Source organism: Spermophilus citellus (assembly GCF_964194105.1).
Source record: "Spermophilus citellus genome assembly, chromosome: 12".
Classification (NCBI taxonomy): Eukaryota; Metazoa; Chordata; class Mammalia; order Rodentia; family Sciuridae; genus Spermophilus; species Spermophilus citellus.
Window position 1 is genome coordinate 33,609,170 of NC_138198.1, and position 72,089 is coordinate 33,681,258.

Sequence of the window (72,089 nt, forward strand, 5' to 3'; positions counted from 1 at the left end):
ATTTCAAGTGCCCAACCTCAGAGGCAGTTTCTCACGAAGTCTTTCGGCCAGCAGAGCTCCATGTTTGTGGAGTGTTTACCCTGTCCCTTACTCATGGAAACTCCTCTACCACCTCCAAGGTTGTCCTGAGCATTTTCCATTCCACATATGTATTCACAGCTTTTCTAACTCTTCTCCTCAAATTGAGTCTTACTTATTGCGAAGGTAATGTCAAGGCATTGTTCTGGAGGAGAGTGGGAAGATTTTTGTGTAGCACATATTTGCCTACACATTGGATTCATTTTCCTATTTTCGGTTCAAAATACTGAATCCCTGACACTAACCCATACCCTACTAGATTGTGACTACGAATACTAATATGATGGAGAAAAATAACTCAAACAGAATAGAAATACAGGCGGTTCAGAGGAGGCCTGGTGTATAGTTGGACTTGCCTTTTGCATTGTAAAGGGTAGGTGTTATAAATCTAGTCCAGTTTAATAGAAGTAGTTCTCCATGTGTTTTGAAAGTTAACAAATATGTGAATTCCTGTCTCCCTTTCTCTGTAGTCTATTCAGCAACCTGCATTTTTACATGCACATATAGAATCCTACCTGCTATCGCACGTACATTCTTGTGAGGTGGCTGACTTGGCAGATACAAATTGTGAGAAGAGATCACTCCTCCTAAACGCTGTTGGAACTGAAAATTCAACATCCAGGTGAGCTTCCTACTTGAACAACATGATACATAAATACATGTTCAGTAAAATAAATATTTTTGGATCTGTGGATGATAAATATTTCATGATGAATTTCAATTGGCATATGCATTTCTACCCTTTAATGTCTGTGAGTGTGTGTGTGTGTGTGTATATATATATATACAGATATACATACACACAGTCTCCAGATTTTTCAAAATATGAAATGTATGTGTCTTATTATACACTCCCTAAATTCATTCATGTTCATATATGTGGATTTATAATCAACTTTTCACAAGATTATTCTCAGAAATAGTCATCCACCTGAAATACATATTTTTTTCCTAGTGCTGAAAACTAACTTCAGAGAATGGTGCATAGAAATCCTAATATTTCTACAGTAACTGACCCAGTTTAACATCAATGCAAGCAGATTCCTATGGGACATGATGTGTATTTTGACTTTCATGTTTATTCAACACTGGTGCATTACTATTTCTTCAGTTGATGCACATCATAGGATATGTATTTCATCCTCAAGTTCACAAATTTCTAGGCATTTGGTTCCCTTTCAATCACTTCCTGCTTCAGAACACATGTATTCCTCCACGTTTCTTGACTGGTCTTTTCATGAGACTTCTTTCCAAACACATTCTTTTCCATTTCCATAATCCCTTGTGAAGCAAAACTCACACCCCCTTCATGGTAAACCATAACCCTAATATCGCCATTAGATGTATAACTGGTTGGAATGAATGGTTGTGTATCAATATTAGATTTCCTATATATTTTCAGATATCAATTCAATCCATTATTTGAATTGGAACCAGTTATAATATTTATTCACTGTATGGTCTATTCATGCATTATCTCTATATTCATAGACCCAGGGTACACCTATATGTACCCCAAATGCTAATTTATAGGTCTTCAACATATTACTCCCAGAAATGGTGGAAGAAATACTCATGTCACCTGATCTCCATATACATTTTATCACAGTGATATTCTGGACACAAAATGCAAAGGTCACACTTATGATTGTACCAAAGCCTCATTGAAAGTGAGCATGGATTACTAAAAACATCCTTGTCCAGGTTGCCTAATGCTCTCAAATGTCAATCCTATTGGTGACTACACATTTGTTTCTTCCTAAGATGATATATTCAACCTCAACCCTGTTGAAAATGTCTAATCCTCTCACTCACTTTATACTTTGCCTGATTTCCTCATGTCTCTATTGATATCTGCTTTCCTACATATGTTCCCCAGTTCATCATTGTGACTGCCTCTTCACATGTGCTGACATTTACATTCACTCTCTAACCGACACCCTATTGCTAAAGAACTTTTGGTCCAAATTGTATACCCACTCTTCTTCCTAAACCTACCAACTATCTTCCTAATCCTACCTACTATCCCTTTTTGACTGGATGTTCTCTTCTACATTCAATCATCCAAGGTACAAGGTCCTATGCCATTGTATATCGATTTATCTGAGACACCTGTGCAGAAAGTCATTCAAAGCTAAGTATCCCAATCAAGGGCCCAATGCCCTTCTGGCCTTCAAATCTTACTTGGATTTCTGTTTTCATACATATATTTCACCTATATATTATTATAAATATCGCAGGTTCCCAGTACCATTCTTCATCCAGCAGAGTGATTCCTCACCCAAGTCAAACAGGTTCTTAACCCTAACCATACACTGTTCCCTCAATCTAACTTTACAGAAGAGCAGGGACAGAGTTGGTCTTACAATACAGGAATGTGGGGGATCTTCCACCTGCTGAGAACCTCAAAGGTCCATGCAGAAATGATCCCTGGAGAAGATGTAGGCAGCTATGAAGGACCTGAGAGAGAGCAGAAGTCATCTTCCATGGCAAACAACCTGGTCAGGATGAAGGGATGTGTCTGAATGAGCCTCTCTCTTCTTAATGTAGACAAGATGGACCAAAGCAGGCCTGTGTGGACAGCTGTTCCTTGGTGCCTGTGGTTGATATTCCATTCTAACTTGTGAAAGTGTCACAGGAAGGAGGGGCAGCCTCCATCTCATGGGAGCCTTGGAAGCAACTGTTAGGACACAGTGGTTGCCAAGGCAGTGACCTCATTCAGTTCCTGAAGGAAGTGACCTCACCTCACTTCCTTGGTGATGGAACTCTCTGAACTTGGGATCCAGGAAGCCAGGCACCCAGAGCCAGTCCCAGTCCCAGTCCCAGTGGGCTCACTTGTTTGGATTTACCAAGGACAGAGTCAGTCTTTCTTGGTACCTACTGATGTGAGGATGGCCAAATGCCAGGAAAGCTCTGCAGAGGGGCCTTTCCTGAGAAAGCAGGTAGTGGCTCACCGCTGGCTCCTGACAACTTCACAGAGTTGGCCAAGGAGGCCAGATGTGAGACAGGACAGGCCCTTTCGGGGGAACATAGTATGGCCCACCAGTCAGATGACACTCTGGGTAGTCACAGACCAACTTGGAAGGAGGTGCCTTTGTGGGTGTGGGTGTGAGTTTGTGGTTTTGTCTCATGTTCTGAGAATAGGTAGGAAAGGCGGTTTGTTTGGTTTGGAGTGGACTGTTTCTAGTAAGGCTTTTGACAAGGCGAGTGTTTCTATGTTTGTGTATCCCACTGTGTCCCTGGTTGTAGACATTAGAAAAGAGAACGCATCAATGGATGTGTCCTGTCTAGTAGAAAGCTTCCCAGCATTCATCCTGCCCAATTGATGAATGGACTGCGGCTTGCCTTATGGATGGGCAACACCTACTATCTTCCTAAGTTCCTGTTTTCTTCCTGAATTCTGGCCACTCTCCAGAATAGGCTCATGGTTTTGTGTCCAAGATATGTACCACCTCCAAGCTCGGTGACACGGCCATGCACTGGATAGTTGAAAGGAATGGTGAGCATCTCAGAAAACTCAGATATCAGTGTGACCAGTAAAGTCTCCCTGGAGAAACCCTGCTTTGGGCCTTTGGCTTACCTATTGTTCTGTGGCCCTGAATGTCAGGAAGGCCTTTGCCTCAGGGCACCCCTTTGTGAAGCCTGAAGAAAACAGTTTTCAAATGGAAATGAATGGGCATCACCTGTGGCTCTTTGCTTAATTGCTTTGCAAAGGGATGTGTCTGAATCAGCCTCTTGGCCCTGTGTGAGGCTGTGGCTTAGATTGTCAGCACCTCATGGATCCAAAGAAAGATCCCATGTGTGCATCCAAAGCCAAATTGGCACAAAAGCAGTCCTTGTGGATGAAGTCTCTCGCCGTCCTCTGTAAGGTTCCTGACCTCCATCAAGTGAGAATAGGGATCCTTTGTGTCAAATGAGTTCTTCAAAGCCCTGCAGAGACTATCCCATAGGTGCTTGGGTTTTCTCATGACTCCAGGTCACACAAAGAATCTATACCCGGCAGTCAGTAGGCCTCCAATTGGAGAGGTAGAGCAGTATTAAGGGCAGGCCTATTTGATCACTCCAGGTTCACAGGAAGAGTGTCCAGTCCACCCTGACATTAGGCAAATGAGAGGCAAGGGAGCTCATTGTGGACACTGTCTTGGGCTGTGCCCCTCATGGAAACTTCCAGCCAGAGGTTATGATGAGTGTCTATATGGAAGAAGATGAGGGCCATGTGGCAGTGTTTTGGTTTGAATTGTGGTCATTAGTGTGGCAGTGGGAAGAGATGACTGGGTCCACCTGGGCTTGAACTCTGGTGTGATTCCCCTTGGAGACTGAGTTCTGGAACTGACCTCAGAGAAGTATTGCCGTGAATTGCGTTGGGATTTTAGGAGGCCACGCATGAGAGTTGCCCTTGGAAACTGAGATCTAGGCCCAGGCTGGCTTTCCACAGAGCACTGGGAATCTCAGCCCGGATATCACATGATTTTATTCTTAAAGACCTGGCAGCCATAGTGGAGAGTCCAAACACACGTGGACCTCACATTGTAGACCTCAATGGGCCTGGATTCATGTGACGTTTTGGCCACTCTTTGGGAAGCCTTGTTTGTGAGAGTTCTCCAGAGCTTTCATTGAAATGAGCTTCCTCACCATTTAATGGTTCCTGAAGGAATGGAAACCCACAGTGCCTCCAACTTCATCCTTTAAAAATGGCTAGCTAGATAAATACCATGAAATTTTTGAAATTCCCATGACCTGGTGGCACTGGAGAACCTTTGGATGTCCTGTTGCTGATCAGGAGTGTACCAGACAGTGCCTTGATTGACTGGGTTTCATGAAAACGGTGTAAAACAGAGATGCCAGTAAGTTGGGGCCTGCTGAGTAGTGGGCCTAGAGCAGTGGTGTGCAGGTGTGTGATAAAACATCTGTGTTGGGGCCATGTGGATCTGCCATTGGCTTCCAAATGGCTTGTGACTGACATGGTGCAGTGAGCAGACCCTTCTATGTAAAGGCATCTTGTTATATGGAGAGGTTTCAGGGCAATGTTCAGAATCAGGTTGCTATGGTCAAGGGGGCAAGCTCTGTGGGATAGAAGCCTGGCTGGTGCATTCTCCTAGGACCCTGACCCACCACACGTGACAGAACTCCCTCCAGCACTGTGTCCCAGTTGAACTCCTTGTATTTCCTGAAGCAAATTCCAAACTCCCAGTGCCGCAGCAAGAAACACCACGAAAAGTGGAGGATGACCAAATGGCTTCACACTCCACACAGGAAGACACTTAGACCCCAGAGGCCACAGTTTACCTGCAAAGAGAGAATTCAGCACTTCTGCCTCATGTTCATTGGAAAATCAGAAACCATGTACTCCAGGTCACATAGATGCAGACCAGGTTTGATGGTCTCACTACAAAGGAAGCTAAAGCTTTTGACAACAACATATATTTCAAGTGCCCAACCTCTGGTCTTTCCCTGCAAACAGAGGAGAAGGTGTCGTGGAGGTGGTGAGCAGAGTGTGTCAGCAGCAGTGAAGGGGACCATGGTAGAGTTCATGGGCACGCAGGAAGAAGGCTCATGGCAGGTGTGTGGCTGGCTCCCCCTGCTCTGGTGGTGGAGAGGCCACAGCTGGGGCAGGACCCAGGCTTGGTGAGAAGGTGGAGCAACTTGAATCTGCCATAGGGGCTGAGAGTGAGCATCCGTCTGGAAAACAGAGCTGAGAACAGCAGTCTGGCTGTGAGGGCAGGGTGGCTGGTGGCTGGTGGCTGGAGTGGAGTGACCATCTTGAAGCTCGGGGAAGCGGAGGGTGGATACCAGGACCGAGTGGGGGGGTCAGCTCTGAGCAGGCAGGAGTGCCGCTGTTGCTGCTCTGTCGCCGATTCTGTTTGTGCCTTAAGTTTAATAGTCCAAGGATGCTGTCAGCAGTTCCTATAGTGAGCAGCTCTCCTGGCCAAGCACCCACCACACAGGACAAGGTCACTCTTCCTTCAGATCAGCACCTGGTCACCTCCAGTACAAGAAATCCTCTGGTCAGAAGGAAGAGGGCCTCTAGGCCAGGATGGGGCCAGTATTGAGCACAGGGGGCTCTTTTTCTCCCCAGGGAAACCAGAGGTGGCCTTCTGCTCAGGAAGGAGGTGGAAATGCAGCATTGGGTGGAGGGTCCCAGAGTCTGGGAGGGTGGGGGCAGGGGCAGGGGTTCCTGGGGACAGTTAGATGGTTTTACTGCACAGAAGGAGGACTGCTGTCGTTTCCATCCGGAATGTCCCTCAAAGGCTCATGTGTTGAAGACTTCCATCTCATCTGGTGCCACTGTTGGGAGGAGATGGAAACTTCAGGAAGTGGAACTTAGTTGAAGGAAGTGAGGGTCTCTCTCGTCCCCTCTCTCTGTCTCCTTGCTGGCCACCATGGAGCTGCAACCTTTTCTCCACCACGCACATCCACCACGGTGTGCCGCCTCTTTGTAGGCCCATAGTGACAGGGTCAGGTGACCAGAGACTGACACCACCAAACAAGAAGCTGAAATAAACCTTTCCTCCTCCAGGTTTATTTTCTCAGGCATTTTTGTCACAGCAACAAAAAGCTTATAAACACACTGTCTGTGAACAGTATGTTGTACATTTTAAAATAAGGGGGTTTTGAAAGTTTTCACCACAAACATATGATAACTGACGTGGATACGCCAATTACCTGGATTTGATCAGTGCACATTTTATACATGTATCAAAAACATCACACCATGCCACGTATATTATTAGGAATGAAATAAACAAACCAAAATGAGCTATAAAGGACTTGTACCTCAGAGGGCCTCTAGAGGACCCCAGGACCTTGTGACAACCTGCTCTGTCTTCTGTTGATGCACTTGAACCTGAGATTCAGGTCGAATCACCTGCAGAGATGGAGCTATTACTAAGAAACCAGTGAACTTTCAAAGAAAATGTAGTTCCAATTTATATCGCTCAAAAGATGGTTGTTAGCATTTCATTTAAAATATTGTTCCTTTAAAAAGTTATTTAGTTGGAGCTCTTAGTGGATTAAAGCTACCTGAAGAGGGACATGGGGACCTGGAGGGGGTATGAGCAGTCAGGGACAGTCACACAGCAAGGAGCATATGAGGTACTTCTGTGAGGATGGGGGAGAGTGGTCAGGGGTGTGGGGAGGCCGCAGGGGGCATGAAGTGAGCCCAGGAAAGGGGGGATGTCTGTGGCAGCCCTGGTGAGGTCCAGAGAGCTGAGGATGGGATGCCCGGAGTGAGCCTCATGGCAGGGGCATGGGCAGCCTGGAGGGGGCACAGTCTGTGCAGCCCAGGAGGGAGGCCGTGGGAGGAGGTGTGTGGTCAGGGTGTGTGGGGTCAGAGGTGAAGGTCTGCAGCTGCAGGTGAAGCCGTTGTCGTGGTGCAGGGTGAGGACCAGGCACACAGCCCTTGGGAGTCACTCCTGGGAGAACACAAGACTGCAGAAGGTCCCCTGTGTCCCTTGCTGGGTACTGCCAGGGGATCCACATGCAGGCAGGCAGCAGATGGACGCTGTGGCCTCCCCAACATGGCGGGAACAGCAGCACAGCAGGCGCCTGAGAGGAGCAGGCCCCTGGACAGCCTGCAGGGTGAAAGGAGGTAGGAGGGATAGTCCAGGCCCTACAGGCCCAGCACCCCTGGCCAGAAAAGTGGGGAGTGTGACAAGAGAGGACTTAGGGGCGGGGCCGAGCCTGCGGCAGACACCATGGCGAGAGAACCAGGGAGGGGAAGAGTCAGAATAGATGCACCTCCCAAAAGACACTCGGTTTCACCAGAGATGTCCCCTCCTTAAGAGCATCCTCAACCTAAGAACAAGTAGACTGTGCTTTAAATTCTTAGAAACGTGTTGGACCAAGAAAAATTAGACGTTAACAGTCAAATACTATGAAAAGCAAGCAAAACAATGACTGTGCATCTTATCACACTGGACCACACCCCTGTCTTTGCAGGGCCACTCAGAGGAGGATACTGTCCAGAGAAAATTCAGTGACCTGCATCAGGTGGGTGTTCCTGTGCTGCGCAGCCAATTCGAGGACAGTTCACATCCCAAGGGGTTGTTTCGTATGATCATGTGGGGGCCGTGCTATGTATCATGTGGGGTGTGTGTGTATATGTGATGTAGTCAGTGGATACGATGTGGCATGTGGTGCAGGCATGTACATGTGATGTAGGGTTTGTATGATGTGTGTATGGTGTGTACATAGTGTGTTATGTGTGTAGTAGGTGTGGTATATGTGGGATGTGATGTGTGTGGTATGTGTGTAATTGTGCTGCATGGAGCATGTTTGGTGATGAGTGGTGTGTATGGTGTTTGTGTTGTATGTATGTTGTATCATGTGTGTATGTAAGACACATGTATACATGAGGTGTGATTGTGATATGTATGTTGTGTGAATGATGGTTGATATGTGTATGTGAGTGGTGTATTGTGTTGTAGGTGTGGTGTGTTGTCTGTTATGTGTGTGAAGTCTGTGACATGTATATGATGTGTGTATGTTGTGTGGTGAATATGTGATATGTTGCATGTTTATGGAGTGTGTATGATGTGGGGGTGGTGTATGGGTGATGTGCATGACATGCGTGTTGTGTTTGTGGGTTGTGTGTGGGTCTGGTGTATTTGTTGGATACCTATGTATGTGATGCAGTGTTATGTCATATATGTGCATGTGATGTGTGTGTGGCATGTCGTGTAGGCCTGAGGTGTTCGGGGAGTCTGGAGAACATGAAGGGGCCAGTGCTTTCTCCCCAGATGAACAGTGAGGCCATCTGGATGATTTCCTTCCATGACCAGTCCCTTTAGTTTAAAATACACACCTCTGTGGATACCTCCTGGACATCTCATTTACAAAGCTCCATGTTAAAACTGCATCTGCACCAGGTACAGTAGTGGATGCCTGGAATCATAGTGGCTTAGGAGGCTGAGGCAGGAGGGTTGCAAATTCAAAGCCAACCTCAGAAATTTAGCAAGTCCCTAAGCAACTCAGAGACCCTGTCTCTAAAATCCAGTGAAGTGTTGGGGATGCGGCTCAGTAGTTGAGCACCCTTGGATTCAATCCCTGGTATCAATCAATCAATCAATCAATCACCTTTGTCTGCAGCTCCATTTCCCCTCTGCAGTGTGTGCTGGCACCTGGGGGGCAGTACCTTCCTGCTCAGATGTCCTTGTAGCTGTGAGCCTGTACTATCTATCACCCATGCATTGGAGGAGCCCTGGTCACCTGGGAAGCCATGTGACAAAGGGAGGCGATGGAGTGGAGTGGAGTGGGGTCGGGGCATACTGTTCCCACGCTCAAGCAAACTGCAGGAGGATGTGGCTTGGGTGCCTCAGGCAGCTGCTGTCTGGTCTCCACCCCAGACCATGGGTGGGGAGGCCTGTGGTGACAGAAGGGGACAGTGTTCCATGGTCACAGATGAGGCCCCCACGGCTGCTCTCTGGATTTCAACTCACCCAGTGGCTATCTGGAGTCATCTCTGTAGTTCAAACAGAGAGGAAAGGGGGGCTGGGGACGTGGCTCAAGCGGTAGCGCGTTCGCCTGGCATGCGTGCAGCCCGGGTTTGATCCTCAGCACCACATACCAACAAAGATGTTGTGTCCGCCGAGAACTAAAAAAAAAAAAAAAAAATTAAAAAAAAAGAGAGGAAAGGAATTCAACAGCATCTTCACTGGCAACGCGCCCTGCAAAAATAAAAAATCGTCGCCATCTCCAAAGCAACCCTGGCTTTAAGCTTGTATTGGTCTCTGCTCCTGGGTGCTGCCGTTCACCCACACGGGGATTGCCTGAGCCTGTTTTGCAATAACACTTCTGTGTACTTCTCTTTTTTAGGAGGTTTCTTAAAATTTTTTGTCCCCCACCAAAAAAAAAAAAAAAAGTGAATTTGGTCACTTTGGCCAAAGGCTGTGATTTGGGTTAATTATGCAGAGGGCGGGCTGGGAAACCGTAAGTCGTGTGAGCAGAAATGACAGTGCATGATGGGAAGTCCAAAGAGGGAAGCACCTCCATTCTGAGCGGGAGGATCTGTCTCCAGCTGTCAAGGGCTCAGAGGGAGTCAGCCCACATTTCTCGCAGCTTGAGTTGCTCACTGGAGTCTTCTCATCTTTGTCTTGTCCACAGGTGTCTCCCTGCCTGGGCCCTGTCACTTCCTGAGGAGACGGCGCAGGCATGGCCAACAGCCCAACAGAGAGCGCCAACCACCTGCCCTTCTTTTTTGGCAACATCACTCGGGAGGAGGCCGAAGATTACCTGGTCCAGGGGGGCATGACAAATGGGCTCTACCTGCTGCGTCAGAGTTGCAATTACCTGGGTGGCTTTGCCCTGTCAGTGGCTCACAGCAGGAAGGCACACCACTACACCATCGAGAAGGAGATCAATGGCACCTATGCCATCTCGGGTGGCAGGACCCACAGCAGCCCTGCTGACCTCTGCCAGTACCACTCGCAGGAATCCGATGGCATCATCTGCCTTCTCACAAAACCCTGCAACTGACCCCCCGGAGTGCAGCCCAAGACAGGGCCCTTCGAGGACCTGAAGGAAAACCTCATCAGGGAATATGTAAAGCAGACCTGGAACCTGCAGGTGGGTCTCAGTTGGACCTGCACCCTGTGTTCATGGGAACCTGGGATTCCACACAGATGTCCCCATGACATGCAAACCTAGTGTGCCCCAAAGAGCACCCAACTCCTCAACCATCAATTTTAGCCAAAAAGCGACTGACTCTAGGAAGACTACCATTCCTCCTTTATACGCTGAGGCAGGGAAACTTCATGCCCAGGATGTGGCTTTCTGCACTACAGGAGATGTTGCCACCAAGTTCATGGAGGGACTTTTCAAAGAGACATTGATATTTACCTAACAGGGTCATGCCATGCACAATGATTGGCCCTTGAATTTACAGCTTCTTAATGTCTCTTGCTGAATGTTCTGTCTCACACACACATAGGTGCACCACCCTTTCTTTGGCCACCTGGCGCTGCCCACTGGGCACGATCATTTATTTAACTAGTATCCACTGATGAAGCCTTTTATCAATTATAAATACTGCTGCTAATGATATCACTCTATGCCAATACTAAGCTGGATTGCAATATCTCTGGTATAAAGCCCAAGAGGCCAGGTTTGCCACGGCAGAGGATGCTTGTGTTTAATTTGGACACGTGCACAAAATTTTGCCTCTGGAAAGTTGGCAAAGGTATCCACATCCTTACCTACCCTCCTTGCTCTTCTCAGCTACACATTTGGGGTGGTTTTATTTTTATTTTTACTTCTTGGGTTTTTCTTGATTAATGCAAATTCAAACACTGGCTTCTTCGTTAGTAACTCTTGAAAAGATTGGTTTCTTTCCCACTAAGAAAGACAAAGTAGTTGATTGACTAAGCGCTCTGCCCAGTTTTCCACCTTTGGTTTCCATCTCGCTTTGCTCACAGGGGCAAGAGTTTTCCCCTACAGGTACAGGGTCAGTGAGGTGCCCAGTGTAACTAGGTAAAGGGGACCGGACACCTCAGGTGCCTTCCTTGTTCACCTCTTAGGGCTTCTTGACCTAAGACCTTCTTGGAATAACCAGGTTCTATCATACAACTCACTGTCTACCTAGTGGATGATCTGGTTTTCTGGCCTCGGTGTTTATACCAGGTGGTATTCAACGTTTTGTCTGGTTTCGAAAAGGCCGAACTCTTTCTTCCAAAACATCTTTCTTATTTATACACTTGAAGGTATTTAAGTCACCTTCAAGATCCTACAGTTTGGTTTCTTCTGAATGAATAAATGATTGGATGGATGGAATCTGATCCTCCTTGGCCACATTTGAGCTCACCAAACATCAGACATGGCTTGTGTGGTTTTTTCCCATTTCTACCTGGTATGGCTCATTCTCTCTCCCTGGTCACACAGGGCCAGGCTCTGGAACAGGCCATCATCAGTCAGACGCCCCAGCTGGAGAAGCTGATAGCCACCACGGCCCATGAAAAGATGCCCTGGTTCCACGGGAACATCTCTCGGGATGAATCTGAGCAGATTGTCCTGATAGGATCAAAGACAAATGGAAAATTTTTGTAAGTATTATGTCTGTTCCCCTCACCTTCTACCTCTGGGCTTGCTTGAACAATTAAGGGGAACTCAGCTTCCCCGTGAGTAGACTCCATGTGACCCCAGGAAGGGGTCACTACATATTTAAACTATTAACCGTGACCCAGTGTGTTTTGCCTAGTGTGTCCCTGAACTGCACACTCTTCTTGGGTATAGAGGGACTCCATGTTTAAAGAAAATGGCGTTCAGCCACAGACAGTTGAATAACCCTTATCCAAAATGCTTGGGGCCAGAAGTGCCTTGGATTTCTGATTTTTTTTTCTAATTTTGGAAATATCTCGGGAAATACACATTGTGTACGGTTGTATGAGAGAATCTCAGATGGTGTTTTTGGTGCACCCATTTTGACTCATTACGTAAGACCAGGTGTGAGATGTCGCACTTCTGGTAACATGTTCAAGCTCCCAAGTTTCAGATTTTGGAACATTTCAGATTTTCAGCTCAGAGAGGATCAACCTGAATTCCACTTTTCATGGCGAATATGGGGAGCACAGACAATATGTCTGTGATCATGGAACAGAAAGGCAAACATAAATTTGTTCCTTCAGATCCTCCCACCTCCAACCTCAGAGTGGACTTCTATTTTTTTCTTGGAACTAAGTGCTAACAGGGTAGATTTTTTTCTTTTTTTGTTTTCCAAAAGATTCCTGGGAGTAGTCTATATAAACAGTGATGATAGCTACTTAATCAGAATGGGTTTGCAGACTTCAGCTTTATAATCTCAAACATCAGAAGGTATGAATCCTGGGTTCTGTTGCTCGTGGTCTTTATTGGGTCAGTGTAAACCTGAATTTGAGAAGGTCCTTGGAGGAGCGGGCCAGCTGGGTGGAGTCATGGTCCAGAAAGGTTGAGAGCTGTTTTGGGGTGAAAGCACCTGTCTCCCAAGGTGCTCTGGCAAGATGAAAGGGCAGATGGTTGCTGGCAGAGAGAAGGCTCATGTGCATTTGTCACAACTCAGTGTTCCCAACAGAGATGCTGCCCGGGGACCACAGAGGACCCCATTCTTGCCTCAGAAACTGAACCAGAAACAGTGAGGTAATCTAGTGGTCAGGCACATTGATGAATACCGGGTAGACTCTGTCAACTTTTTCTAGAAACAGAAGTGTATTCTCTGAGTATCCACCTATTTAAAGAATCTTTCTCATAGTTCTGATTTTTTAAAATGATTTTAAACACAAACTTAAAAAAATAAAAAAGTAGCCCAGGTTGAGATGCATGATGTCAGATTGTGACTTTCAGGGTGATGCAGCCCCAGCCGCTGGCACTGATGGTGTGCAGAAGAAAAGGTGTTTGCCCTCTGTGTAGACACCTAGAAGCTCATTTTCTCCAAGTTTGGACTTTTTCCATTTCCTCGGCAATAATTTCCAACACACATGTCACAGGACTGCATACTTCTTGTATTGAGTGCCCGAGGGACAAGACCCAGAGACAAGGCCTTCTGGGCTCTTGCTAAGAGGACCTATTCTTAGACTCTTTGGGAAATAACCATGGAGCAGATTTTATTTCTTAAAGTTACCTGTTGCTGAAAAAAGTGTTCGTACCCTACCTGGGCCCGAGTCCTGTTCTCACCTTCTTTCTTCAAGGCCATGTATGAACTTCATGCAGAACACAGGGGACCCAGTGTGCACCCTTGTCTGTCTGCTGTACAGACTGACATCCCATGCACCCTCGTGGTCCTGGGGCTCACAGTTAACATAGGAGAGTCTCAGAACTACTGTGCATCTGCATCAGCTGATATTAGAGCTCATGGGGTGCAGGGGCCCATGGGGAGGGCTTTTCTCTCTCCACTAACTTTTAGTGTTCCTTCTCCAACATCCACATTTTCAAAGTCCCCCCAGTCATCTCTATAACTGGGTTCTTTTTTTTTTTGGTGGGAGAGGGGTACCAAGGATTGAACCAGAGGCTCTTAAGCATTGAGCCATGTCCCCAGCCCTTTTTCACATTTTATTTTGAGACAGAATCTTGCTGAGTTGTTTAGGGCCTTGCTAAATTGCTGAGGCTGGCTCTGAACTTGCCATCCTCCTACCCTCCTGCCTCAGCCTCCCGAGTCATTAGGATTACAGGTGTGTGCCAGCGCAGCCAGCTATGGACTGGGTTCCTGCTCTGCCTTACACTGTAATCTCCAATCTCTTGGATGCTATCTTGCTTGTTGCCCACACCCCAGTCCCCACTCCTTCCTGGTGCTGCCAAACATGCTGGGTTGCCCACTATCAGCACCCTTCAGTTCAAGTCTTATATCAGGGAGGTTACTATCGAGAGGCAGGAGCCCATGGTGGAGCTGGAGAGTCCCCACTTCACAACCAAGGTTCCAATGCCAATTGTAGGACCTCGGACTACGAGATAACCTTCCTGAAGGCTCAGCTTGTCTGGGTCTGGGGTCAGTGGTGATGTTGCCTACTGTTGCCTTGCAGATTCAATGAAAACACATGCCAAGCTCACAGCAGGGCGTGGACTCTGGGTCCAGACCAGTCTGCGTTTTTCTCTCTCCACTAACTTTTAGTGTTCCTTCTCCAACATTAGCACCAGGAAATTCTCTTCACTAGGAACCTTCATGGTTATTTGTTACAGATAAAATATAAAGAGGCATCCTAGAAACCTTTACTATTGAAGATTTTATTTTATGACAATGAGTCCTCCTGCAATACCTAAGTGGGGTGCTTGGTGGTGACCGAGTACATTTCTGTGGGGCAGTGGTGTACAGTGCTTGCATGTCTGAATATAGGCTCGTGTACTTTCGTAGACTGTGAAGTTTCTAGCATCCTGATTTTGGCCCAGATCCTCCTTGTGTCTGGCATGGAGCAGGGTCTATGTCAACAAATGTGATGATTCTCCCAAGTTCAGGTTGCCCCCAGGCTGGTCCAGATTCCTTCACTTTGACAAGTATCCGCTGGTGTTTATTTCGTGGGAAGTAGAGCTAACAGACTCCAGTGACTCTTATGAGCCAGCAGCAGATCTTGAGGCTGCACATCTGCCATGAGTACTCCTGTCTTCAGTCTATGACAGGTGTCTGTCCTACCTGCCCCTGTGGGGGTGCACCACGGCTGCAGGAGATCCCAAGCCTGGTTTTGAGTGATTCAGATCTGACCTGTCCTAAGATGTTCTTTCCTTGCAACAAATAGCCATGGCACAGGGTGTTTGAAGTCACAACTGGATTCCAGTCGCGGCTGGGCATCCTCACTTAGAAAAGGCGGGTGTCACCAAGCTGTTGGTTTCTTTCTCCTAGTCCTTCCCAAGTCTTTATTTAGATTTTCCCAAAGAATGTGGCTGGTATCTGCTCTCCTGTTATTATATCTGCTCATCTACCCATGAACCAACATTACTGGAGTCTGTAGTTCTGTAAAGCACCAAATACTGGGTGCCCTGAGGGGTTCTGCTGTGGGAGAAGTCAGCCCTGCAAGTATCTGCCTTTGTGGAGCCAGCTTCTTAGTGAGAGACACTGAACAGTTAGAAGTGCTTTCTACGGTCATCACTCCACATCCGTGGGGCAATTTGTTCCAGGATCCCTTTCAGATACCAAAATCCACCAGTGCATGAGTCTCTTGTATAAAATGGTAAACTATCTGCACATCACCTGTGCCCATCTTCCCAGATGGTCTAAATCCTCTTTACATAGCTAGTAATACCTAATGTAATGTGAATCTTGTTATTTAGGAAATAATGACAAGAACAAAGTCTGTGTATGCTCAGTACAGACTGATATTTTGTTTGTTTGTTTTTGAAATAATTCAGTTTCCCAGTTGGTTGAACAAGTATTGGATGTGGAACCTGTGAATATGGAGAGCTGATAGTCTGTTGAGGGCACTTAACTAGGGTCCTGTTTTATGCCAGGTGGTGAGGGAGGGCCTCATTGCAAAGGAGAGACCTGTGGCCATAAGGATGCATCCCACCTGAGCTCTTGTGAGTGCCTCGAGGCAGGGGTGTGCTTGAGGGCTGGGCCCCCGTGGGAGGCCAGTGTAGATGGTGCAGAGGGAGGAGGGTAGGGGTGGAGGAGGAGGGATAACCTGGAAGGTCTCAGGCGTTGGTAGGCTCTGCTCCAGGTGAGTTGGTGGGGCCACCTTTGGGATAGTTAGGGCCAGATGCACCAGGTGTTCAGGGTGGTCTTTCTGCCTCTCATATCCTAAACAGGCTCTGGAGAGGAAGGGGGCCCACCCCTCAGAGCCAGGCCGTGCATATTCGTGCATGCCAGCAGAGTGGGGCAGAGTTTATTTTTTACTGTGACCTTGGGGTCTTTGCCTTCTCATGCCTGAGCACAGGAGCTGTGTTTAATGCTTGTGGGAAGACAGGGTGGCATGTGCCAAGCTCTGCTGCAGAGTCCCCAGGGCACAGTGCAGAATGTCCCTGGTGCCCCATGTTCTGTGCCTGGACTTCCAGCTCCCTGGTGATAGGACAAGCTTCACATTCCCTTTGAGTCCCTGTCCCTTCATGTGGTGCTCAGGATGATGGCTCTGTATAAGGTGCGCAGGGCCCACACCCTTCTCCATTTGAGTTTGTGGTTAGGGGTCACATCTCATTTCTGTCCTTGTTTTCAGGGCAATGTGGCAACAAGACAGAAGGCAGAATTTGAGGGCAAGGACTGCCCTTGAGTGTACTTGGAGACAGGGCCCTGTGGAGAATTTGGGATTTCTGAAACTTGCTTTTGTTAAGATCTAGTGACTCCCTCCAAGTAGCAATCCATCCTTCAATGAAGCAAAGGTGATCCAGCAGCTGTTGATGACCAGACATCACCCATGAGGTGCTGCTTTGCAGCGCAGATGGATAACTAATATAGCCAGCTTTCCCATTTATGTGGGTCCCACATTCATGGATCTGAATTTTTTGTTTTAAGGCACAGATAGAGGTTTATTAGGAAGGTAGATGCACATTTAAGGGAGAATGTAGGCTGCCTTGAAATTAAGAAGCCCTGCCTTGGATTGGGGGGGTCAATATTTATAGAAGGGCTACCTCAGGGGCTGGATGGGAGGTGGATCCAGGGTGGGGCCACACAATATCATGCCAGTTTTCCTGTGTGCTTGTGTATTTCCCTCAGTTTTCAAGATCACAAGCCAAGAACATGGGCCAAAGTTTGCAAGTGTGTTTTCTGCATCTCAGTGACTTAACTCTGCATTTCAATGGCTTGAGGGTGTTTCCCTTAAGATTCCATAGTTCTGTCTCCTTATTCTAAATCCCTCTCTATTTCCTCCCCTGAGACTCTGATCCCTTAATCTTACACATTAGTGAGGGGTGAAGATCCATCTTCTATGGCCGCTTCAGGCTAGCAAGGGGTGATGACCCTGCCTAGCCAGGGATCAAAAGTCCCGTCCTGACTGTTCTAAAGGAGATAGACACTGGTCTCAGTTGCAGCGATGTTTGATAATCTTGTGTTGCCATCTCTTCACATGGAATTGTTGTAATCTGGAAGATACAAGTTTTATTGGATTAAAAAGACCTGGACTGAGCAAGAGGAGCAGAAGTAGAGGAGCAGAGGTCCTAGCAGTGAAAACAGCCAAGTGAGGTTAGGTAAATAAGCGCTGATAATTTTATCTGAAATATTTTTAAATTGGAACCTGTACTGAGCATACAAAGACTTTTTTCTTTCTTGTCATTCTTTCCTAAATAATATAGACTAACAATTTTTATACAGCATTTACGTTGGGTATTATAAGTAGAGATGATCAAATCTACGGTAGGATGTGTGTAGGTTCTGTTCCCTTTAACATAACTTGAGCAACTTATGCATCTTATCCTTATGGGGTCCAGGAATTAATCCCCCCTGGATACCAGGTGACTGCAGCCACAGTGTGGTCTCGCCAGTGTTTAATGGAAGTCTGGAGAAGGCTCTGAACCCAAACTAAGGAAATGACCTGGACACAGTGGTGCCCACCTGTAATCCCAGCAGCTCAAGAGGCTGAGGCAGGAGGATCTCAAGTTTAAAACCATCCTCGGCAACTTAGGAAGACCCTGTCTCAAAATAAAACACACAAAGGGCTTCGTGGTTAAGTGCCTCTGGGTTCAATCCCCAGTACCCCCCTCCTCCCCTCCCCCAAAAAAAGAGGAAATGAGCCAAACCTCAAAGAACAAATACATAGAGAACAAAAACTGCTAAGTAAGTTCTTTTGTCCTGATATTTCTGATGCCTGTCCACCCATCTCCCTGACTGACTTCCCTGTTCCGGGTTAAGGTTCCCACACAGGTCTCCCACACAGGTCCATTCCTAGCCCAGGGTGACCCCAGCTAAGTCTCCCCAAACCAACCCTCCTTCCCTCAGACCTCCCTATGATGAACCTCAGGGCTCCCTAATCTAGAAACAGAATCTAAGTTTTGTGATTCCTGAAGGAAAGTGAGGGACGAGAGATGGGTAAGTGAGAGATGAAAGACAGACCAGGCCGAGATACACAGGACAGTTTATTTGTCAGAGGTGACAAAGGCCATCTCTCTGTAGACAGAGAGAGGCAAAACTGGCTGGGGGCTTGGGACTTTTATGAGGCAGACTCAGGGATCAGAGCAGGGTGGATCCTAATGCAAGCTGTTAAGGGTGGGGTTGGTATAAGGGAGTGGTGAGTCTTTCTCAGAAACACCCTCGGGCAGGAAAGCAAAATTTTTCTTAAAATGGTGGCTGTCACTGAAGATGGCTGTCCAGATACTAAGCAGGGACCTTACAGTGTGAAGATGCTGGGCATGTGTAGAAGCCTACCAAACAGACTGAATTTGACTCATGAATGAACATAGGGAGCTAACTCCCAACGACTCCCTATGGGGTACTATTGAGTGACCTGCTAGAAGTTCCATTTAGAGAATCAGCCCAGTAGTCACAGGTGAAGCTGTGAGAGTTCATTCTAGAAGTTTTGGGCTACTTTATGGTTCAACATAGCAAGACCCCTGTTTGGGGGAAACTTGTGTCCTTGCAGCCCTCTTTAGAGGTGACACTGGGTCACCTTGTCTCAGGTGGGACACAGAAAGATACAGAGCCCATCCCTCACTGCCTCAGTCCTCCCCACCCCTTGCCATATCTACTAGCTACCAAGGTCTACTTTGATCAATGCTTCTTACTGTATCTTGTCTCCGGAGGTTAAGGGTGGAGTGGTCTTCAGGGACAGGGAAAGAGGCTCTTGGATGCCGACTGGCCTCATTTCCCTGATATTGCACACTGTGAACTCCAAGCATGCCCCTGTCACTTTGTCTCTGCCTGTGACTCCCTGTAAGCCACCTATGACCTTGTCCTGTGCAGGCCTGTGACTGACCTGTGCGCGGTACTCAGTGTCTGTCCACCACCTGAATTAGTGAATTTTTGTGGATCTGTTCCACCTCCCCAGCTCATGTTTGCTCCTTGTGATCTGAAATGCTGTAGCACATGTTGTTCCACATGGGGACAGGTCCCTGTGAGACTATGTGGGGAAGGAATGAAACACGATTCTTGGCTCTCTCTGATCTCCTCCAGCTTGCTATTTTGAGAAGTTAGTCACAGCTCAGGTGGCTACAAAGTGAATTTGTTAGAAAAAGGAAACAAAAAGTTTATTTCCCTTAAATTATGTATCCCTCCCCCCAGGGAAGAATCCAGGATTGGTGGAGTCCAGAGCCTGCAAAATTTGGAGACCCTCTTTAAAAAAAATACAAAATTAAGTGCAAAGTAACCATAATCAATTACTGCCTTTTTTTAAAAAGCTGGTAAATACTATTAGCAAACAAATTTAGAAAAATAACATGATTTTCCATGAGCTGCCTGATACATCTCTAAAATCCCCTTTATTTTCTACAAGGTTTGTATCACATGGTATTTTGACTGCCTCCCCATTCACAAAAACTGAGTAATATTGCTCTCTCTATCTAGAAATAGATATCAGTCCTTTCTGTAAGTTCACAACTCATTATCAGTCACAATTTGTATATTTTTAGGGTCCTTGTTAACTCTGAGAACGGAAGTTGGCCACAGAGTAATCTTTCTGGGATAGAACTAAAATCTCTTAGGAGGCCCCTCAGCTGGCCTGAGTATGGATGGGGGAAGGTGTTATGGTTTAGATCCCCTTCCTCTCTCCCTCTCCGTTCCTGACCCCACCATGATCTGAGAGCTGTCCCCACTGGGGCCTCTGGCCATGACGCTCTGCCTAATCTCAGACCCAAAGAACTGGAACTGGCAGAGATGGAAACCTTGAGCCAAAATCAACTTTTCATGCTCTGAGTTGATCTTGTTAGATACAAAGAGCAAGGGCTTCTTGGAGTGATTTTAACTAGTGCACCCAAGATCTGTCATGGGACAGGAGCACTTATAAGGTGCGAAAGAGATGCAAAGCTTGCAGAGATGCAAAGCTGACTAACACAGACAGGGCACTCTGAGCCCACACAGAGCCAGAGACACTGGAGCCCAGGGTCTGAGATGGTCACCGCAGCCTGCCCAGGCCAGGATGGGCCAAGGGAGGGAAGGGTGGGAAACCAAGAGGGAGGAAGTCCACTGTTTCATTGCAGTGACCAAAAGGCCTGACAAGAACAATTTTAGAGGAGGAAAGGTTAATCTGAGGCTCAGGTCTTCGAGGTCTCTGTCCATGGATGGCCAACTTTGTGGCTGTGGATCCAAGGTGAGGCAGAACATCATGGTGGAGGAGTGTGGTGGAAGAAAGCAGGTCAGGATATGGTTGTCAAGAAGCAAAGAGAGAAGAGATGAGACTGGAGACCAGAGACAAAATGTCAACTTCAAAGACCCGCCCACTGACCCACCTCCTCCAGCACACCCCACATACCTACAGTTACCACCCAGTTGATCCATTCCAGCAGATTAAGGCACTGATTAGGTTAAGGCTGTCACAACCTGGTCAGTTCACGTCTGAAATATCTTGCATGGTCACACCCATGAGCTTTGGTGGACAACTCACATCTACACCAAGATGCTAGGCAATTCTGAAAACCAGGGATTTGAGAGGCACCCACGTGGGGCACTTCTCAAGGAAGATGTGGCCTGTGGGCTTAGCTTGTGGGTCAGGAAAGCGTTCCTGGCCCCTTTGCTCTGGCCTTGGTTGTTGTACGTGATCCGGTGGGACACCTTATAAGTGCTCTTCTCCCGTGACAGATCTTGGGTGTACTAGTTAAAATCACTCCAAGAAGCCCTTGCTCTTTGTATATAGGGGGAAAATGTTGTTCAGAAGGCCCTCTGAGCAGAGAACAAGGAGGAGTGCAGTTGGCCCTTCAGAGGCCATGATGGACTCCCCCCTTTCCAGTTCCCTTGGACAGGCACAGCACCTGTGTGGCTTTTTCTTAGGTGTTCTGTAAATGAATTCACATGCCCTCCTGCCCTTGCACCCAGCCCCTTTCATGAAGGAGTGAACACTTAGTCCCTGAGTCATCCTTTTTATATCAGTCATTTTCCAGGGGGGAGTATGATGCACTGGGTTATTTTTCCCCTTCTCTTTCCTCCCTTCCACACCAAACCTTTAGACTCCTCCTGTACACACACACACACACACATACACACACACACACACTCACTCACTCACTAACTCATTCATTCCTCTCAGGTTTGGGGCTCCGTGGGAGGCCCTGCAGGATATGATCAACAGGAATAGATGGTTTAGAGGGCTGAACAAATCTTTGTACATTGCCAGAGACTAGAATATTCAGTGATTTGGGCCTAAGGAAAGGGCTGTGTCCACACATAATCTGGGGTGTGCAAATCAGAGCCTCGCAGTCTTGTTCAGGAGCAGACCTGGGAAGACCTGGCTTGGGGACACCAGAAGGGACATCATCACCCTGAATATCAGAACTTCAGAATTTAACTCCTGTCACTGATCCCTGCACCCTCCCTGCCCCCTGCCTCAAGCACGTGGCCCAGAAGACAGGTAGATACCGTGTTTCAGAAATAGTATCACCGATGCTCTTCAGTGAATGGCCACCTGATATAAGGCAGCCATAAAAAATTTATTCACTCTGCAGCCAGTTCCTCAGCTTGTGAGAATACACACTTTTGTATTATTCCCTCTGCCCAAGGAACAAATCTAAATTAGGGTTAAGGATAAAGATGGATGCTATACCTTGAGTTGGGCTTCACAGAACATATACAAGGGCCAGAAGAGATGATATACTGAGCAGCAGCTTTCACGTGTGTGTGTGTGTGTGTGTGTGTGTGTGTGTGTGTGTGTGTACACTAGGAGTTGTGCCTACTGGGTCCCCACTCCCTGCATTGTTAATTCACTAAGATTAGGTTAAGGTTTAGTTAAGATTAATGGTTGACATTTCTAGCAAGTTTGCCCATGTTGCTGATTCTGCTGGTCTGGGGACCTCATTTAAGCCTATTTGAGATGTGTGATAGCTGTAAAGGCTGAATTAAGCACAAATAACCACAGTGAGTATGTGAGGTTTCCATAATTCAGTGGAGGGTCTGTGCCCATATTTATAGGTGAGAATATTCCTGTATCACACCCCAAATGCTGCCATATTTGTCTGGGGAGACAGAGTTAACCTTAAAACTGTTTGTACTTGTAGAAACTTGAGTGAGACCGTGTAAAACACAGGTTATGAGTCAGGCAAGCCTGACACCTAGGAGCCTGATACCTTGAATCAACAATTCAGAAGTTTTAAATTACATGGCATTCTGTGTCCTTGATTGAAATCTTGTGTTGTCCTATCCTGTCCCTCCTGAGATCTGAGTCATTCTTTTGTCCTGTGTATCCACACTGTACACACTACCCACCTGTTATTCACTTAGCAGCCATCTCAATTATTAGATCAACTGTTGTGATATAGCAATGCTTGTATTCAGTTAATCCTTATTTTATTTAATAATGGCCCAAGAGTAAGAGTAGTGAAGCTGGCAATGTGAATACGCCAAAGGTAACCTGTAAAGTGTTAAGTATATATAGTGAAGTACTTAATGTGATGCTTGGTGTACCCAGAGCTCAGTACCATCCACAAGGTCAGGTACCCACTGGGAGTTTTGGACAGAGCTGCCTTCATATAAGGGATGACTACTGTCAGGTTTTAACTTGAATCATTTGCAGATGAACAAATTAATATATATAAAGCTGAGCCAGTGGTTCTCATGTATCTATCTTTTCTTTCATCAGTTCTAAAGAACTCTTAGCTATTTTTGTTCCCATATAAATTGCCTACCATTTCTTGCTTCATAGGCTCCTATTTAACATATGTTAGACCTTCTAAATTTATCCTTCATAATTCTTTCTTATTCACTTTTCTCTATATGCTCCACTGGGTAATGTCACTGAATTTGTTTTCCAATTCACTAATTTTTGCTTGGTCTCTTTTTAATCTGCTGTTATACTCACTCATTGATTTTTCCTTATCAATTATGTTTTTTAAAATTTCTAGCAGTTGTAGTTTTTCAAATATTTCTGGGAATTTTTGAGAGAATCATGATGGTTAGTAATTTTTATTATCCCATCTTTTATTTCTCTAAACATTTCATACATAGTTTATATTCCATATCTGATTTTTTCAAATGCTGAAAGTAACAGGGTGGGGAGATTAATCTCTGTCTCTTCCTCTCTCTTTTTAATCTATGGACCTTTTCTCATAATTTGTGTTCCCTTGTGTTTTGGGTGATCATTTCTGCGCTCAGAACTCGATTGCTATTCAACTGTGGGAATCCTGGGTGTCCTATATTGGGATTGCTTTCCTCCAGAGTTGAAGAGGTTTTGCCCTGTTCATGTGGACTTCACATCCAGTGCCTGCCTGGTTGCTGGATTAAGAGGTCACCCCCTGCCCACTGCAACGCCAGTATTAGTGTTTGCCCTTAGACCAAACCCACTGTTTTGCTCTTATTTGATACTCACTTTTTCCCTTCTCACATTTCACCTCAATTTTTGTTCTGTTTTGAAAGTGAGCTATGCGTTTTACAGAAGCCTTCTCCTTGTCCGTTATGGGTGGGACTGCTTGACTGCCGTGAGCCTCCGATGCCATATAAAAACCAAGTTCAGTCAGAGCTCTCATCTGTGGCCGTGCTCGATCAAAGTGGGCCATTCTATACGTGTGTGGCTTTGCAGTCTCAAAGTGGGCCATTCTATACGTGTGTAGCTTTGCAGTCATAGGCCAGCAGAAGAGCATCCCAGCCTGTCTGAAGGTAAATGAATGTTCAAAGGCAGTTGAGGGCGATGCCCGCATCAGCTCAATGGTGCTGGTCCAAGTTTCAATGACGCTGAAAGAGAGGAAGCACGAACTTACTCCACCCTCATAGACTCCAACAGAGAGGTGCTTGTGATAAAATGTTTTAAAAGGCAGAAATGCTAAAAGCAACTTGGCATGGTCCCCAACATGGATTGCATTCTGGACTGATCTTATTTTCAGTGTTGTATGGCCTGTGCATGCTGTGCCTAAACACTGCGATGGCATAGAACCAAAGTCTCTACAAGTTGCCTTTTTATTTTATTTATATTTATTTATTTTGCCTTTGGGGGGATCAATAGCCTTGTCATCTCTTTTGAGTGGCATGACACTCTTCAGGATGTCATGGCCTCCCGCATTCCCTCCTCCCTCTCCCCTGCTTTCTGGAGAAGCCACTGAGTGAGAACTGTGCATCCTCTGCCTCGCAGCCGCAGTGAATGTCCCTCCTGCCTACACAGCTGATGCCAGGTGCCCTTGGTCCCCTCTGGAATGACGTCTTGCCCAGTGATGCTCTACTCTGCCCTGAGAGGGACGAAAATGTCCAGGGAGAACAGGAACACTGAGTGGGCGGGGATGTGCCTGCCTGCTCAGTTCTGTCATTATCCTAGAAGCCTCAGAGAGGCTGCCCAGAGCACGTGTCCCACCACTTCCCAGGTCCTCAGCTGGCCCTCGGTGCCCAGCATCACTACCATGCATTTCTTTTACCCAGGAGGGCACAAGAGGGTGAAGAAGAGGGTCAGCACTTCCAGGCAGTGCCCAGCCTGGGAACAATAGTCCCCTGTCTCACCTCTGCATGGCACAGGTTCGAAGCCTCCCAGCCCAGGCCTGGGCCTGTCCCCCCTAGGAGGGGAGCCACACCACAGGAGGACAAGGACTGGCCTAGGGTCTGTAAGCACAACTTCTCAGCATAACCTTGAGATCAAGCCCCGAAACCCCCAAGCTTTCTAAGGGCAAACCACGGATCTGTTAGCTTCTTCTAAGGGAATCTTTGGGAAAAAATTTCCAAATAAACAGTCCAAGGTTTTGGTGAACAGCCCAAGGCCTGTTGAACCTGACAGGAACACAAGGACTTGTGGTTGTTCTTTCAGTAATCCTGGTGCTGCCCACACCACCTGCCAAGGGGAGTTTGCTCAGAAGAGGAGCCAGGAGGCAGGTTCCAAAGCCATTGGTCTCATATTTTAAATTCAGTGTAGTCCAGCCCAGGACCTGCCTGCAGCCATAGCCGGCTCCCGGTTGCTGGCCCTTTAATGTCGCCGAAGCCTTCTGGTCTCCACCAGCTCCAGATGCTGGGCTTGTGGGTTCCCTTCTTGGTGCTCACTTCCTGCCAGCTGCCCGGGGCACTGCTCAGGCTGTGTGTCCACAGCAGCTGCCACACCTGCCAGCTACCTGTCTCGGGGAACATGCAAGGGCTTCCAGGTAGAGAGTAGGAATCTGCAGGACCATTCCCTTGGGGAGCTTGAGAAAGTGGGGGTCTCGCAGAAAACACGTGTTCAAAAGCAAGAGGTGGTCTCCGATGCCTCTTTGATCCAGTGCTCTTTTTATGCTGGTTTTATTGTGAGATATAAAACACCTGAGAGTGTCAGACTCTACAGAGGGGCAGCTTAGTGAGTAGGTATCAAGTCAACACCACCCAGGTCAAGAAATAAAATCCAGCCTGAGCTCCAGAAGACTCGACCCTCTCCCTCCACACAATCCTCTTGGGAGGGACCACTTATGGGGCATTTTGGTTGTTTTTGGTTTTGTTTTTACTTTTACTGCCCAGGCGTCCATTTCTGTATAAATCAGTTTGCTTTGGGGGGACTTCATGTTCTTGAAGTAAGTTTTCTCTTTGTGAGACTTACTGATGCTTCATATGGCTGCCACTTGTCATTTTATTGCTTTGGTATATTGTATGAATAGATTGCTTATACAATTTGTTTACTTTATGGTGAGTGAAAATCCAGATTGCATACAGGTGTCATTGAGCCCAGACAGAGCTGTTATCAACATTCCAGCCCAATTTTTTTTTTTTTTGCAGTACTGGGGACTGAACCCAGTGGTGCTTTATCACCGAGCCACATCTCCAGCCCTTTTGACTTTTTATTTTGAGAATTGCTGAGGCGGACTTGAACTTGTGATTCTCGTGCCTCAAGCCTCCCAAATTGCTAGGATTCCAGGCGTGGGCCACCGATCCTGATCCAGAACACTTTCTCAGGTGCACCATACTCGTGTTTTTTTTTAATACCTAGAGATAGAATTGTTGTTCCATGAAGGTGTGGATTGCAGGACAGCCCAAAGGGTTTTCCAAAGTGGTTGACCCAGTGCATGCTCCACCAGCAGAATGTGAGGGCTCCTGCTGCTCCCCCATTTTTAACAACGTCAGAAGTTATCAGTCTTTGGGGGTTTTGCCGGGAGGAGCAGTCTCGTGGTATTTCCGTGGTGGCCTTAGTTTGCATCTGCCAGATTTCTTATGAGGTTGATTGCATGCTCACCCTGGGCAGTCTGTGATCTCCTGTGTCTATTTTGGGGTTTGTTGTTTAAAGAAGCAGGGTCTCACTATGTGGCACAGGCTGACCTTGAACTCCTGGGCTCAAGCCATCTCCCTGCCTCAGCCTCCTGAGCCACTGGGATTGCAGGCGGGCACCACCACACCCAGCTAAATCAAGAAGAATTTTGATGTGACCTCTGGTTATCCTTTTCCCAAGACCAACTTTTATACGTGTATGCATAATGCTTAATGATTTGGTATTTATATTATTTATACATCCACAAAATTCTGTGAGCCACTGATGTTTATAAGATAAACAAAGCAAGCATAAATCACCCCACATTATAAACTAGCTTCCCTATAGAGTAGACTCAGTTTTCATCCATCTAAAACTATGTTTCACTGTGTGCTTTTTTATGTGGTGGGGGGGTTCGTTTACCAGTAGCCCACTATGGCTTTAAGTGACCCATGACTGTGAAACAGGAATTCAATCTTGAGATGCTGGTGTTGCTGTTGGTTTGGGCTGTTTTCACAGAGGGGGAGGTTTCAGTAGAGTCACCAACCAGAGCCAGGGAGGGTCTGGGTGTGTATCTTCCCCCTGGCCTGCGCCCTGAGCAGCAGGGCATAGAGAAACACACCCGGCCACTGTGCCTGGCTAAGCACCACTCGAGAAGAAATTCATGTTTAAAGTTCCAACCCCCCATGCCAGGGTTCGGTTTTCAAGTCCCGGGCTTGATTTTGGAGATGAGAGTATGTGGTGGGAGAAAGGGAAGTGTGGCCACGTCCCGTTCCAGAGCTTATCTCACTCTCATGGTGACGGTGGCTGTGACCTCTTGCAACCCAGAAGAGGCAGCAGAAATCCCCCCGTTCACAGACATTCTCCACGGCAGCTGGGCCACAGTTGAGCTCTTCCCTGAGCATGTCCCCTTGGGCATGTGGCTTCATGCTTTCTGACCTCTGCTTCCTCATTTGAGCAAATGCCGGGGCTGGAGAAGCTTCCTGGGACCTTGGTGACTCACGCTTGATCAGACCTCATGATCTGGAGGGCCTGAACAGGGACAAGAGGGCTGCGTCTGGTGGTACCTGAGATGCTCAGAAGACTCTCGTGGTGCATGAGGGGTGTCCTCATCTGTTTGTCATCAGATCCCAAGTCTCAGTCCCCTGGGACACCAGGTGGCACTGAAGGTTACCCATGATGACAATGACAATGGATTCTCAGGGACCATCAGCACCACAGAGAGCAGCCCTGGTGCAGCCGGCCGCTCGCTCCCCAGTGGATAGCACGTTCTTCCCTGAAGGACTTCACCTGACTCAGCTATTTAAACATTTTGAACCCCAGCCCTGCCCCTGCATCAGGAAGAGGGGAAGGAGTAAAGAAGGCCCTGAGGATCAGAAGCTTCACATCTCAAGATTTGTGCCCCAGAAAATTCCTGGTTAGAGTGCCCACCCTGCACCCCTCCCCACCAGACCCCTCCCACCTGCATCCCTGGCAAGGCTGTGGGTCTTGCCATCTAGGGTTGATCCAAACCAAGACCCTGGTCCAAAAGGAGATGAGCCCACCCCGCTCCACAGACCCTCAGAACCCCGCAAGGTCCCATGTGCTAGTCACCCTGAGCCGTGTTTGCTGTCCTCTGAGCCTTAGGCTTACCCTCCAGGGCTGCTGGGGCCCTGCTAGACCTGAGCCCTTGTCCTGAACCCACCAACCTCTTCTTGCAGAGCCTCCCTGAGCTAGAAGTTGAAGCTTCCTGGGAACCTCGAGGTTTGGGACAGCCCACAGGCTGTGTCACCAGCTGAAAGTTCCCGAGAGCATCTGCTGGCCAGATCTCTGGCCCGGACTCTGCTTCCCAGGCTCCTGTCTCAGGACTGGCTGGAGTGGGGATGACCCAGTGTGTTCTCTTCCAGGATCAGGGCCCGAGACAATAATGGCTCCTACGCCCTGTGCCTGCTGCACGAAGGGAAGGTGCCGCACTATCGCATCGACAAGGACAAGACAGGGAAGCTCTCCATCCCCGACGGAAAGAAGTTCGACACACTCTGGCAGGTACACGTCGTCCTCTCCCTCCTCATGGCTGGCTCTAAGGAATAAGAGGGGACAGGCTGTCCATCCACAGTGTGGCCCCCAGACCAGCAGAGCCCCTGGAGCATGTTAGGAATGCACACAGGGGTCCCTGCCCACCTCAATCAGAGCCTGCTCCCTGACCTCCAGGGGACTTGCATGTTTGAGAAGCCAGGGCATAAGGACCATTGTGCCAGATAAACAAAGGTCCAGAAGGTTCTGCCCCTTACCATTCCTGCCTGGGCTCTGAGTTGAACAGGCAGCCTGGCTTTGGGGAATTGGAAAATGCTTCCTTCTAAGATATTCTAACTAGAACCCAGAATAGCCTTTAAGACAAATAGACACAAAATACAGATGCAGATAGGCAGGGAGCCAGGCTCAGGGGCCGGGACTCAGATTGTTCTAGGAGCTGTGAGATGCAAGAGTAGATATCGAATTCAGGTGCCATCTGCACTGCAGGTAGAGTCTCTGTCTCTATCTTGAGCAGCTAAGACCCCTGGTGAAGTTAAGTCTGCATTCCTGGGCTCCAGGATGCCGCTTGTCTAGGAATGTTGCAGCCCTGGTCTAGAAATGGTTTCCTCTTGACCCTGTTCTACTCATGATGGGGAGTTACCTGCGCATTCAGGAACACCTGAAAGTGTTCGGCCCTGCTTTTCACACGTCTGCAGGGAGCCACACGTTGCTCTCCGTTTAGATCACACCTGCTTTCACTGACAGTGATGGTCCTTTGTGCACCATGTTCACAGGCATCTGCAATCCGTAGTGACAGACAGACACAGACAGAGACAGCCAGCCATCTCTGCCCGAAGAAAATCCACCTTGAACTTTTGTGGGTGAGGGACATACTTGTGGCGAGTTCACAAGTCCCCACCCAGGCCCAGCCAGGAAGCCACATGTAGTCAATCAGTATCCAGGAAAGCACCCAACCCAAAACCCTGCCGTTTTTAAAAACTGAGACCACAGATCCTCATTTCCTTTAGAGTTACTTCCCCGGATGTGATTTCATTCTTAATGCTATAATCAGAAAAAAAAAAGATACTCCTTTTTTGAGTAGTAGTTATTATAATTAGTCACACATGTCACTCATAACATGGGACTTGGCTTTTGGTAATGGGGCTCATCAGCATGTGTCTCCCTGGTGATCACAAGCTTTGCTTTATTTTAACGGTATTGATTTGAAAGAGTATTAATCTTACCTGTAACCAGAGCTCCAAGCACATTAGGGAGGTTAATACAGAATGTTGCCTTCTAATATTCTTTTCCCATCATGGTCTTTTGCCTCCTGCAAGAATCATTTAAAGGCACCTGGAGGGGCTGAGGCTGTAGCTCAGGTCTAGAACACTTCCCTAGCATGCATGAGGCCCAGTACCATCTCCAGGATTGCAAAAAGAAAAACACAACTAAATATATATAGCCACTTATTCAACTTCTCAATGACAGTTTTACTGGTGTGGTTTTTCACTCACAGTTTCAAAGGTTGTGCCTCACTCTAGAGTTCTAGGAGATGTGAGATGCAGCTCAATATTGGTAATTGTTGGAATGTTCCTTTCTAAGACACTTTGCTGTTTTCATTGGGTATATCATAACATTCTGCCTGCGCTGAGTACTTCTCGGTGTGTATTTTCTAGCCAGGTATATCTTCCATTTTTTATGACCATGATTACTTTGGTTTTCCTTGACAGCATTGGAAAGTACCTGTGTGCCCTACTCCAACCCCAAGACCCCAGGATTATTTGACTGAGAGTCAGTAATTACGACCCTGCTCTATTTTCACATTATTTACTTTAGTTCAGGTGTCTGCAAACCTCTAGACCGAATCTGTTCCATGGCCTGTTTCTGTGCAGGCCCTGAAGACAGATTTTTTTTTTATGTTTTTAAAGGATTGTTTTAGAAATAAAGAACTTGATGATACTGATGTTAAGGGGTCCCCCAAAGCCTGAAATATCACTATCTGGCCATTTACACAGAAGGTTTGAGGACATCCCTGGTTGGCTGCCCACCTCCCTAGACACCTGTAGAGATTTAAGTGTCTTCTGAGTTCTTTTAAGTCTGACATGGGGTCAGTGTTTCTCTGTCCCTATTTTCCCATTTCTTGCCCTAGTATTTACCACACTTTCTCCCTTTGTTCTATTTCAGCTGGTGGAACATTATTCTTACAAGCCAGATGGTTTGTTAAGAGTTCTTACAGTTCCATGTCAAAAAATTGGGGCACAGATGGGTGAGTTCCCCGGACCCAGGGATATCTGACTTTCAGATATGGGTCATAATCAACCATGTCTCAGATTTGGTTTATTCCAGGCTCCTATTGGATGAGGCCTGGTTCTTACTGATTGATTAGACTTGCCGTCAGAGTTCCCATTTTAAAAACCATGGATTTAAAAGACAGCCAGTCCCTTTAACTTAAAAAAAATCCATTCATTTTAGTTGCATAAGTGTGAAAGCTAGTGAAAGAGGATAAAAAGAAATGGGTGCAGAGGTCTGTAGTCTTCTCAAGAATCAGTGTGGTGCAGACACATTGATGGTGTGGAGTGGAGGAGGGGACAACGGCGGGGGGGGGTATGTATACAGAAGAAACCTTCCACACTCTTTCTAACCAGGAGATGTTACTTCTGCAGCTCATCAACAAGGACCAATTGCTCATCCTGTGGTAAGTGCCACTAGACATACCTCTGGCAGCGAAGCAAATGTTTATTAGCACAAATGCAAAGCAGAGTTTAGCTAATAAGAGTAGTGTTCATTGTTTTGATTGTACTTCACAACACACCCCTTGATGAACTGGGATTTCTAGTGAGTGTTGGGTGCAACCAACCTATTATCAGTGCTAGGCTAGACAAGTTTTCCTAATTTCTTGCTTGGGTTAAATTCTCCCTATTTATTATCTATTTATTTATTTATTTTTGGTACCAGAGATGGAACCCAGGACAGTTAACCATTGAACCAGAATCCTAACCCTTTTCAAAACTATTTTGTATTTTTTTAAAGAGAGAGAGAGAGAATTTTTTAATATTTATTTTTTAGTTTTCAGTGGACACAACATCTTTATTTTATTTTTATGTGGTGCTGAGGATCCAACCCAGCACCCTATGCATGCCAGGGGAGAGCGCTACCACTTGAGCCACATCCCCAGCCCCACTATTTTGTATTTTGAAATAGGGTCTTGCTGAGTTGCTTAGGGCCTCACTGAATTCCTGAGGCTGTGGCTTTGAAACTGTGATCCTCCTGCCTCAGCCTCCCAAGCTGCTGGGATTGTAGGCAGATAGCACACACCCAGCTAAATTCTCCCTATTTTCTGAAAGTATCTAAAATAAGGAAGAAACCCCCATGTCAAATCAGAAATAGGCCCTCTGACAGAATTGAGAAATGGAAACATTTCATTCAAGTTCAGCCTTGAACTCTGGATTAGCACATATGCAGGGCCATATGTGTAATCCACAGGGCCACATGTTGAGCAGGGTGACTTGGCAGGTAGATGTCTCCCAAGTGATAAATTGTTATCAGGGAATTAGATCTTTCCGAGTAAACTGGTTCAACAAAAGCTTAGAGGAAGGAGAACTGGGAGGTGGATGATTGGTGAGATTTCAAAAGAAGTTCCTGGAGAAGGAGGGAGACTGTGAGTCTGGCCCAGAGCTCTTGTCCTGGCTCATGTCCACAGGGGGTGAGAACGAGGCTACTGTTCCTCTCCATCAGAGTTTTCCCAGTGTGTGCCTGAAGCCTCTGAAGGGAAACCCTGCCTTTCTTCTCCTTCTAGACTGCTAGGAGCTGACTTATATTCAAGGCAGGAATTGATTTTCTCATTCCTTTGGGGGACATCAGTGTGGACTTTCCGTGCCCTCTAATGCCACCAGGCAAGTGGGCCTTCTGTACCTCACTTTGTGCCTGATACCCCACCCCTCACCCCCAAAAGCCAGATCCAAAGAAAGCCACATCTATATGTATGTTCTGCCAGGGGCGATTGCCACTTGGGATCTGAGTCTTTGTTGCAACCAAGGAGGCTGCTCAGGGGTGGAAAAGATTTCCCTAATATTTTCCTAGTTCCTTCTGCCCAAGTAGTAACCTCTACAGGAAGCATTTCAAGTGGCCAAGAGTCAACCTCACCCTCAGGGTAGGGAGGGACTCAGCCGAGCTCCGTTACAGAAGCAAGTTCAGGTAGGATGTCACGTATGCTGTCCTGAATTTATTTTCTGACACTAAATTTCTTGTTCCTCTTTGCCATTATGGTTTCTAGAGTTGGTCAGCGGGTGGAATAATCTCAAGAATCAAATCATACTACTTACCAAAGCGGGTCGGCAGAAAGGTGGTAAACTGTGACCCCCCTGCCCCCTGCTTGCTGTCCCTGAGCCTCGGTAGGACTGGCCTGGCTCAGCTGGCGCTCAGCCCACCCTCCCTGTCCACTGCCCGTGTCGCTGTGCTTCCGTGCTTTGCCATGTGCAGCCCTCGTTTGCACCCGCAGCTCGCAACACCCACACCACCTGTGCACCGTGCTTTCCGTGTGGGTCCTCAGTTGCTTCGTTATAAAGTCCATCCATGTCCGCCTGCTGACGCTGCTCGAGTGCATCTTCAAAGTCATTGCAGTGAGAGTCATCAGTGGTAGCTAATATTCCTATCGGAAGAGCTTTTCAAAGACAGCCAATTTTTGACTTGCCAGAATCACTCGGGGCGGTGTTATGTGATTGACTGTCAGTTACATCTGTTGGGAACATATTTGGTAGGTGCACTGCATATAAAGACCACAGGTTGTATGCAGAGGGTGTGCCCCCCCTCCCATTTCATGGCTGCTACGAGGTTCCAGCGCAGAATTAGAGTCCATTATCCTGATTTATTAGACTTGAACCTTAGTTAATGAATTAGAATTGTGATGCATATTAACTCATTATCTAGTATTCATTCAATTCTTTCTATGTTGTCACAGTTCCAATACAGAACTTTAAATATAACAGAAAAGAGATGGAATAGGAGGGCTAGAAAAACTATTTTTCTTTTTGGGGCAGTTGACATCGAATTGATTTTTTTTTCTATTTTTTTTTATTGGTTGTTCACAACATTACAAAGCTCTTGACATATTATATTTCATACATTAGATTGAAGTGGGTTATGAACCCCCAATTTTACCCCAAATGCAGATTGCAGAATCACGTCGGTTACACATCCACAATTTTACATAATGCCCTAATAGTAATTTTTGTATTCTGCTACCTTTCCTATCCCCTACTATCCCCCCTCCCCTCCCCTCCCAACTTCTCTCTCTACCCCATCTACTGTAATTGATTTGTGTGTTTGGCTGTGTGACTGGATTTTTGAGGAGGGAAGTCATTTTTAATGATTTTATTTATAACGAATCATACATATGTGCATGAACTCTGGATTAACACATATGCACAATTGAACTTGAACTCTGGATTAACACATATGCACAATTCACAGGGCCACGTATGTGTGTGTGTGGGGGGGGGGCATGGACTGCTCTTTCTTCCTATTGACTTTTGTCTTCAGTGGGGGTAAAGTTCATTCTTGCCATTTTTATATTCATCAGCACTATCCCAAACATTTTGGCATATAATCGAATATTAAACTCATGGAAGAGATTGATTAAGCTACTTATTAAAATCAACACAAATAAAAAGCATAAGCACACTGCAATCCTATTCAATAGTAATTTTCCAAGTTGACAGCCATACTCAGATGCCCTTGATCTTGTTGACCACAGAACAGAGAAGTATTTGAGGGGAACGGCCCCTCACACCCCTGGGGGGAATACTAGGTCTGCCTTGGTGTTGGCAGGCAGAACCCTGCACAGCTCCACCCCTGTCCACCCACCGTGGGCAACACTCCCCTGGTGTGGAGAGGCCCTGCTGGGTGGCCAAGATGGCTACAGCCCAGCAGGAGTCATGTCCAGTGGGAAACAGGCAACAAGGTGTCTCCTAAGCCTAGGAGCTTCAAGACCTGCCTGAGGGAGGGTGCTCTTCAGGCAGGAGTCTCCTTTGCAAAGTCATGAAGTCAGTGACCGCCGTCCTGTTGGCAGCCACACTCACAAAGTGCAGTCGTCGTTAGTGGGACATCACGTGTCCAGGGCTTCATAGAGCCCAGGGCACGCCCTGCCCAGGACAGGCTGCCTTCCCCCAGCTTCAGGCCCAGGTCCCCTCACGTCCTTGGCCACCTCCCCGACACAAGATTTGCCAGATGGCCAAGGGAAGGGGCATGGTCCACGTCTCCAAGCCCCACCCCTTTTCATTCATCATTCCACTTCTCCTGGCCTAAGGCCTACGTGCCACCTCACAGTCCCCAGCCGATGCGTCATCCCAGAAAGGAACACTTTCACCATGTACCTTGACCACAGCAGCCTGTGTTTATCTTAATTCTATGGCTTACAGGCAGGTGGCTCAGGGTTCCACCAGGGAAGCATGCCCAATAGGAGATATATGTACACACACAGAGAGCACACAGGTGACATACATGTGCACACATATTCACACATGCATATATGTGCATGCATATACCTATCTGTATGCATATATGGTATGTACACACTAACTACATAGATTTATACATGTGTGCACATGTATATGTGTTATGTATAACATGGGCTCCACATGTATAGTCATGTATAGTAATATGCATATCCGTACACACTCATACATATGTCAGTGTACACACAGATGTATTACATGAACTTACCTTACAAAATCATGGGGGCAGGCTTAGCAAGTCCAATATCCATGGGGCAGGTTATTAGGAAAGGAAGGTCAGAAGCAGGTTGGAACCTCAGAGGCATGTCCAAAGCTGTTTTCTCCTGGCAAAATCAGTCAGTCTCTCTATGCTACCCTTTCTCTTTCTTGGGAAACCTATATTCTCTTCCTAGGGACCCTCAACTGATTATGTCAGGCTCACCCAGAATAATCTTCTTAACATAAATTAACTGTTTAGGTGTGGTGATTAAGTCTGCAGAACTCTTTCACTACAGTGCTGAGACTATTGTTTGATTCAATGACTATAGCTCAGGGTAACCAAGTTGTCATTTCAAAAACCCATCACCATGAAAAACCAAGAAAACAGTCCTGTGAGACGACAAACCTCTGTCATTTTCTAAGTAGGCTTAAGCCAGCTAAGGTCCCTCACAATAGCTAAGAAAATACCTAGAAAATAAGATTTAGTATACCTTTTTAGACTACAGAGAATGTCTAAAGAAAGTTTAAGAATCTGTAAATACAACTACATAAAAATAAAGCAATATACACATGATAAGAGCCATAACTTTGCCAAAAGAGAAATGTAAAAACTGGGAATAAGTATTATAAATAGTAACAATGATATGTATACAATATTTATTTCCTTAATATATAAAGAGATTCTATAAATCAATAAGGGAAGTATTCAACTATCTAAGAGGATAATGGGCAGGGAATTTCAGTCAGTAATTGAGAGTAAAGTAAACATATATAGTTTTTAATATATTAACTGTTGCTCAAGTTTATAGTAAGAGAAATGCAAGTTAAAACTATGGCATACAGTTAAAACTATGGTTATACAGTTATGCAGCAGGCTAAGCAAGTCCAATGTCGAGGAGGCAGGTTGTCAGTAAGGGAGGATCACGAGTAGGAGGGAACCTCATGATCCTGTCCAAAGCTGTTGCCTGTGTGAAACTGAGACTGGTCCAAATCTAAAAGCTTAGTATGCTGTGTCTCAAGGGTGTAGTGAATTACACTACACTTTATTAGAGAAAAAATGAAATGATACAATCTACAAGAAAGGCAATTTTGTGACATCTATGGAAATTAGAAGTACATAAAACATTCGTATCACAGATGTATATATATGAAAGTGCTCATTCTAATGCTGAAAATTGTCAAATTCCTGTAATAATTTAACTGTCTTTCAATGGGAAATAAATGTTATCAGTTAAGTAAAATCGCTACTGTGAGAGGAGCTGAAATCTAGAATTATTTCCAAAATACAATGTTAACTGTTAAAAAGCAAAGTCATAGATAAATAGATAGATAGACAGATAGATAGTATTGACATAGTGTGAAATATTCTAGAAGAATACAGAAAATGCTGGTAATGCTTCAAGTTTTCATAGATGCCAAAAATATTAGTAGATAATTGGTAAGGGAGCAGGATTATCTTATTTAAAATAGGGATTAAATATTTTAATGATTCATCAGGAATAATCTAGAAGAATTCATACTTATGTTCTCAAAAATGGATGAGGAACTTTCCATTGTTTAACCGTTTTAAGAATTGTGACAATTATGTCCATTGTTTAACCGTTTTAAGAATTGTGACAATTATGTCAAGTAGCCCATCTGTTATACTCATGAGTAAACAACTTTTAACTTGTTAATTTGCTTAACATTAACAATTGTTTTTAACAATTCAGATAAAAAATATGTGTTGGAACTTAAAGTAACTCTAGCATCTATACAGCTAATGAAAAGTATGCTTTGATTTTCAAATGATTAGAGAATTTGAAATTTTCATAATAAAAACAAGAGTCAGATGCATTTTAAACTTTTCTTTAAAAAATAGTATCACGTTTGTATTTATTTATTTTTAATTTATTTTTTAGTTATAGGTGGACACAATGTCTTTATTTTACTTTATGTAGTGCTGAGGATCAAACCCAGTGCCTCACACATGCTAGGCAAGCGCTCTGAGCCACAACCCCAGCCCATGTGTTTATATTTATATAACTGAATTTGACTAAAGAATATAAGTCCTGGGAGTCCTTACATAGAATCATATCCCTCTTGTCATTAGTCCTGGAATTCTGTTTGTCTTTTTTAACGTAAGCACAAAACTGTATCCATCCTCTAACCCCAATATTATCCATAATTATAATGCACTAATAAAAACATTAATAAAAATGTATCCTATTAAGAAAAATGGGCAGAATTTGACCATCAGCCTTAAAGACCCAAAGGTGGCTTTTCAGTTTTGCATTTCAAAGACACATTTCCTAAGATGATTAGACTGAGATGTGTCCCCAAATTTCTCATTAAAACCCACTATTTTTCCTGTTTTACTCAACACATGCATGGGTAATTGAGATATTTAAAAACATTTCTCTAAATACTCATTTCCTAGGGCCCCACAGAGAGAACAGGAAGACAGAAATTCTCCAGGCACATCTTTTGACTTGGCAGTGCCAAGCCAGCAGGCTACATCACCAAGAAAGGGTGTCCATGTGGTTTTAGAGGGACAGATTTTACACCTTTACTGTCACATAAGAGAAGATTCCTTGTGCAGATCACGTGTGCTTTTGTGCATCTGAAACAACCCTAATACTGACCCACAACCTGGAATGACTGTGGTCATTCCACTGGAGACTACTGGTAGCCACGCATGGTTTACTGCAGCCAGTATCTCTGAAGTTGACTGGCTGCCATCACGATTATGTTCTCACCTATATGACTACAGCTGCCTCACTTGAAAACACCTTTCAAGAACCTGACAGTAAAAATCAGGATCTAGATAATAAACCGGAGGACACTTACGGTACTGGGAAACCAGGAAACTCGGAATTAGCTTATCTCTCTGTGCCATAAGAACATTCTTTTTTTTCCCTACTCTTGTTCACTTCCAATTTCCAAGCACTTTAATAAAAAAAAATTGTCAAAAATATTTTCTATTTGCAGTTAAACCTAAACTATATAATATCAGGGACCATAACTTATAATCAAACGTGACTTTTAAATTATTTCTATGGAATAGGCTATCATCACCTGAATTGATGAGATTTAAAAATTTCCAGTTTCTCTTTGGAAAGTCAGAAGCTCAGGTAGGTGGTGCCACCTAGTGGTGCCCAACAGCTGTGTTCTCTGTTTTGAGTGTTGGCAAAACTGGGTAAAAGGAACTGTCTGCATTTCCTTTAGGCCTTGTTGTTCTCTATGGAGAAAAGATGATAGTATTGATCAGGGCAGAGTAGATTCCCCAAACAAAAAGCAGAAGGAAGGTGGCGAGGAATAGTAATGCTCACCAGCCGTATGTTTTTTTCACTAAAATTAACATTTCATTAAATGTTACGCAATAATAAATACCTTCATGATTCGTCATTATGCCTTTGTGTTTACTCCGTACAGAGGCCTCAAATTGTTCTCGTCAGCTGAGTTTTGACTTCCGAGGTTTAAGCTGTTGTTGTGTTTCTACCAAATGGCCTATTGACCCCTTAGGGAAAGGTGAAACTTGGATTTGTATCATCTTCATCACAAAATGGACATTGCTTTCTTACCTGACTCAGTGGGAACCCCCCATTTCTGCCAGAGAATGTTCTGCCAAGTGCGGTGCCATCTTTTGTTCCAAACGGATCAGGCTCCAGAAAGCAGGGGGTGCTGAGGATGAAGGCATCTAGATAGGAGAGAGCTGGTGTGGTTAATCGAGGGACTCAGGGCTCTCTGTGGCTGAACCCTGAGGCCTCCTTTTCATAGGGTAGTCTGTGTGGGGCAGCATAGAATCAAGCCCTGAGCCACCTTTGCTGAAAATATGGAGCCCAAATTTCCAGAGGAGAGCCCCAGTCTATTCCCTTGTCCATAATAAGCCCCAAAAGACAAGGAGTACGTAACACACGGCCAGTCTGAGTCTGAGGTACTCACGTCCAGGACTTCAGATTCCCTGGGTCCATCAATACTAATTCCTACTTAGTCCTTATACACTGTATTCTTTCCAGTATTTTTTTTAAATAACTTCACCTGTGTTTTAAGATTGTTTCCACAGGATTTCTATGTTAGGTATTTGTGTTGTGATTTAGTTGTAACAAGTCTTTTTGAGGTCCCCTTGCTCTGGAGAACGTTCTACTGGGGTGGAGGCTGAAGCCTCAGGATAGTGTCCTGAGTGAGCAGAAGACAGTAGTTCTTAAGGCAAGGATCCATGGTCCCTTCCTCCCTGGTGGCCTATCCTGGGGCATCCTTTTTGTTCGAGTTTTGCCTTGGGATCTAGAATTTTCCTATAGGGAAAATCAAAGTATTCAAAATTATAGTAAATGTTAACCTAAAAAACAACTTTTAAAAAAGTATTCCAGCTTAGAGTTTGTTTGAGGGAGGGAACTCAGCAGGAAGGATGGAAAACAGGGTAATTGTATTATAAATTGGAAGTGAAATCATATACAATGTTTAAAAGAGGCAGATTGTCATTTGGAATAATCTGTACCTACTCCCCTCTATTAAAGTCTGGAGAGAAAACTCGTTTTAGCATCAATATTAGGTTACACTTGGCACCTCCCATTTATAAGGAGTAATTTTCTTTCATCCACCTGCCCACCCATCCACCCATTCACGTGCTTGTTTAACACATTTTTATTGAGCACCTATCATGCATATGGCAGACACTCATGCAGGCAATGAATAGTATACCTTGGGGAACTTTTGTCATTTTTGATATGTCATAGTTCTTTTAAACAGTTCAATAAGAATGCTGAGATGATGCATGAGAACATAGATCTGATGATATCCCTCTGACAGATAAGACCTCCTGTCCTTTAGCCTCACCACTGAGGGAGGCCATGCCCTCAGCAGGAGAGGAGCACATCAGGATGCACCGAGATGCACAGCCAGGTGGCCCTGTGGTACATTATGACCGCATTGTTACACGTTGGTTTCTGAGCCTATAACCAATAAGGCAGATGAGGATTTGGTATGTCCTGTAAGATAAGTGACGGTGTAATGTTAAGCTTAAGTGTCTCTCTGTTTCTTTAAATTTCTCCCAAATCTGGTGTTATCTCATTTCTTCCTGGCCAGTGTTTGGGATAAATAAAGTTGCTACTCAGTTCATACCAATGGGGAGTAGGGAGGGATTTGGATTGTGGATTTTCTGTGAACTAAATTTAGTAGCAATCACCTTGATTTTTTTTTAAAGAGAGAGAATTTTTAATATTAATTTTTTAGTTTCTGGTGGACACAACATCTTTTTTATTTGTATGTGGTGCTGAGGATCGAACCCAGCGCCCCATGTATGCCAGGCAAGCATGCTACCGCTTGAGCCACATCCCCAGCCCAATCACCTTGATTTATCTTAAAGGTGAAGATGGGTCAGGAAATTCAGGATAAATGTGTTCAAGAAGGAGAGTCCTTAGGAATATAAGGAGTAGATTTTTCCCCCACTTATTTCATGATGCAAATTGATGTTAATCAAATGCATATTATTCAAGTTTGTAATGACCCGCAAAGCTTTGCTTCAGATGGGCTTCTGTTACCTTCCTTCAGGTAATCAGAAAACATTCCTCATCTCACAGGATCCATAGCTTTGCGATGGCCCGGGTTGGTGGCAGCCAGACTTTGGGACCTGTAGCTTCCTGGCTAGGGCTCTCTGCCAGCATCGGCTCAGATGGTGCTAGATGTCCCCTGCGGCCACAGAAGCAGGTGGCGATAAAATGTACCTGCACGCTTTGGACTTAGGAAGTAGATGGTAGCAGCTGGTGGGAATTGAATTTTCCTTTTAAAATAACTTCCATGTAAAATAAGATCAGAGAGACAGAGTTAGAGCAGGAAAATGAATCCCAGGGGAACATGAAAATCCTCAGCATCTTTTGGTAGTTCAGCGCATGGTCTGTAGTTGTGAGACGATTGTCCCGTGGTAGCAGTGATGTCATGTGTCCGTGAGCAGGTCGGTGCTGTTGAATGAAATAGTGTGCTACCATCAAGACCCTCTCCATAAACTGGCTGTGTGGACAACATCCATGAGTCTTCTTCCGAATGTCTCCCCTTGGAATTTGGCATCTACTCTATTTGCAGTTCTGAGAGGGTCATGTTCTTGGAAAGCCCTGTGTGTCCACTGTTAGTTTTGAAGAAGGTCCAGTCAGACGTGTGGGGATGGAAGAGACGTGTGGGTCGCTTGTATTCTAGGTGTGTGGAGGGAAACTCACTCTGTGAGGCCGTGAGGAGACACAGTTCCTGGAGATACCCCCATCATGGCATGGCCTCAGAAGTGGGGCCTTTGGAGGGTTTCCTTGGGTCCTCTAGGTATCTATCTCCAAGTTTCTCTTTTTGTTAATGAACTTGGAGTCTGTTTAATGCTATAAAAACACCTTAAGGCAGTGCTTTAGAATAATGAGAACCAGTTAGATCTCATTTAATTAACTTCTGTAGGTCGGGATTTGGACCTGCCCCATGGGGTAGACTCAGGCTGGACCCTGCAGGTGGTCCAGGGCAAGGCCAGGGCAGCCTGTCTCTGTCTCCCCTGTGTACTAACTAGAGGTCCTCTTGGTTTGGTCCCTGTGAGTGGGCTACTGTGGACTTTCTCACAACACGGTGGCCTCAGAACACCTTCCATGTCACCTCCAGACTTCAGGAATGAGGTTTCCAACAGATGAGGCAGAAGTCGTCTGTCCTTGGAAGTCACACGCATCACTTCTCATGCGCTCTACTGGTTGACGCAGCTGTAAAGGCCACCAAGGAGCGGTGACCTAGGCTGCACCTCTCAGCAGGAAGGATGTCCCATCACGATCAGACCTAATTTAAAGCCACCACAGCCCACTGTTCCATCTGGGGTTGAGGACCCTTTCCTTGTGCCTCCCAGCCCTGCCTTCAGTTCTCTGTCACACCCTACGTTCCCAAGGTGACCAAAGGGGTGACCCTCACAGGGAATCCCACCTCAGGGTTGTGTTTCCGGACTGTGTTGCAGGTCCCCAGAGAGAAGCCATGCCCATGGACACAGAGGTGTACGAGAGCCCCTATGCGGACCCCGAGGAGATCAGGCCCAAGGAGGTCTACCTGGACTGAAACCTGCTCACTCTAGAGGACAAGGAACTGGGCTCTGGTAACTTCGGGACGGTGAAAAAGGGCTACTACCAAATGAAAAAGTAAGTAGTGGTGCTCCAGTATGCTATCATCCTCCCCCCCCATGAGCAAACGTTCTAGAAACTTCTAAGAATACATCTATAATATTCGTTTAGTCCTGAACTTAAAATCCAGCCTCACATGGCTGAGTTCTTTGTACATTATAAAGTTTGTTTATTTCCGGTATTCTTATAATGAGAGCATCCATTATGTGTACTAACTATGGGTGTATGAACTATTTCAGTTTTAGTACATACGCCTTATAGAAAATTGGGGAATGGAAATAAGCAAATGCGCGCGAACAGCATATTCATACCCAAAACGACCACTCTTAACTACACTTAGTTATGTGTATTTTTTTTGAAGTTTAATATGCACCTGTATACACACATGAATTATCTTATTTAAATAAAACAACAGTATAGTGTTCTCACTTATTCGGGGGGATTTTATAATGTGTCTCAATTTTCTTACCTAGAAAATTCTTAATTCCAAATACCATTAGGACAATTTGTATTTTTTTTTTCTTTCTGGTATAATTGAAAATCACAATGTACCGTAAATCAGTTAAAATTCCTACATTACTAAAATGAATTTGCATCTTACTTGATCTTTAGAAGGAATCCCACATAGAATGTCCCGTAAAAATACTGATTTCTAAAGTCCTTTGAGACAAACCCTCTCTTCAGATAGGTAAAAACACTAATACAGGTTTGATAGGGTTCATTGTTTCATTCTATTTGTGATGGAAGAAATTTTGGTAAAAGTGATGTTTTCTTGAGTAGGTAATTTGCATGATTCAAAGATCAAAAATATAGATGAGGACTAGGGCTGAAGCTTGCCTAGCATATGAGAGGCCCTGGGTTTATCCCCAGCAATGTAAATGAAAAAAGAAAAACATATAGGCAAAAGCACACACAGAAACCCTTGCTTCTGAGGCTGCCCCTCCATATGTGTATGTATATTCATGTGCATTTACATATGTGTGTACATATGCATAGCATATGTGTAGGGGGTATATATATGTGTGTGTGTGTATATATATATATATATATATATATATATATATATATATATATATATATATATACACATTGTCCACGATGCTTATTTTTATATATGTATATAATCACGATCTTTTTTTAAAAAACTGAATATTAATTCTCATGTATTTAGGCACACATTTTTTCAACTTATTATAGTTGGCCATATTTAAATTCCTTGCTTAATTAAGTATTAACATAGACATAGGTACATAATTTCCACTAGAGGGTGTGGGGAGGGAAGAGGCTCTCTAGGTTAATTTGGGGCAAATAACATCTTCACCACACTGAGTCTTCCAGTCAGTAAGCACAGCCATCCTTCCGTGAATAATGAAGAATCACAGTTTTGTTTCCTCCTGTCCAATCCTTATGTTTGTGTGTGTCTTATGTATTGAAAAAAAGGGGGCAGTAGCCTGGCCACTGATCCAACAGAGAAAACTTCCTATATTTTACCATTAGGAATGATGTTAGCTATAGGTTTTAGCTGCTTTCTGTCAGAATAAAGAAGTGTTCTCTTATTCCTGCACTTCTCAGAGTTTTCTCTAACAATGAATGTATGCTGAATTTTACTGAACACTGTCCCTCCACTGAGATCACCATATGGCCTGTCTCCTTTATTGTGTTTAGATGGTGGATGACACTGATTGGCTTTCGAAGGTTAAACGCACCTTGCATTCCTGGAATAAACTCTCCTTGTTCGTTATTTGTTCATTATATATTTTCATAAGTTACTGAACTTAATGTATTAATATTTCTCTTAGAATTTTTACATCTGTGTTCATGAAGGATCTCAGTCAATTTGTTCTCTTTTCTCGTAATTATCTGATTTTTGGCATCAGAGTAATGCTGGCCTCAAAATGAGTTGGGGAGTTTCCTTCATCTAATGTTTTTCTGGGAGAGTTTGTTGTTTCTTCCTTAAACATTTGCAAGAGTTGAAAGATTTTTACTTTTTAATTTTTACCCCTGCCTCACACCATACACAAAACCAGTTCCCAATGGGTGGTAGACCCAAATGTGAAAAGCAGAATAATCAGCTGTCTAGAGAAGGCATAAAGGGGTAACTTCATGTCCTCAGGAGGGTCCAGGGAGCATTCTGGGGTGCTGTAATGCTCTGAACCTGTCTGTGTGAAAGCAACCACTGTGGTCAACTACTGACATTCACCGAAGTTACAAGTGCTTTTCTCTCTAGTGAGTCAGAATGAGTCTCCTATTCTTTTTTTGATCTATTTTATTGGATAGTTCTCTTTTAATTCTTCAGTTTGGGAGCTCAACAAGATACTTCCCATACTCCTGGGAATTGTACAAAGAGAGGTGCAGTTTTTCAAATCATATACAATTAAGTTCTATTATTTTATTGAGGCCTCACTATATTAGAATATTTTCAAGAGTTCAACATGATCTAGGTGGTGCTTTTTGTTAGAATATTAAAAAAAATCTTGATTTTTGCAAACTAAGTTGAAGCTTGCTTAAAATTAACAAATTTCAGTTGGAAAAAGAAGTATTTTTTTCCAACTGTGAGCTTTAACAATGTATGTTTCATAATTCTGCACTGAGAAATTCATATTCCATTGCTATTAAAGGAATCTTATAATCACATAATCTTCATTGGTAAATCACAAGATGTTACAGAAATCCATGTATGTCATGGTTGGTTTTATGTAGATGCTCTTTAAATATTTTACCATTTAGGGGTTTTGCTTGGTTTGGGGCATTCTTTAGCATGGTCCCCTACCATTATTTGTAAGTAATGTGGTGTTACTCTCTTCATCTATAAAATAAAAGAGCATGGTTAGAAGACTAGGCATTCATTACATGGCATTATAAGATGCGCTCTGTTACAGATTTTTTTGGTTTGGTTTTTTGTACCAGAGTTTGAACCCAGGGGCTCTCAACCACTGGGCTACATCCCCAGACCTTTTTTAACATTTTATTCTGAGACAGGGTCTTGCTAAGTTGCTTAGGGTCTCACTAAGTTGCTGAGGCTGGCTTTGAATCTGCAGTCTTCCTGCCTCAACCTCCCAAGCCACTGGGATGACAGGCATGAGCCACCATGTCTGGCTGTTGTAGGTATTTTCATAACATCACTTCTACATAGGAATCATGCTTCATGGAAGATAGTTTTGTAGACAGGAGTCATTCTGGAAAGTTTCCTACAGGTTATGCCCTGTTTTTCAGAGTGGTGAAAACAGTGGCTGTGAAAATGCTGAAAAATGAGGCCAATGACCCCGCCCTGAAGGATGAACTATTAGCAGAAGCAAATGTCATGCAGCAGCTCGACAACCCCTACATCGTGCGCATGATCGGCATCTGTGAAGCCGAGTCCTGGATGCTGGTCATGGAGATGGCAGAGCTTGGTCCGCTCAACAAGTATCTGCAGCAGAACAGGTATGGCAGTGTGCCTAGAGGCCAAGATGCTGTGCCTGGAGGGACAGGGCCCCTGCTGACCCCAGAACAGCCTGAGTTCTATGGGAAACCTCACCCTTTGCACCTTCCCACGGTAGTCAATGCTCAGAAACCTCGAGAGAGGAGGCACAGTCTATGGGTCCAGTTACTTAGAGATAATCTGTAATCCACCCATTTTTGTTCTCCTTTACTCATTCTCTACCCACACTTCTGGTTCAGCAATAGAATCAGCCCCTCAGATGATTTGGACCAGAAGTCTGCCCTCGCTGGGCAGAACATGACCACACCTTTAAGCTACCTTCCTTGCAATTCAAAGCATGCTGTGAAAATCAAACCTATTGAATATCAGGAAAATGGAGTTCCATCTGGAAGGGCTGTTACGTTAACAAGGTTGCCTCTGCTGCCTCTGTGTAAGATTAGGGAATGAAGGGTCTCATCTTCGGTGTGCAGGAGGAGTGAGGGTCACTATCCATGGTTCCTAACAGCAGCCTTGTGGTTTTCAGGCACGTCAAGGATAAGAACATCATAGAGCTGGTTCATCAGGTGTCCATGGGAATGAAATATTTGGAGGAGTGCAATTTTGAGCACAGAGATCTTGCTGCAAGAAACGTATTGCTGGTCACTCAACATTATGCCAAGATCAGCGACTTTGGGCTTTCCAAAGCACTGCAAGCAGATGAAAACTACTACAAGGTAGGAATGAGTCCCTGATGTTCAGAACAGCAGGTTGTCAAAAGCCCAGAGGTAAATTAACCTCTTCTTTATTTTATCACAGTAGGATTTTAAGAAGAAGATTCCCTAGTAACCATGCCAAAATTTTCTTATCAAACTCTGATTCTAGGGGGCTGGGGTTGTAGCTCATTGGTAGAGCACTTGCCTAGCACATGTGAGGCCCTGGGTTCGATCCTCAGCACCACATAAAAAATGAATAAACCAATAAAGGTATTGTGTCCATCTCAACTAAAAAAATATTCTTTTTAAAAAACTTTGATTCTATTTTTTTTAAATGGAAATACTCAAATGTGTCACACCTTGAGATTTACTCAAATTAGTCTCTTTCGAATTATGTTCCATGGAACAATACTCAATCATTTGTTTTGAAAAAGAAGGATGGAGTTCCTTCACTAAATTAACTTTGAAAACTATGGACTGGACAGGTTGATTCTTGTTAGGTCTCCCTAAGCCCTTTTATTTAACTGACACTGATGCTCAGAAGAGGGTTTTCCTCTGCTGTTTTTCTCAAACCTGATTCACGGTGTATCTAATAACATCTAATGGAACACTGTTCCAGAGCATCTGGTATGGATCTATTTCAAGATAGCCTTTAACATACACATATCTACACATACGTCAAAGAAAGCAGATGAGAAATATCATATAGATCCATCATCTCCACCCAAACCATCATCTCTGTCCAGATTAGGGCCCATGTCTTCCCACTAAATAGGTGGAAATTGTTGGCATCCATTAGAATTAAAGTGTAAGAAATAAAAATAATAAAATCCTGGAAATCAAAAATCAAGGTAGTTATGTGAGAGTAGATAAGAAATATACCCTTTGGTTTGTTAAGGCAGAAATTATGCAGAATTGAGGATGGACTCTCAGGAAAACATAAAGTGATGACCAGGCCTAAGTGTGTGTTTGGACTTCCTAAAAAAACCATTTCACAATGACCATTCCTGCTTGCCAAGGTGACTTCACTCCTGACTGTCACCCTTCTGCATGCCCTCAGATGAACTGATAACTAAAAGAAAGGAACAAGTACCATCTTCACAGGAATGCAGTCACAGCATATTCAGAGGGTCTGGGTTGACCAACTGGAAAGTGCAACAGGATTTGTCGCCAAGTTATTGGGACAAGTGTCACAGAAGGATCGACTCTTTAGGTTCCTGGAAATGCCCAGGGTTCTCATAAATAGAGAAGGCACCCTGAACAGTCAATGAGTGAGTGGCAGAACACAGGGGACGGGGTGGCTCCAGACACAGGTTGGGAGGGTGCTGTGGAATCTTTCCTTCACCTGCAGTAATCAGAAAAGTCCCCCTAAAGGACAATGCCCACCCATTCACCCTTTTTCTGAGAGGCAGTACATGACTCCAGGAGGTGGCAAGGGCATGGTGGATGTCAGTTATCTTGGGAATAGAAGCAGGCACTGGTTGAACTTGCCTGCCCCAGGGAGAGTATTTGTGACTAGCACCTGCTCCCACACAGCCCCCTCCTTGTGCCATTGCTCATAAAGCAGCTGCCCACTGGGGTGCAGGTAGGACCTGAGCAACCTGAGACAGGTGTCAGCAGGAACCCATCTGAAGGCCCAGGGGAAACAGCAAAGTAAAGTGCAGTCTGGAAGGAAGGGCACCAGGACACACGGCAGAAGGAAGAGACTTGTAAAGCAGGCATCAAGTTGGAATGCCATGGCTAGTAGAAGAGAGGACAGCCAGTTGGGAACAAGTACTAAAGGAAGACATGGAGAAATACACATCAGAATATGAATGCTGTCCTCAGTATCTACTGCTGCTGCATGAAAGACCACTGCAAACTGTGCAGGGAAAGACCAACCAGCACCCATTTACTGATACTAAACTGGTTGGGCTCAGTGGGGACAGGGTGTTTCTGCCCTGCCCAGTGACTCAGTTTACTAAAGGAGCTGGGGATCCAACTCCATTGTGCTCATTCGTACAGCTAGAGACTGACTGACCACAGCCTGTGGCCTGGGACCTCCACTGGGCTGTGGGCCAGCACGCTTCTGTGTAGTGCCTCCTTGTGGCCCTTGGGCTTCCTTGCAGCATGGCGGCTACAGGAAGCAGGGTCACTTTTCCCTGCTTCTGTTGGTCACTGCAGCCATAGCTCACCCAGATTCAAGGGACAGGATGGACAGATTCCCATGATTGGGAATGTTGACAGGTTTTCTATTTTGTCTTCCCTGCAGAGTCTGTTTCTTGTAAGTTGCTTTTCTTTTCTGTTTTGATTTGTTCTCTTTTAATCTTTGAAGCTTTCTGCAAAGATCTAGTAACCTGCTTGTGCTTGGATGGGTCCCTTGAGAAGAAGAGCAACATACAACTGGTGGTCGATTTTAAAATTGCCACAGATATTAGATATTAATGTACAGTTGAGGAGCAAACCAGCAGATCTCTGAGAATCAGAGAAGGAGAAAAAGGAGGACACTCAGAAGAAAGGACCCTGTTAGAAGCAGTGAGAAAGGACCCAACACCACTGAAAAGATAGAGATAGGGAGGCTTTTTAAGAAAATTTATATTTATTCTAATAATCGAGTTCAGGAGGCCATAAAGCTGACAAAATAAAACATAAAAGAATCAAGAGTTAAGTCAGATCACAGAGAAATGATAGGAATGGAGGCACATGAGCTCCCCAGTGCCTGGGGAGCCGCGCATGGCAGCCTGCTCCGGGCGGTGTCACAGCTGTATTCACAGTGCCCTAGATCCACAGCTCCCCACAAGGGCAAACATAAACACTCAGTGTTGTGCACTCTAGCAGGATCGGATCTGTAACAGCAAATCCCTGGAAACCATCTTGTGTCCTCTTAGTAGGAATCTGGCTCCGTGAGTCCTGACAGCTTCTTAGGAAGCACACACTGCAACTTTCAGAAGTAACATTATTTTGCACGTGTCAATCTAGAGCTGTGTCCAAGATGCATGGTTAAGTAGGGAAATTAAAAGTAAGGTACAGAATACACATGCCCTAGTTTTATTACCAAAAAATACATATTACCCGCTTATGCTTGTATCTAGCTTGTTCTTGAAAGATACACCAGATCCTATCAAAGTTGCTTGTATTCGTAGAGAAGCTGGAGCTAGTAATTGAGAGAGACTGACTTTTCAGCATGTTTAGGATGTGTTAAAGGTTTACCTGGTTATTGGTTCAAAATTCAAAATGAACTTGAATTAGCACACCTGACTACATGGTTCACAGCATTGAAAATCAGAAAATGTAAAAATAATGCATCACACGATTAAGACAGCAGTATAGTTGGTTGTGTAATTTTGAGAAGTCTAAGGGTATCCTACCATCTCCATAGTGACATTCCCAGATTGCTACTGCTGACCTACATCAGTGAAATGAAATCAATTTTCACTGAGATCATATCCCTCTCACCACCCCAGGGAGATTTTGTTCATATGAAAGGGAACATCAGGGAGTGATAACAAGACTCAACAGTGTACCATACTAATCGCAAACCCTCCAGGGCTTCCCTATGCACAGTTTTGATCTTCTTAATACTACTGGATTTTTTTTAATTAGGAAGTTTAAAGCATTTAATTTCCATTTTTTAAATGGCACAGCAAATAGCCTATGCTAAAATAATTAGCATTGGCTTAAAACTACAGACCAACACGTAGTTGTAGTTGAATATGCTTGTGAGCAGCCCGGTGTTAGCATGCAACCTTGACCTGACCCTCAGGCTTGGCTGGTCCATTGCCAACTTCATGTTCCATGAAGCCGTGTGCAGCCAAGAGGTGAAAGAAAAAGACAAGAAAAGAGAAAAAGGAGTGAGCAGTTTGACAGTTTGACCCAACCAATTCTTAAAAATATATATTTAAATCTAAAATTAGTGCTTAAAGTTTTAAGGTTTCATAGGATTTTAAAAATTCATTTCAGAGCTAAGGACATGGTAGAGTGCTTACCTGGCATTCATGAAGGCCTACCGACAATCCCCAATATCACCAAAAAAAATTGTCTTTTCATTCCAAATATACACACACATACACACACATGCACAGAGCATTGTGTGAGTCATACTCTTCTCCATTTTAAAAATTGTGTTAAAATGCATGTAACATAAAATTTACCACTTAACCATTTTTAAGTGCATTGTTTGGTCATGTGCTCATGTTGTACAACTTACCTTCAGAACTCTCTACATCTTAAAACTGAAACTGTATCCATTAAACTACTTCGCACTCTCCCCTGTACATCTCCTGAATATGACTTCTCTAGGTCCTTCTGAGTAAGCAGGATCATACCATATTTGCTGTGTGGTGACTGTCCTATTTTGTTTAATGTGAAGCTCGTCGGTTTCTCCCGTGCTGTAGCAGGCATCAGAATTTCCTTCCTTTTAATAGATGAATGTCTGTGCAGATGACATTTGGTTCATCCACCTGTCTGCTGATGGTCACTTGGCTTGTGTCCAGGTTTCCACTAATGGTGATAAAACCCTGGTTCACATGGCTTTTCTCTCCATCTGCTTTGTGTTCAGGCCCAGACCCACGGGAAGTGGCCCGTGAAATGGTATGCCCCCGAATGCATCAACTACTACAAGTTCTCCAGCAAAAGCGACGTGTGGAGCTTCGGGGTGCTGATGTGGGAAGCCTTCTCCTATGGGCAGAAGCCCTATCGAGTGAGTCATCCATGTCTACACACTTCCTTCCTAAACTATGTGGCTTATAGAAAGGATAAGCACCAGATTATCTGCCCAAGAACCTGACAATCATGAACTCTGGGCACCCTGAGTCTCTTCTTACCTTTTGACAGTGGTTATTAACATGACCTCAGTTTACACGGACCTGAAAGGAATGGTGTATTTTCTTCATGGTGTGTCACACATATAGATATGCATAAAATATCCAGACCGTGTTTCACTAGAGCTAAAATATAAACAATGACTATTGACAGTAACAAATTTACAGTTCGTTTACACTTCTCAGATTTTTTTTAATCAAAGTGTAATATCAAGAAGTATACAGATCCTAAAATTCAGCTCAATGAGTTTTCACAAATGAAGCACACATGAAATCAGCCCCCAGATGAGGAAATAGAGCAGAAATCCAGAATATCCTCATATTCTAATCAGCTTTTTGTGGTTGTTTTGTTTTTGTCGCTGTGATTAAAATACCTGACAAGAACAACATAGAGGAGGGAAATTTTATTTGGGGCTCACCATTTCTGAGGTTTCAGTCCATAGATAGCTGACTCATAGCTCTGAGCCCAAGGTGATGCAAAACATCATGGCAGAAGAGCATGATGAAAGAAAGCAGCTCAGAACATGGAATCAGGGAGCAAAGAGAAAGAGAGAGAGTTCTGCTCACCAGGGACAAAATATAAACCTCAAAGGCACACCCCCAGAGACCTATCTCCTAAGTACACCCTTCCTGCCTACAGTTACACCTAAGCAATCCCTATTGGTGAATTAATCCATTGAGTAGGTTAGGACTCTCATAACCTAATCATTGCACCTCTGACAGTTCTTGCATTGTCTCACACATGAGCTTTTGGGGGATACATTGTATCTAATCCATAACACCCCATTCCCTGTTCCCCACATATAGCTCTTCCCCCAATCTGTGTACCGGATCTAACTTCTAACCTCATAAATGATATGCCCCTGGCTTGTGACTTATATAACTGACACCACACAGCCCATACTCTTTGGTGTCTTGGGCAGTGAGGTGGTTATTTGGGTTTGTTGGTTAACACTGTGTTTCAAAAGCTCCTGTGTATTTTGCATGTCTTAGGGGATGAAAGGAAGTGAAGTTACCGCCATGCTGGAGAAAGGAGAGCAGATGGGGTGCCCTCAAGGGTGTCCCAGAGAGATGTACGACCTGAAGAACCTGTGCTGGACCTACGAGTGAGTACCCAATACTGCTAGCACCTTACTCAAGAGCTATGGAGGATGATGGCATCACTTGGCATGAACAGGAAGCACAAATTCTACCTTGTCATGCATCAAGATATGCCCTTTCCTAAACAACAATAGGGGAGGGCCAGGAACTGTCCTCTTTAAGATACAGTCAGATATCCCTTAGCGACATGGACATGTTCTAGGAATGCATTGCTGGGTGACTTTTGTCTTTGTGCTAATGACATAGAATGTGTTTACACATACAGATGTCTACAGTGTCACTAGGAGGTATGACCTTATGGACCACTAGGTGGCGTAAGGGATCCTCGCTTCTGCAATGTTGGCTGCCCCATCTGAGAGCACCCCTGGTTCTACAATGTATTAGGAGATTCTCCTGATCACAGATGGGTTCAGTGTCAGGGGTCCAGAGAGCATGGCTCAGGGTCATCACATAACAGTCGCAGGCTACCTAGCACAGGCAGAGTCAAAAGTCAATCCCTAATTCTGGGTGCAATGCATTTTCCTTCCCTGATTACCTCCCACACAGCCCCTGAGCAGAATTCAGGTGCATTCAAAAAGCTTGAATGGCACCCGGGAGCCACAGGGCATGTTCTCTAAGAGCAATCTGTGGGCCCAGAGGCCATGGTTTGAAGGGCTATTAGCTTCTCAGGAACTGCTGTTGAAATGTGGCAGTACCATTTATTCTGATGCCATTTGACAAAACTACCCATCTTGGTTTTGCAGAAACCGCTCTTATAATAGAGACTCTTGGTTCTTCGGCATGTTCTGTGGTTGTTCCCGTGTGTCTAGACTGAACGAGGTGGAACTGCAGCTGTCTTGAGTCAAAATGGTTAAATGAGGACAGTTGTATACCGCTTAACCTCAAGTTGTAGTTTACCTACTGGGCAACTTTAACCACTTGCATTATAGTGAAAAGTATTGCAAAATGAGAAAAATAACTTCTAAGCAAGGATAGTCTCAAGGTTGTAAGAAACACAGTAATCCCTCAATGTCAGGGGTTCCCCATTCACAGGTACAGCCAACTGCAGATCAGATTTCTATAGATGGAAAATATCGCGTCTGCACTGAACATGTACAGGCTTCTTTATCTTATTGTTATTCCTTAAACAATGAAGTCCGACTATTCCCATAGTAAATACAATTTACATCATATTAGATATTGTAAGTAATTTAGAGGCAATTTAAAACATACAGGAGGACATGCCTAGGTTATATGCAAATACTATACTATTTTGTAGAAGGGATTCAAGCATCCTTGGACTTTGGTGTCCTTGGGGGTCCTGGAACCAATTCCATGTGGTCGAACTGTACTCCTAAGGGTTCCATGACCTCTGCTCCTGTTACGGAAAGCAGAGATAGCTGTAAATGTTTTTTTTTTAAAAACCAATTCTTATTAGTCTTTTTATTCTTTGCTAATAAAACTTGAAACTTCCATTTGATCCAATAAAACTTTTAATAACCTTTCTTTAGAAATGCATTTTTATATGTTCTAAGTAAAATAATTACTGAATAGTGAAAAATATATTCTCAAATCCACTATTCCTTTTTTTTTTTATTGGTTGTTCAAAACATTACAAAGCTCATGACATATCATCTTCCATACATTTGATTCAAGTGGGTTATGAACTCCCATTTTTTACTCTGTGGTGCAACCGGTTAGCGCGTTCCGCTGTTAACCGGAAGGCTGGTGGTTCGTGCCCACCCAGGGACGCCAGCGAGTTCTGTAAATGTCTTTTTAGAGATCAAGATTGCAAAAAACCTTAACCCGTAGTTTGCTTACTTCAGCACCTCACTGGCTCAAAGAAAGGCCTTGCCCTGTTAAGATTTGCAATAGAGAATGCTTGGGTCTTTGTCTCAGCCATGAAAAGAGGGAAATTTTGCTGGTCCTGGTGATGCTCTCCTGTCATCCCAGCAGCTAGGAGGCTGAGGCAGGAGAGGGCAAGTTCAAAGCCAGCCTCAGCAACTTAACAAGGATCTAACTACACAACTTAGCGAGATCTGCCTTTGAAAGTGTAGGAGGGAGGCTGAGGATGTGATTCAGTGGTTAAGCACCCCTGGGTTCAATCCTGGGCACCAAATAAATGGGGGAAGTTTCAGTAAGAACCCATATAACATCCCCTATCAGAAAACTGATACATGTTCAGCAGGAATGTGGGGAGGAGAGTTGCAGCTATGTCCATGGTTTTGGACTTAAGAAAATCGAGTCAGACACGACCTACCTGCACCACCTTCACCTGTGAGGTGTCTTCAGACATGTTGCTGGCATCACCAGGAAATTCCAAGAACTTAGGGTATAAAAGATTCTGAGTTCTAGTAAAAATTTTTCTTTAACTTCAAAGTGGACATGAATCCCCCGGGGATCTTGTAAAAACGTAGATTTGAGTTCCGCAGGTTTGGAGTGGGATCAGATGGGATCTATTTCTCAGTGGCTGGGGATCACCCAGTGATGGGCGCAAAGACCGTAGGGGACCACCAGGGGGCGCAGCTGCTTGAAATCTGGGCCTGCGAAGGCCCCAGCTTGGAAAATGCTTTTCACAGGCACCTTGACCCCCACCTGGTCTCTTCCCCTTCCAGGGTGGACAAAAGGCCCGGGTTTGTAGCAGTGGAGCTGCGGCTGCGCAATTACTACTATGACGTGGAAAGGCCATTTCCAGCCCTTCCATCTCCAGCTGCTGGGGGAGACAGCCGCCCCCGGGGGGACATGCTGGTGACTTCCTAAGCAAAACCTGTCCTAGGACTCACCAAACGCCAAGCCAACGGGGTCCCACAAGAAGACAGAGGACATGTGGACTGGAGGGGCTGCCAGACTGGTTCGTGTCCTTTGTCTGGGTGGATTTTGTGCCGACGGATTCTAGGATGTTTCTAAATTCCTTTTGTGTTATTCCCGTTCTTGGGGTCTTTGGGGTTGCAAAAAGTCCTGGAGACCTGAGGGCAGGGCCCCATGGCTCCAACCCAGTTAGCACTGACTTCGGAAATGAAGGAAGGGGAGGGAAGGGCAGAGGAAGCCGACTTCCCCTAAAACAGGACTCTGACAGCCCAAGACGGATCCTTGGCCAGAGAAAAGCTGTCCAGATGAGAAAGTGCTTGCTGTGAAGCCTTAAAAAAAAAAAAAAAGTTCAGCCAGAACAATTTCTAAGCATGTAGCCAATTAATGAAATAACACACCAATCACTAACAATAACAATCCTTTTGCTCTCTGTTATGGGACAGAAGCATCATCTAGATGAGAAATGAGGACTGTGGGGGTACATCAGCTGAGGTTACATCTTCTGAAATCCTCTCCCCTGCAGGTGGTCTTAAAAATTGTTCTTCTGTGCTTTTATGGAGACTAGTGAATGAAGTTCTGCGTGTAAATGCATCCCGTGTCCCATCAGGGGCAGCAGAGTGATCAGGCTGCTATCTACTGAGCATGGACCAAGCTTCAAGATGAAGTTTACCCTCTACAGAGGGGCTGTAGCCAGAATTCCATCTTTTATTTTTTTAAAAAAATCCTGTTTTCTGTTGCTATAACTGAACAGCTGAGACTGAGAAGTTTATAAAGAAAAATTTATCTCTCACATTTCTAGAGGCTGGGAAGCCCAATTGTCAAGGTGCTAGCACATGGCAGGAGGCTTCTTGCTACATCATAACACAGCAAAGGCATCACATGAAGAGAGAGCCATGCCAGTTGGAGTCACTCTTATGAAGCCACTAATCCCATATAATCCCCATCCTCTTGGCCCATTCTAATCCCAATCACCTCTCAAGGTCCCACCTCCAAATACCATTAACATGTGAATTTGGGGATTAAATTTCCAGTACATGAACTTCGGGGGACATAGTCACACCAGAGCAGAGGACAACATGGTGGCCAAAGCCATCAAAAGAGGAGTTTCTAAAATAGAGTATCAGTCATATAAAACCAAAGACTTTGATCCTCACCACAGATAGGCCTTATTTGTGACTAAGTGTGACCTTAGGTTAAAGATGTAAGACCTGAGAATTCTGTTAGTCTTTGAATCCTGGACATAATCTTTGATCTTATATAAATCATCACCCACTAATACCAGTCTTGTGGCATTTATATCCAGAGTATGTAAAGAATTCTTAGAAGTTAATAATAGCATAAACAATCCAGTTAAAAATGAGCAAATACTTTGAGTAAGTCACTTTACTAAAGAAGATATTTGGATGGCAAACAAGCTAGTGAAAATGAGATAATTTAACTGGGGTGATGACCAATGCCTCATTGGAGAATTCTTCTTCCTGCTAAGGAAGGTGTAAGCCACCTGGAAACTTAAAATCTCAAATAGTGAAGAACAAAATACAAATAGTAAGAAATATATTTATATAAAGCAGAGCCCCTGATGGATCTAGTCCACATGGGTGCTGGAACTAGTCAAAGGCAAGATGGCTCTGGTGGTTTATTTAAGGGGGTACATCAAAGGCAGTGAAGAGGTTTCAAGGGCAGAGTCTTGCTTCATGATGTCTTGAATTAAGCAGGTTGGTTGGAAGCAGATCACACCTATCTCAGGTGCTGTGTGGGCCACAGCAGAGTGAGATAGAAATTCACTTTGTTCCTGGGCAATTGACCAGAGAATATGTTCACTAGTCATTCCTAGACACCAGATGTTTCTATTCACTAGGCTTCCATGTGCAGTGACCAACATGCAACCCATAGATGGCTCTTGACAATCATTAGTTATTAAAGACAAGAATGAAAACTGAAATGAGGTATCAGTACACAGTTATTGTGATGAATAAAATTAAAATGACTTATATTAGCCAGTATTAGGGTATGGATAGCCAGGCACAGTGGTGTATGTCTGTAATCCCAGTAATTTGTGAGGCTGAGTCAGAAATTTTACTAGGTCAAAGCCAACCTCAGTAATTTTATGAGGCCCTAAGTAACTTAGTGAAAACCTGTTTCAAAATAAAAAATAAAAAGGGCTGGAGGTGTTGCTTAGTGATTAAGAGTCCCTGGGTTAAATCCCCAGAATCACACACACACACACACACACACACACACACACACACGAATCATATACCATGGGATAAAAAAGGGTACAACAATTTTGGAATGTAGATTTTATTCCAATCCACTCTAGAAGATGGATGTCAATCCAGAAGATAGAATTATCTCCACACAAAGACTTGTCCGTGAATTTCCATTTCAGCTTTTGTTAGTAATAGCTATAAAGGAAACAACTCAAATGTCCATCAGCAGGTGAATGGGGGAAAAATAACTGGCACATCACACGATGGAATATTTTTTACTGGTAAAAATGAACAATTGATATGTGGGACCTTATGTATTAATCACAAAATAATCATCCTGACTGAAAGAATCAGATCCCCCAGAACATACATACTATATGATTCCATTTGCATAAACCTAAAAATAAAAAAGAATCTACAGTGCTATAAAGTAGGTCAGAGTTAGGTTGTAGACAAAGATTGGGAACTGGAAAGAAGAGACAGGGAGTACAAAGAAGCAAGAAAGAATATTTTGGGATGATGGATTCATTATCGAGGCTGTAGTGATAATGTTATAATTGCATATATACATATATGTCAAAAATTATCAAGTTATGCACTTTAAATATATGCTGTTTATTTACATCAGTCATAACTCAACAAAGCTTAAAAAATGAGGGTAGCTGAATGGGAACCAGTGGGTGCTTAATGTGGCCGAGATATTACAATCACTGTAATGACCTAGAAACTTAATATCTCCCAGACACCCACATTTAATAACGTGACTTAACAATAAGCATGCATTAAAAAATGTAGAATAAACATTACATTTTAAACCACAAATTCAATCTAATATTTTTATTTTAAAGAGAGCAGGCAATCTAACTTTATTAGATAGGAGAGTGTCATGTTAATTGGGCTATAGTTCTCCATAGTTTTACACATTTCTTAATCCTGTCCTGTTTGTCAAAATATACAGAAGTATTAGGAGCATAATAATTTATTTTTTATTTTTATTGATTTAAAATATGATAGTGGAATGCATTACAATTGTTATTACACATATATACCACAATTTTTTTCATATCTCTGTTTGTATATAAAGTACGTTGACACCCAGTTGTCTTTATACATGTACTTTGGATAATGATGTCTATCACATTCCACCATCCTTGCCAATCCCCTGCATCCCCCCTTTCCCTCCCTCTCCTCTTCCCTATCTAGAATTCATCTATTCCTCCCATTCTACCCCTCCCCACCCCACTATGAGTCAGCCTCCTTATATCAGAGAAAACATTCAGCATTTGGTTTTTGGGATTGGATAACTTAACTTAGCATGATAATTTAAATGTGATGATGTAGACTGTAGGGTTAAAGAAAAGTCCTTCTGTCCCTCACAGTTCCATCTTATATTTGAACTGGAAGAAGATTATTTGTAAGAATAAAAAAGCACAAGTAAAAAGTTGTCTGGGTCCTTAAAAGAATTTATTCACAACTTCATCAAATTTGATAGCCTTGGCTGCCAGTTACTGCCATAGTATATACAAGTTAAATTATAAAACATGTTTCCTCTGCCAGTACACTTTGTACTTCACCACAACTAAGAAGTTATTTTCTTCCAGTTTTTAAATATTGAACTTAGGGAAGACTTTTGCTAGGCAGGTATATGTAAGCTTCCTTTCTGTATCAATGTCACTTTCCTAAACCAATTATTATTCACTTCTCTTTGTATTTGCTTGATCATCTGTACCAACTAACTCCATGACACTGAGATGCTCCATATTAGTTATCCACCAACTGGTCTGTTGCTCTTTAGATTTTTTAATATCTTTAGAGAATGGAGCATGATATTTTTATCTTGTCTGAGTCTAGGATCTGATATAGTATAAATATTTAATGGACTATTAACTACATTGATCAGTTTGGAGGTATTTCCCTAGTTTATAGAAAATCCTGACAAATCCCTCTTTTATCGCTATGTTTGCACTATAAATCTAAGTTAGTAAGCCTCCATAAAATGCTGTGGTTCTAAATGCTCCCAGTGGATCTATTCAAGTGATTTTAATCAATCTGTCACAAAATATTATAATACAAACTGCAATTATGTCATATACTATGTGTTTGATAGGATCAAGATGAGATACTACAAATTGCTAGAATAAATCAAATGAAAGAGCCATATGGAGTGTGGATTCTGATAGTAATTCAATCTCTAAACTAGAGTCACACAATCATTTTAACCAATCTGATGAGATAACAAAATTGCTACATTTTATTCTTATGCTTATTATACAACCTTGTCCAGATTGGGCTCAATAAATTCTAGTTGCTTTAAATTTGGTTCTGTACTGGGAAATAAAATTGATCAAAGTAGGTTATGTGCATGTACAAATATGCCACAATGAAATTCACTATCCATATAATTATTATATATCAATACAAAAGAAAAAAAAATATTCTGTACAAGATGGGTGCATTTCATTGCTTAGTCATTGAATTCAAACAACTTCTTATTTTACACTTTATATTTGCAAAAAATTTGCTAATGATATAATAGGAGGGAATGGCCTTAGGGTAAGATTGCTAGACTCCTGGGGTTGCCTGAGCCCATGCAGATTGAATCACAGAGTAATTTTTGATCAAAATTTTACTCTGAATTTTTTTTGCGTATCAACTTTGTTCAAAAGCTGTTAATAAATGGCAGATAAAATCAGGCAGTCTGTTTCTTTATGGAGTTTTAGATGTCATTCAGATAGTCAAAAAAATCAGAAACTGAATTGAGATATGTGGCACAAAGAATCATAAAACTAGTAAGAGAGCCTGTGAGAGAAGTATTTAATCTAGTATTCAAAAAGTCAGAAAAGGATTTTCCTATGGAAGAAGAGATACAAGTTAAGTAGGAAAGGAGGAGGAAAGAATATGCCTGGAAAAAGCAATGGAATATGTTGGGGCAGAAGGAAGGTCTGTGAGTGGGATGTAGAGAAAGCCCATGTGTCTGTATCTGACATGCAACATGATACAGAGTGGTGCTGGAAAAAGTTCCCAAAGTGTTAATAAAGAACAAGGCAGACCTTTGGACAGAGTGTTTGTTGCTCAAGTTTGAAAAATAGATTGGGGAAGATGAAATGGAGGCCAATTTGTGAGACCATTGTTACAATGTAGTCAGAGATGACGAGATATTGAGTGAAGCTAGTAGGAGTAGAGGTGGAGAGAATGGCTGAATTACAAGTAAATTTAAATTGACATTTCTTGGTGAGGGATTGGATAAGGTGGTAGAGGAGAGGTTTCAAAATTTTTAACATGCATTATTAAGAAAATGATATTTGATTTACTGGGAGAAGAAATGCTTGATTGAAACGGTTAGTATTTTCTGAGTGATTTGGGGTGGTGTGAGAAAGTATAAAATGTTGGTTTTAGACATGTTGAATTTGAGAAGTCTTTGAGAATTACAGAGCTGGATGGGCTAGCACCTGGCAGGAGATGCTGGAGGTAGAAAAGCATTAGATAAATTGTGAGCCTTCTTTACCAAGGTCATGATTGAAGAGTGGATCAGATCAACAGAGGAGAAAGTAAGAATGAAGGTAGAAATGGTAAATTGGATGGAAAGTTTTGTACTTGGGCAGGTACACTGGTGAAAGAGCACTAGAGAGAAGCTGTATGACATTGTACCTCAACTAACTGTTGTCAGTGAACCAGCAATTTTCATTAGCAATGCTGTATCTGGTTAGCACAGACCCTAGTATACATTGAATTCTTAATAGACCCTAGCATACATTAAATTCTTAGTAATTATGTAATGAATGATCTTATGGGGCAGAATTTTTTTTTATTTTTCTAATTCAAAATTATAAAATTATTATTATTAGTCTTAGATTTACTGCATTGAATTCTGAAGTTGTATGTTGATGTCTGAATAATCTAACATAACTCTCCACTCCCAAAGTCCTTACTCTTAATCACATTAGCAAAAACTGTTCTGCCATGTAAGATAACATATTCATAGGTTCTGGATGTTAGGATATAATTGGAGTGATACAATATATTCTGCTTTTTACATATACAATAGTTTCTTTTATTAATATTTGAGTAGGTATTTTGGTTATTTCCAATATTGTGAAAATTATAAACAGTGCTGCAATGGAAAAAAAAGTTTAAATTGTGGCCTGGTTAAGGATAAGTTTGATACTACTATTCTTTGAGAATTATACAAATAAACACTTTTAGTGTTTAAAAGTAAAATATTATCAGTAGACAGTTTGGCATTTGTTTTGATTTCGATCTTAAATGTCTCCCAAAGGGTCTGTGTTGAAAGCTTGGTCTCCAACCTGTGGTAGTTTTGGGAGATGGTGGAACTTTTAAGAGGTATGGCCAAGTGGAAGAGAGGCCACTGCAGGGTGCACCCTTAAAGGGAATATTGCTACCCCTTTCCTTTCCTCTATCTTTCTGCTTCCCACCTGCCATTAGATAAGCAGCTCTCTCCCTATGCATTCTCCACCATGTTGTCTTTACTTGCTACAGGCCAAGACACTGATACTGAAACCACTAACAACTTCAGCAAAAATAAGTCTTTCCTCCATATAAGATGATTTTCTCAGGAATTTTTTTTTCACAGTGACAGAAAGCAATTGAGCTAGCATTAATACAGATTTTCAAAAATTGTTGGGAATATTAATCAATTTCTCTTCCAATTTCTTCTCTATTTAGTCTCCTTTTTATAGAAAGGCATGTTTGTATCTCTGTTTAAGATTGCTGGACTTTATATCCTTCTCTGTATTGCTGGCCACTTTTATTTTAAAGAGAATTTGTTAGGTATATAAAGGTTTGTGAACATTTTATAATATATCACTTGTTCCTGATTAATATTTTGGATTATAATCTATAGTTTTTAAAAAGAACTGTGTATCACTCTTTGCATTTTCTTAATCATCTCTGGCTATTTTTTTTATTTTTGTCTTTTCTTGTCATTTTTCTCAGGTGTTTCCACTCAGGCCCCTATACAAAATAGCATGTAGCCCTGAGAATTTTATTCCAGGAAAAAGTCAAAGATAGAGGTTGAACATCTTACCTAGCATTTTGAGCAGATCAGGTTTGAATGACATCATTGAGGAGAAGCTATCAAACCAAGTAGATCCATAAAACAGGTCAACTTATAATTAACAACTAGCTTTGTCATAAATTCTGGGAACTATGCCCATGGAGAGTTGCCCTTAATGGATCACCCACCTCCAGAGTGTTTAGATGATCCTGAGAGGCTGTTATTTCTGCATTCCCCAAAAGCAAGTGTTGTCACTTGTAGTATATACAAGGGATATCTGAGGAAGAGTAGATATAGGTGAGTATCCTTTTGGGTGGATTAGAGTTCAGTGGAGGTAAATTGTCCATCCACCTGAGGACACATAGGTTGGTTCAGTGGCACTGGCATTAACAAGCTGTATTCAGCTGAAGGGACACTGAATGATGGTGGACAGTAGAAGGGCTGCCATTGCTTTCTACCTCACTTTTACATGTACCTCAGTAGTGAACACTGTGGTACACGAAGATCTCACTTAGTGCTAGAAAAACACATTCCTATGGGTTTGGGAGTGCTAGAACTTGATAGTTCCTAGCTCAATTCTTCTGTGAGAATTGCCCTGGACTTCAGGGAGCTGATTTTTCTGGAGACAACCTATATATCCAATAACTATTCAAAGTAGGGTCATAAAGAATCATTCTCCTTGCTTGCATTCATAAACACTTTTCAGGGTCATCTCACTCCAGAGTTTCACTTGGCATTGACTAAATTCAAATTTTCTGTCTGCCAAGTACTGCTTTTAATATTCTGTGGTGGGTAGTGGTTTTGAGAGTTTGCCCTAAGAAAATTCCTGCATGCAAATCTCTAACTTGGAGTCTGTTTCTCAGGGAACCTAAATGGCAACACAATTTCCACAGAAATATGAAGCTATAAAGGTTTAGGTAGGACTTCTCTCAGATTTCTAGTGGTGGTCAACTTTCTATCTGCATTTTGAGGCATCTGAGTAAGGAAGGAGATGAACGATAGTTAAATTTTACTAGGCTAAATTACCATCTTGCTTAAGTCTCATGAGATGATAAAAATCATAAAAATTCATCTGTGTGTATTGTAATGATTTATGGGTTGTGTGCTATAACCTTGAAAATAAAAGCTAAATCAGGAAAGATTTAGCTGTTATGATATGATCATGATGGAGTCACTGAAATTACCAAGTGGAGGAGACTTTCATTAAACCAAACCTTTCCAATTACAAATATTATTCTTTTTTTATTTTTTCTTTTTGGTATGTGCTTATAAATGAGTTAGGTTTTACTCCTGTAACTTTTGCATACACATTAAAAGATAAGGTTTTATGTGCTCTTTAAACTTTATAGCATCCATTTTAAGCACTATATTGAACAACTTAAAAAGTTTTCTTTCTGGGATAAAAAAGTGAAAATTTTGACTTTAGAAAGCACTGGAAAAAAACCAAATCGATTTAAAGAAAAATGTAAAATGTTAACCCTGCAATGAGTACTGTCTCCTACAAAGGGATAAATGGTAATATATGTAGTAGAATTTGAGTAAAGATGCAAGGGATGGGCTGCATAGAAGTATTTTTCTCTACATTTCCTTAAAATTTCAACATAATTGCTTTTTTTGAACTACCTTAAATTTCAAAACATTTTAAGAATTAGAAAATGAATTCATACCTCATTGGCTAGCTCCTATTTTTTGGAATTGCTACATTTGGCAAAACTTCTTTGAAATTTTCATGCATTTACTCATTTACTCAGTATATATTCATTGAGTTCCTAGTATATACCATCTACTGTGCTAGGCCTACCTGATTAATTTACTACTTTTTCAGGAATATTAATCTTTAGTTCATGAAATTTTTGGGCTTTTGCTTTAATAAAAGAATATAAGGGAAATATTTTTATGGCAAGGCCACAATATGAAACATTCTTGTAATTATGGATTGAACATTGTAGCAAGGGATACTAAGCAGCTGTAACAAAATGCCTTGAGGTTGATGATAACTGAAAATTAAAAAGGATGATCAACTTACCTGCATATAGTGGAAAGAGCTATGTGAATTGGTAGAAATCAAAGGGAGATAAACTTACAATTATAGGTTTCTATAATTACTTCTAAGGGAATTCAGAAATACTTATTTTCATGGATATTCAAAACTAAGATATAAAGGAATTAAGAGATTTAGACAAATACATATTGCCATTTTTTTTAAATTCAAAGAAATCAAACTTTCAGTCCAAGAATTTTCTCACTCTGTTAACTGGATCCTCCTATTTCACAATTTTGCCTAGAGCCAGCCCTGAGGAGACCTACTTTCTATGAGAACAGGGCTAATCCCCTATTGCCAGTGACATTTTATATGGATTTTCTGTTTTTTATGTCTGCAGTGCAAAAGAACAAACTGTTCTCACAATATATGGCAGAAATTCTTGAAGTTCTTATTCTGCATCTTATCTGACAAATTTGTTTATGTGGGGCACTTTCCCGAACAAAACCATTGTTTGTTGCATTGACCCTTTTATTATTTTTAAACCTACTGTTAAAACAATTATTTATGTACCAATATTTCTCATAAAATCTTATTGATCCAGCATTTAAAAATAACTTGTGTTTATTTAACTATTATCATTCAGTTACTATGTCAAATATACCAAATGAATTTTCTATATGTTCAAATTGAAAAATATGTTTTCTAATAAAGTAGAGAGAAAACAATAAATGGTTACATGGGATAATACTGTGTATTCTTCTGTATCATTTGAAGAACTATGATGTTTAATGCATATCTAAATAAAAATAGTTACACTTATTCCATGTTTTGTGCTCATGATAGATCATAAATTTTAGAGACATATATGTGATTGATCACCTGGATATAATTTTTTCTTTTTTTCTTTTGTGTTCCTTGTGGGGAAGTGTAATGGCTATTAATTTTGAGGTATTATGTCTTATACTCCAGGTGTAACATATTTAGGTATTACAATGTATGTATAAACTGTGGTCTATATAAGAAGTATTATCCCTTGAGGAAAGTAGATACTGGGAGAAATAAATAAAAAACTAATAGAGATAATTATTCATAGACCATTTAGGGAATTCTTGGACACTTGATATTGAAAGAAGCACAAAGATAAACCTTCTTTCCTCTTTGTCCTTTTTCTTATTCTTCTTTCTGTTCTGTATTTATTGAATGCTTGTTACCTGGTCTTGAAATTTTTCAGATTAATTGCAGAGGGAGATACACTATAAAATAATTAAATAATGATATAATAAATGCTCTACAAAAAGGGATAAGAAAAGGATACTGAACATTAGTATGTTATGTAACAGATTGGCATACACTCTTGTCACCAGGAATAGGATATATGCTGTTTTCGTACCTCCATAATCATGAAGGGCAGCTTCCATGACCTCCAATAGCCAATCCTGAAGTACCTAACCATTTGTACTATTTTGGGGTTTCTAATGAGTCTCTGCATCAACTCTTCTCTGTGCTTCTGTCTTTGATGGCATTTGTATTATACATCCTGTTCCTCCAGATTCTCCCCATAATTTTCATCACTTGCACTATGAATTCAACATATTTTCCAACATGTCAGAGAAATTTACTATTCCTACAGCCAACAACAGGTTATTGGCACTCAATTTAAACCTAGGCTAGTACTTGGAAACTAGACTACGACTTAGAATTACCAACTGATAAAAATATTGATGAAAGGAAACTGATGGAGCTGGAAAGTTCAGCAGATTGTTTAAGCTCATTAGCAGACAAAAAGTACCCACAGATTAAAAGGCATAATTCAGTGCACTTCAGGCACCATTGAAACATTGATTCAGATCCTGCTGCCAAGCAGCTTATAGTTAAAATGGTAAGCACGTAAAAGGACATCCACAGATAGACAATAATGCACTCTTCTTTGGTAAAATCTTAAATTGGCTTTCATTTTATGGGATTTTTTGTATGTGTGTGTGTGTGTGTGTGTGTGTGTGTGTGTGCATGTGTGTACCATTTTCTCTGAATAGAAAAATAATCTTTTTTCTAAGAGGACACATTTCAATGGCCACATGATTTTCCATTCATAGCACTAAACTAGCTGCAGGGTGTGTAAAATATTATTGTTAATTTCTTTAATTGACAGAATAGACAACAATAACTACTGATTGATGCTGTATAAATAAGCTTCTTTGCCTGTTTCTTTGATAATATAAAAGCAGTACAGTATTTATGGCTAGTGATTAATCGTATACCATATAATGTTATGACTTGAGTATTATACATTGATATCTCAGAACTATCTAAGCTTCTAAGACAGGGATAGATTAGCTTTGTGTACATTTCTGGTACTGCAGACTACCTACCCCAAAACTGTGACAGCTATAACTGTTCAAGAACAAATAAAACTGCTCAAGATGAAACATGAAGACTGTGTTCTCCTCCTGCTTTTAGTTGGGATTTTCAACAGAAATTCAAATTTTGTGGTACTTCTAGACAATAAAAAGCTAACTGCCAATATTTTCTTCAAATGTTTGCATCCTGCTTTCAGAGGTGTTCCTTTGGGATGATTCTGAAAGCTACCAAATAGAAATGTTAGAAGCAAATTATATTTTATGATATCACCACTCATGAACAAAAATAAAATGCTTAAGACAAGGAAATCATGGAATTAGTTGTAATAACTGAACCAGGGTCACAATAAATAGTCTATGTGGTTGTGCATTTTACAGGAAAAAAAAGAATTTGTATTTGTTCTGAAATTGCTCTGGTAAAAATTCTTATTTATGGATATGTAAGTTGATATCCTAAAAAGATCTTTACAAAGAAATTTCATCATATCTTGGTTTTGCACCTGTATTTCAGTTTCACCTTTATAATCTGGACAATCACTTTGCTTCCCAGTTGTTGTGTGACTGATTCAGCAACAAAAGAAAACTGAAGAATATTCAAGTGGCAGCATGAGCTCTGTAATGCAAGAGTTTGGGGAAGCTTTTGATTGGTTTCTCAGTTCCGCAGTCATCAGTTAAAACTGAAATTTCTTCAGGGCATGAGGTAAAGTCAGGAAAAGCTTATTACCTACCCCCTACATTTTGGCTACATCCTCCTTTTTTTCTAAACACAAGATAGTGACTTTCCACATGTCTACTAAAAACTACTTAAAACACAAACAGCCAAAAGTTGAAAGGAATGATACAACCAGTAGAATTATAAAGTAAAAAATCATATAGATATTTGATCTGCTTATTTTGAATGCACCAGATTTGCTCTGGAGTATATATGTATGATAATGAGCACATGTGTTCAGTGAAAGTGGTCATTTGCTAAAAACAAACAAACAAAAAACCCTATATGTTGATATCAGATTTTAAGTAAATAGATATTTAGCATCAGGTATTATTAAATGATTTATTTTGTTTTTGTATAATTTAAAATAAATTCATTCTATGTTATTTAATACTATGGTTTGACTGTGTCCCCCAAAGTTTTGTATACTATAAGTTTAGTCCCCAGTGTGGCCATGTTAAAGATAGTAGAACCTTTAATAGGTGAAGTCCATTGAGAGCATTCAGGACACTGGGGGCATCATCAAGGAAGAGAGCAATGTTGTGCTTGCTAGACCACAATTAGTTCTCCATAGAGTGATATGTGATAAAAAATAAATAAAAAGTGTGACCTTAACCCCTGAATTTCTCTTGCTTCCTGTACTGCACTGATACTACTCTTCCTCTCTCACAAGGACTTCCTCCCAGGATGCCATCTACCATGTTGTGATGAATTGAATAACAAAATGCCTTAGACCAAGTGATTTACAAAGAATAGAAAATTATTTGGCTCAAGTTCTGGAGGCTGGGAAGTCTAAGAGCTAGCATCTGGTGAGGGCCTCCTTGCTTTATAATAGCATGGCAAAGGGGAGACAAGTCTGCTGGTTCCTAGACTTCCCTAGCTCCACACTCTTAGAGAATCCTTACTGCCACAGTTGGGCCCACCATCATGATCTCATGTAATCCCAATCACCTACCAAAGGCCCTATCTACAAATATTACCAATATATGAATTTGGGAATTGAGTTTCCAATAGAGGAGCCTTTTGAAGACACGTTCAAACTATAGGATGCCTCTTCCTTCACCTTAGGAAACTATTGTTCTCATTTTTTCCCCATTATACATTAATTTTTATGCTCTAGAATTTCATGTAAATGACAACATACAGAATATATTTGGGGAAGGGGGCTAGGATTCTTTATTCAGCATAATGTCTGTTGGGTTTATCATGTTACCTCCTGTATCAGCATTGTATTTTCTTCAATTGTGAAGTTTCCTTTGGAGGAACACATGACAAATAATTTCATCCATTCACCATATCCTTTTATTTATTTACAGAATTGAGTATTATGAATAAAGTTACTATGAGTCATTTCTGATAACCATTTATATGGATAAATATTTTTGTTATTCTTGGAGAAAAACAGATGAGTGGAATTCTGGAGTCCTTTTCAACTTTTACTAGATGAAATAAATAAAATGAATTATATTCCTTTTATTCATAAAAATGTAAGAACAAAACTTTCAAAATGAATGATCCATTCAATGGTGCATATTACAGAATTTATTTAATGATAATCATAATGAATAATGTGCATTTTTTTCATGAGTAACACATAAAATACATACAAATGTTATAATGTGATATTTTAATGTTATTGTTCATTTCCTAAAAATATTGTGCATTGACATTTAAAAGTACTTACTTCAGATTCTCAGATTTTCACATAGGAAGTTTTTCCTGTAAGTGTTAGTAATTACTAAATGAATAAACATAAACCATATAAGCACTACATACATCTTCTAAAGTTGCTGGTATAGCAAAAGTCAGAATTTTTTGCATCTCTTCAAATATACTACCCAATAAGAAAAAAAAATTGAATTCATATTGCATAAATATTTATTTACTGTATTTAAATTGAATTTTTAGCATAAATATTGAATTAAATTTATAGCAAAACTATTTTTACAAAGAGATTATAAATAATTCCTCTGAACACTACTGATCACCAAATAGCTTTATCTCCATATACCTACATATCTATATATATGAAAGCTTAACAGTTTACCTCAAGTAAAACAGGATAAATAAGATAATTTTATCTTATTGAAAAATATGTGATTTGTAAAATTCACAGTTGAGAACTATACGTGTATATAAAATTAAAAATGTTTTGCTTTGTCAAAATAAACCTCTTTAAAATTCAACAATTAGATCAAGTGATTGGAAATGAAAAGATTAATATATTTTACTGTAGGTTCTATAAAAATACATCTAGTAATATAAATAGCTATACATTTCCCAAAAATATGCTGTAGTTAGTCCAAATACATTTAGCATTGAAGTTTTATGTGAACCATTAAATTTAAAGGAAGATGAAAATTTATATTTGTAAAATAAATTTGAATACATATGTTAATACATATTCATTTTAGTGAATAATCTCACCATCTGCTTCCATATTTACATTATTATTTGCATAGGAAAGATAAAGCAAAATGGTGCATAATACAGAATTTATTTAATGATAATCATAATGAATAAGTACAATTTAATGATGATGAGAAAGCTTTTCTTATAGCCAAGGAAGCAATTTTAACATTATTTTTCAAATTAATTTAACTATAAAAGATCATTAATATTATAGTTTGCCTTATATATATAAAGTTTCAGGGTATTTTTTCTTAACACTAGGACATGTGTGTGTGTGTGTGTGCGTGTGTGTGTGTGTGTGTGTGTACACAGAATCATTTTTCTTTTTGCTTGAGAAAAAGTAGACTTTTAAGTAAGATGGAATGGAAATTGAATAAATCTTACAAATTATTAAACTCAGTGCCCTTTCTATAAAACAGAAGAGTAATTGAAGTATATATTATTATGAGCAATTTTAGTATGAATAAAATAAATTGATAATTCTTGCCTAAGCATAGATTCTAGAAATAGTTTTATTGCCAAAACCTTAAAATTAATCAAATGTGAATTTTGTTGTGAGATGAGTTTCACATCTGTAACTTAATTATTTAAGAACAGTTTTCTACCATAAGGTTATTTTTTGTTATAAAAATTTATTCTACCTCTAACAAAATATTCTATTAGGAAATATAGAGACTGTTTATTTCTATTGGATTCCTAGAAGGCAATCATTAAAAACATGTAAAATATAATTGTAATATATAAAATGAATAAATGTCTTATATAGTATAGAATTGATATTGCAGGTTAGTTATAAAGGGATAAACCTTTTTAGTAGTTGATGCTAAAACTTTGATAAAACTGTAATTAAATCACTACCTCATATTAAACAGTAAGAATTCCAAATAAATTAAAAACCTAAGGTAAAGGTAAAATTATAATTTTTTATGTAAGATATAACCATACAGGAAACTATAGATATATTTAATAGCATTAAAATTAAAAACTCCTAATTAATCAATATACCATAAAGGGTAGATAGAGGCACAGCTCATGCCAAGCATGTGCAAAGTCGAGTTTCATCTACAGCAGTACAAAAAGGAAAAAAAAGATACAAGAATCAAGAAGATAACTCCTAAAGCTGCTCATCACATGGCAGCCACTTCCAAAATTGATAAAATATATTTTTTGATTGTGCATAATTCAAAATTTAAATTTGAATTATATCCAAAATATTTAGAAAGCTTTTGTAAATCAAAGTGAATAGTCTTAACAATGAATAGGAAAATATAGTAAAAGTAAAAATCTGCACGTCAAACATTATTTCTTAGTAAACAGGAAAATAAAAATTAAATCATTATTTAATACCATTACATATCCAAAAAATTTACCAAACTAAAGAATGCTAACAATACTAAGTATTAGTTATAATATGGTAGAATGATATTGTGTGTGTGTATGCACACAAAAAACAGCCTGTTATTATCTACTAATATTGAACTGCACATCCCTGCCACTGAGCAATTTCACACTTGAAAATATGCACAAGGAGAAAGAAACAACAATGCTTGTAGCATAAGCCTTGGATGTATGAGCCCTGAAACAAACTGACCTCTAGTGCTATTTGGAATGACAAATTGATAGTCCATTCAATGAACTAACGTAATGCAGTGAAAGCACAGTATAACTATGCACATAACCATGCCTAGGTTTCACAAAATAATGTTGAGATGGAGGAAGTCACAAATAGATAGAAATTCTTATACTTTTTCGAAGTCACTAGATGATATTTACAGACGAATGCATTCCTGATAAAACTGCTAAGAAAACAAAGGAATGGTTATCAATAGGAGAAAGGGGATTGTTGTTCAGGAGGAGCACAGAGAAGAGTTCTAAGGTTCCAAGAATGTTAATTTAACCTAAAATAAAACTACATAAAGGAAAATTTCTTTGTGGTATTTGAATATATGATAACATTATATCACAGTACCTGTTAGAGTGACACCATTGCTTATAACCTGTTACAAATCTATTATTTCCTATTGTCACGTTATAAATCACCACAAAAGTAACTTAAAATAACACAAATTGATTATTTTCAGTTT

The 72,089-nt window shown here is 42.3% G+C and overlaps 1 pseudogene across 1 annotated transcript; it reads left to right on the forward strand.

Annotated features, from left to right (window-relative positions):
* The first annotated feature begins 8,871 nt into the window (after positions 1-8,871).
* Positions 8,872-55,698, forward strand: LOC308631932 (tyrosine-protein kinase SYK-like; annotated as a pseudogene). Its single transcript, XR_014024312.1, has 13 exons — positions 8,872-8,945; positions 10,180-10,641; positions 11,953-12,113; positions 28,595-28,733; positions 30,885-30,966; positions 31,364-31,395; positions 32,974-33,042; positions 42,316-42,534; positions 45,730-45,939; positions 46,461-46,650; positions 51,167-51,307; positions 52,422-52,534; positions 55,124-55,698. The product of XR_014024312.1 is annotated as a tyrosine-protein kinase SYK-like (transcript).
* The last annotated feature ends 16,391 nt before the right edge of the window (positions 55,699-72,089 follow it).